The sequence below is a fragment of the Manis pentadactyla genome, chromosome 1 (assembly GCF_030020395.1).
Source record: "Manis pentadactyla isolate mManPen7 chromosome 1, mManPen7.hap1, whole genome shotgun sequence".
NCBI lineage: Eukaryota > Metazoa > Chordata > Mammalia > Pholidota > Manidae > Manis > Manis pentadactyla.
Window position 1 is genome coordinate 117456548 of NC_080019.1, and position 71690 is coordinate 117528237.

A 71690-nucleotide genomic window follows, 5' to 3' on the forward strand; every position below is an offset into this window, starting at 1 on the left:
AAGACACTTGGTTGGAAGGGAAAGAGAAACACACCCAGCCTCAGCCACATGTCCCGGCCTCTGCGGTGTACTCCCCTCATCTGTAAGAGATCAAGAAGTCCCCTCAGTAGGTTGTTGTGATGCTGCCTGGAACCATGGGCACAAAGCCCAGTGCCTGGCATTGAGAACACCCTCCAAGTCTCAGTTCCCTTCACCTTTGGCAGCAGGCGGAAAGTGCAAAGAAGAGGTGAGGAGGGTGCCCCTTCCAAGAGTTCCCTCCTCCCACAAACAATCCCTGTCATGGGTTGGATTTTTTCCCCCCAGATTTACGTGTTGAAATTCTAAGCCCCAGGACTGCAGAATGTGGCCTGATTGGAAATAGGGTTGTTGAGGATGTAATTAGTTAAGACGAGGTCATTATGGTGGCCCTACTCCAATTTGATTGGTGTCCATGCAGAAGGGGAAGTTTGGACACAGAGACACACACACAGGGCAGTACCACACGAACATGAAGACAAACCAAGGTGATGCCCCTCCAAGCACGGGGATGCCAAGGACTGCAGCAAAGTGCAGAAGCTAGGGGAGGAGACTGGCTTCTTCACAGCCTTCAGAAGAAACCAACCCTGCCCAGCCCTGGATCTCAGACTTCTAATCTACAGAACTGTGGGACAATACATGTCTGTTGTCTGCGCCACTCAGTTTGTGACGCTTTGTCACAGCAGCCTCGCAAGCAGCCTCCTCCAGAGATGGCTCCTATGGTGGCATCAAGGAGGACAGTCCTTTCCAGACAGAAGGAGGCACTGCAGTCCCACAGAAAGGAGGGAGATGCTTAAGAGCCCTGAGAGGTTTCTGCACAGGCCACTAGCTCAGCAGGCTGTCTGCTGGGGACAGCTCTAACAGAGCAGTTTGCCATTCTGAGCATACCCTTGTACAGAGCCACTGAGTCCTCAGGAATGTCACTTATTAGCTATAATGTTGTATCTTCATGTGTCTTTGTGATTTTTCTTCCATACACTGATCTATGTTTTGTTTTCCCAAATGGACAGTCCACTCCTTGAAGCCTGGTATGATGTTACAAACCAAATTGGGGGTCAGGAGACCTCTTTGGTAAAAATTCTTCATGTGGCCCTTAGGCATGTCCCCTTTCCCTTCTGGGTCTGGTTTCTTCACCTGTAGAATATAGGATCATATTCAATAAAGCTCCTCCAGTCATGATTTTGTGATTCTGACTTGAAGCATGTCTTGTTATTTAACCAAGCTGACTGTGTAAGGTGTCAAGGGAGGGAGAGACTCAGGAAACTCATCTTCGATATTCTGAAAAGCCCATCATTTGGGATTAAATGAGTCAGACTTATTAATTGAGAGAGCTAGACCCCAAGGGTTGGGGGGCTATATTGTACCTCATGGGCTCCAGGCCCCCCTGGATCCCCTTCCTAGTGTCCAAGGCCCTCCTGCTGAAGCACCTGCCTGTCTAGAAGGTCATTCCCTTAGTTATCACTGAAGCTTTCTCCTCCAGTGAAGCTGTGTGACCATGGACACTACATTTCGTGTGCTGGACACTGAGCCCATGGCAGAGTGGGCTCCTGCATGCCTCTTGGAAGCCTCCTGTCACTGTTATGGGGCTTGGAGGAGCAGTGTCTTTCCAAGTGGTTATGGTATTGTGAGTAGACCACTTTCTGCATCTTACCTCAGAGAGATGAGGGCATGCCTCCACTAGTGAGAAGCCTGGACCCAATCTAAGAGATCTTCTTAATGGCAGATGTTGCAGAGGCCTGGGCACATGCATAAATTGTGCTCTTTCGTTTCTAGGAAATGGACTCACACAGAGCAGTCCACTAATGGTGGGTGGTGTAGCAACCTTATTATAAAGTGGTTATAAGAGGAATGGAATCTTCTAGAAATCTAAAAAACCTTCAGTCAATGACAAGCTCCATAGAACCTGGTACTCAAGGTCACACTCATCCTAAGCCTCTTCCAGGGACTTCACTCCAACGCTGTGCTGTTGATGCCTCTCAGATACTCTCCCGTGGTCTGCATCTCTCTGCCTCTCTGCCTCTCCTCCCCATTACAGTTCTCTTAGTGTTTTCTAAAGAACGTCTCTGGTATTAACAAGAGACAGTTTCTAAAGGCACATGAGGGAACATTTTTATTTTGAAAGCTAAGTATTTGTTTTAATTTATATTTGGGGAAAAAGCATACCTAAAAAGTAGTGAGTTAAAGAAAAATAGCACATAAATATTCAGGGTATGATGCTATTTCAGGATCATGAAGGCAATTCACAAATGACTAAAGTTTGAGAAACACTGGCTGGTTGTTTCCATATTTCACTCAATTCCCGGGACGCAGAATCCCAGAGGTGTGACTTATTGGTGCTCCCTGTTCAGGCAGCACCATACATCCATGAAGGCTGAGGCCTGCCTGGGTGGCTTGGCCCTGGTTCCCACATCCATCCTCAGACAAATCAGTGGTTGGGAGGACAGGTCATGTGTTATGGACCGTGGCTGCCCCAGCTCTGACTCTTCAGCAGGGGCTGAGGCCAAAGTAGTTTCTTTTGGAAAATTCTGTGGACCGGTGCAGCTTGATGTTATTATGGGCCCCTGGCTCGGATGGAACTCTTGGGGCACTGCTGTGATCCTGGAGTTTCTGCAGTGGGTGTGTGGTTTCCGCCCCCGTACCCTGAACTCTGGGTGGTCATGAGAACTGAATGTGATCATGGATACAAAGGTGCTTTAAAATCATAAGCAATCACAAATGCAAGATATTCTTATCACTGTTAAATAAAATTATTACTGAGGGACACAGAGACAATGGAACTTAGTTTCCAAAAGGAGGAGCTCATTTTTCCCAAGGCAGGAAATTGATTGACATTCTACCGACTACCAGTTGTGTGAATTCACACTAGTTGGCCACTTTGTGGCTGTGTGACCTTGGACCTGTGAGTCCCTGCCTCAGAGTCCTCATTTCTAAAAGGGGAACATTTGTGCCTGTTCTGCCTTCCCTCGGGGCTGCCAGCTGCCGTAAGGAGCAGAAGCCTGCTCTCTGATCCTAGCCCTGGGGTGCTGAGTGACAGGAGGCAAGTTTCTTTACCTCACCTATCTCTGTCCTTGGGGTCAATGACAGGTTTGAACTAGGTGATCTTTACTGTCCCATCCCTTCTAGTTCGTAGCTCGGCTCGACGGCAAACACCCAGTCTCTCCAGTCTAACCCCCACCAACCAACCTGGTCCCCAAAAGTCTTTCCCCTAAAATTCTCACAATACAGAGAACATCATGGGCCCCTGTTTCATAAGTTACGTATTTGTGCATTCACATCAAGCTCTCTTTTGTATTAAAAATTCCATATTCCCTTTGCCCTAGCTTCTCTGTTTAGAGATGTTTGCTTTTTACTTATTATTGATCATCAACTGGCTGCAGTTACTCACTCTTTGATCTTCCCTTTTGTTTGAACTTGAACACCACCCACACTGTCCACCCTGGGGCCTCCTAGTCTCTCTATTAAACAGTAATGATACATAAACAAACTCAGAGGCCCTCAGGGAGCAAAAGGAGCCCTGGGGCCAGCCTTCCCCAGGCCTGTGACCTGTCATTCCTGGAGCTGTCTGTTTTGTAAGCTCTTTTGCCAAGTTTCTATGGGAGCAGAGGGATCATTTTCTCCCTTTTCAAAGAGCAGGGTGAATTGAGGCCTCGAGCTGGGAAGTCCTTTAAAGTCACTTTCAAAGGAAACCTGAGCTGAAAGGCCATGCGGCTGGCAGACGGTGTTGGGACTTTCTGAGGTGCTCTCTGGGGCTTCAGGTGGTCAGCTCCCAGAAGCTTCCCAGCACGTGCTCAGAGCCTGCTGCAAAGGTACTGCTGAGGGACACCAGTGTCCACCCTGTGGCCTCAGGGCCCAGGAAGGGCTTGGCTTCACATCCCTGCCGACAGTCACCCACGAACAGGAAGCAGGGAGGTGCAGGCTTCCTATTCTGGGCCAGGGCCAGGACCACACTTGTCCTCACCGTTCTTAGGTCTTGTTAATCAAACTTGATGCTTGGGGTTTTTTGAGGTAAAATAATATTGGGTGCCAAAGCAAGCTAGCATCAACTTATGTCTGAATAATGGAATCATACATGAGTTAGTTAATCCAATCCTCTCATGGACAGGCTGGGAAGGGGACCCAGAGGGGACATAGTTTGTCCAAGTCTCACAGTGGGAGGTGGCTGACTCTCACCATAGGGTCCCTTGCACAAAGAGCACTTCTGCAAGGATAGAGGTTTGCTTGGTTAATAGCCATTCATAAAGTTCCTGATTCTATAGGTGTGTTGTCAACCGCCCAGCAGATACCAACTAGTTCCACACCAGGGTTAAGAAACATGATGGGGCCAGAGCTCCTTCACAGTGACCCCGGTACCCCAGCAGAGAGAGATTATTTAGGAAGTCAGGAGGAAAGATGAGCTTTCTTGATGCAGAGAATGGGTAAATTCTCCAAGGCCTAGAATAGGTAAATTCACACACCTGTTTAAGCAGGGCTAGAACTGAAGTCATTAAAATCTCAGCTTAGAGCTCTGAGGGAAAAAACAATTGGAGGAGGGAATAGCCAGAAATAAAGGTGAGCAGTCCATCCCAAATCCCCCGACCTGAGCTCCTGATGAACAGGGTCTGGAGTCCACAAGCCATCCCGGTGCCCGGAGCCCAAGGTGGCTCACGCTCAGCTAGCAGAGGCCAGCCCCGGCCTCCACCTTTCCGAGCAGCAGCCGCTGCCCTCTGTGAGCCCTCCCCACTAGGTTAAGAGCTGAGGAAACCAGACGCATTCAAGTCCCAATTCCAACATGAGCAAAGACCTCTGGAACAAACAGACTTGACTTTTCAACATTTTATTCTTGTATTTGTACAGCTATATTTTACAACGTGGTAATGCAGTTTAGACACAGCCAAACCCTGTCTCCGGAGTAGTTATACACAAGCACGACGCAGAATGTGATGAGACAAACATTCCCAAAGAGAGCTTAGTTAGTGACGATTCAAATCCCTGTGTCTGCCTACACTTCAAAAAGGGATGGCGCGCTCGTCCATCGCTGAAAACTTCCATGAAAAAAGGCACCGTAGGACACGTTGTACAGGTATATACAAACCAAAAACTAGAACAAAACTACACATTTTTCCTTCGGCAGCTTTTTTTGTTCTTTTTGTTTTTTTTAATACACACTTTGTAAATTGTAAACCTTCACTTGCAAAAAAATACAAATACACTGAGGCATTTTAGACAAAATATTTTCTTACTTATACAGATGCAATACTTAAAATAGTCTCTTAAGTGCTCTTTCTCAATAAAGATTCTCAGATCCGTGTCTGCCTGCAGATACAAAATCGAGCCTTTAACTCAGTTTTATATTTTTAATATATCTTTTTTAGGTTTATATATATTTATTTTATATATATATATATTTATATATTTACAACTCTGCCATATATTCCTTCACCTTTGGTTAAAAAAATTAAAGCCCTCTCTTTGATAACATACTGAAGTCTCTTCTTTTAAAAGAATGCACATTTACATACAAAAGAAACATCTGTTCCCACAAAACATATACATTCCTCATTTTGCAGACTAAGTCAAGTCAGAACTTTTGCATACTCCCCCGCTTGGATACAGAAAATGATTTTGCCTTTTGCTGACATGGTTTGCCTTACACATAGGAGAAGAAGCAATATTATTTCGTAATGTTTTATGGCAGTGGGGGAAGGGGAGCTGCTCTGGCTCCCCGTCCCCACGCCCCTCCCCCGCCCCCGCCCCCGCTATGTTTTGCACTAGTGGATGAAAGAGGCACTACGTCGTGGGATGAACGTTGTAAAGTGTTACAGTATCCTTTGGGTAGATTCTGAGAAGGGACTCGAATGGAAAGCATCAACACTCCATGCTTCAGCAGGCTTTGGGGAGCTCCGGGGGCAGGTCGGTGGCGGACACACGGTATTGCACCTTGGTGTTGGTGATGGCGCCGTGCTTCTGGCGCAAGTGAAGACGCAGCTGACTTTTGTGGCGAAAATGCAGGTTACACTTCTCGCACTGAAGGCAAATCAGAGGCAGACTGTTAGTGGCCATCAACCCAAGGAACGTGTCATTGCTCAAAGACCCAGAAAAGGAGATTCCGCCCTGTGAAGGATCAGGGAAGCTCTTCCCTCTTGAAGGCCAGGTTAAGAACCCATGTTCTGAGGCTTCTGCTAAGGGACAAGTAAGCTTTGTGTAAACGTCTCTCCCTCTTTCCAAAGTGTTGCTCATGCTCTTGCCCACCCAAGGATGTCATTTCTCTCTTGGGGTCTTGGCTTTCCCTTCTAGAAAGGAGTGAGTCAACAGACTCTCAAGATCACTCTTATCTCTGACATTCTGTGCATCTAAATTTCTAGCAAATAATTATAAGAGCAAATACTTCCTGTAATCTTACTATGAGCCAAGCGCTATTTTGACACTAGGGTGAATTTGTTAGCTGAATGCAACAACTCCATGAGGTGGGTACTGTTATCAGGCTCATTGCACAGATAAGGAAAGTAAGGTACTGAAAGGGTAACTAATTTGTCCAAGAACAAAAAGCAAGTAAAAAGATATTCACTCAAGGATTGCTAACCAGGTGAATAAAAGTAACTTCACTGGGCAGGTTGACATTTGTGATATAGGTTAAGCGTTCACTGATGCCTTCTTGTGCCCATCAGAACCTAGAGCGATGCCATAATCTCATCAAAGTTGGCATCGTCTCTAACAGTGGTTTCCATGCTTAAAGCTACTGGACTCTTAAATTAAATGGAAAATTGAAAAGTAAAAGAGGCTGTAGCCACAGTCAAGTCTGGCCCTGAGGGGCTGCGGAACCTCAACGACTGAAAGAGCAGTTTGAGAACCGCTGATCTATAGCAGCCCCATCATTTTATAGAGAAAGAAAACGGTGGTCTCGTGAGAGGGTCAGGGCTTGCCCAAGATCCTAGGAAGGGTTACTATAAAAGTCAGAGTAAGAACCCAGGCAACCCCCTGCCCAGTCAGTATCTTTCCTCTCTGCAGCAGAGATCAGCAGACTATTTCTATAAAGAGCCACTTAGTAAATGTTTTACAATTATAATTTTGCAGTTGTCATGTGAAAGCACCCATAGACAGTATGTAAACAAATATGTGTGTTGTGTCCTAATAAATCTATTTATGGACATTGGAAAGTAAATTTTATATAATTTGCACATGTCATAAAAAGTATTTTTTAAAAATTTTTTAGCCATTTAAAAACGTAAAACCATTCTTATCTCAGAGAATGTCAAAAAAATTAGTCCACAAGCCATAGTCTGCTAAGACCTGGTCTAGAACAATACAATTTAAATGACCCTATTCCCGGTATTGTGCTATGCAGCTAGCCACCTGCTCCTTCTTGAAATTATTTATCTGTTTGTTTTTTAAATATATCATATTCTTGTGGTTCTCCTTCTACTCCTATGGCTTAGCTCAAACACCTTAGATCCTCTTAAGACACCTAGCCCAGTGAAGGGGCATGTTGTAAGGCCTCAGTATTTGTGGAAAACATGATTGACTCCAAAATCTATGTATCCATAGTCCAGACCCCTTTCCTAAGGCCCAAATCAGCTAGTCCAGTACCACTTCTTTAAAGATGAGCAAACTGAGACCCAGCCCAAGGTCAAGTATAGTGCCTTTGATAGTCAGGCCCCAGTCCACATCTTACCACCATTAGTTCTCACAGCACCTTGGAGCAGACAGTTGTGTGCCCCACCCCTCTGCCTCCCTGCCCCTCCCAGGCCAGCCAGTGGCCACAAGAGGCTCCCATACATGGTACGGCTTCTCTCCCGTGTGGATTCGCAGGTGGCTCTTCAGAGTCTGAAGGTGCCGGAAACGGGTGCCGCAGATTTCACAGGGATAGGGCTTCTCACCAGTGTGGATGAGCACGTGGGCACGGAGGTGGGCCACCTGGATGGGAGGGCAAAGGGTGAGAGGCTCTGTCAGGTGGGCCACAGACCCCCACAGCCCCTTCTCAGCATGCAGATGGTGGGGGACCCTTTCCCTACACCTCCTGCTCACTTGCACAAATCTTGCTCCGCAGGTTTCGCATTTGTAGGGCTTCTCTCCAGAGTGAATTCGAGTGTGGGTTTTCAGGTTGGCTGGCCGGTTGAACTGTGCCCCACAGATGTTACAGCGGTAAGGTTTCTCACCTATTTCCGAGAGAAAGGGGAAGGGAAGACCATATTCCGTGGAGGTCTCCACAGTCCCTGGTCCCTGGATCTCAAAGCAAAGTAACCTTCCCAGGGCCACCTCAGCTTCCTTTCCCATCAACTACATCAGAGAGGCTCCAGGGGCCTGCTGGGGTTATACCAGCTCCTCACACACCAGTACACCTTGCTGGGCACCAGGGCCAAGAGGCAGGTGGTGGCAGGGAGGAGTGAAAATGATGGGAGCGGGGCAGCAGGGGAGGAGGTTCTTGGAGCTGGCTCTGTTATGAGGCTTACATGTGGTGCCTGGACATGTCACTGTCCTTCTCTGGGCCTCAGTTTCCCTTCCAGATTCTGAAGGGCAATTTAGGATGACCTGGGAAGACTCTTCTAGCTCTTCGCATGGATCAGACTGATCCAGTAATCAACCCATTCTCCAGAGGGGAGCCAATCAGGCTGCTCTAGTTTCTGTCTTTGAGAACAAACACATTTTTCCCCTCATGGCAACTATAGCTGGATTCATTTGCAAGAGGGGTGGGGCCTGAGTTGGAGTAGATGCTTAGGCAGGGGAAACCAGTAGAAGGGTGGAGAGCCTTCCTTCATGGAAAATTTCTGGGATAATGGATCCATTTAAAATACCAAGAGAGAGTCAACTTTGCACAAGAATCAGGTTATTAGAAGCTACCCAGTAAAGGAATGTGAGTTGATAAGGAATAAGCCCTTAGAGGAAATCAAGAGGCTTTTAGCTGTTTCCTGGCTTTACAAAGACTGAATTGACTTCACTTCTCAGTTTCTAGAACCTTAGTTTCTTCCCTTGTACCTCGGGATTAATACTTCTGACCCCAGCAGAGGGAGAGAAGCAGGACAGCATGCCTCACAAGGAAGACAAAGAAGACAGTGAGCAGACAAGTTGTAAGCAAAGACAGGACAGGGGTAGGCCCGGCCTGCTCCCGGCCTCACTACACAGAGTGCCAAGGCCCCTAACTGCTTTCTCTAGGATCCCTTTCCCATCCTGTCCCGGGGGACCCTGGCAAGCTCGGGTGGGGTGGGGCAGGGCCATACCCGTATGGACGGTCTTGTGGCTGGCGAGGTTGCCCTTGTAGCGGAAGGAGGCCTGGCAGCGGTCACACTTGTAGGGTTTGTCACTGTGGGTCTGCAGCGTGTGCCTCTTGAGTGAGGCCTCCTCAGAGAAGCGGCAGTCACACTCATTGCAGAAGAAGGCCCCATTCTCTGTTGGAGGATGGGAGGGCGACACCAAAGTCAGCACAAGGAAGGGAGGTCGGGCTCCAAGGCCTCTCTCCTCTGTAGCCACCCCCAGTGCCAGGTTGAACCCCCAGCTCCGGCCCATCCAACATTCATGGGAGCCCAGAGCAAATGGCCTTGGGGATTTTATTTTTCTTAGCATTTAGAGTCTCAGTTACAGAGGAGAAAGGATATATTATTTAAATATTAAGGTCCAGAAGGAAAACCCAGACCAACAGGGGAACCACGTGGCCTGCAGCAGCTTGAGGAAGAGCTCAGCAGGCTCTTCTCTCCAGAGCTCTGAGAACTGACTTCTCTTATCAGCTCATAGCTTTATTTACATTCATACACAGAAGCCCTCGGGCAAGACCCTTCACCACTCCAAGTCTATGTCTGTGTGTCTATCTTCAAAATCAGGATAAGTCCCTGTCCTGCCTACCTCACAGGAGCATACTGTATAACACAAAGCATTATAGGAATATAAGATACAAATCAACTTAAATGATACTGAGGTCAGTGAAGGAGGAATTAATGATGAACATAGTCACCCTTGCACTTATCTGGATTTCATGGTTCCCAAACACTTCTGTGAGACTGGAAGACCAGAGATGACGGAAGCAGAAACAGAGGCCCAGAGAAAAGGAACTGGAATGCAGACTGAAGGCAAATGCCAGGGGACAGGAGGGGACAGTCCCTGCTCTCCCAACTATAGGTCCATGACCCTGTGCCAAACCTCTCAGTGTAAAGAACTGTTTTCTTCCTTTTGTTACAACAAATCAAAAAATGACATGTCATGGTGGCTAACTCCTGATTAGGCATAATGGGGACTATCCTACTACAGCCAGAGCTGGGGCAAGTTAGACTTCGGAAAAAATCAGGGATGCCAATCACGGACTATCCAAAATCTTCAATTTAATAAATAAGCTCATCTAATCTAATTCAGCTAACATTAACTGAGCACCTACTCCATGCCAGAGACTCTCCAGGACCTATGGGAGGCAGAGGAGTGCATAAGGTTAGATGCTTCTCCTTATAGAATGTCCAGCCTAGCGGGCTGGACTAACATGACACAGATCAGTACCAACAGTTTGGGTTCAGAGGACTGAGAAGGCTCTGAGGGTTTTAGCCAGCCCCACAGGCTGCCTTTGCTGGAATGAAGCTGGGAAGGCTGTTTGGTCATTCTCTGTTACTCTAGATTAACTCTAACGCTGTACACCTGCTTTGGTCAGCCTGGTTCCCTATTTGGTCAAGAGTGGGGCAATCAGCCAGTGACCGTAAGTGCCAACGGGCTTGTAATAGGAGTTTCTCCCAATCAGTGGCAACAGCCTGAACAAAATGGAAACACAGACCCCGTAGAGCCAAGGCAGAGCCCTTCCTTCTCCCTGGCAAAGGGAGGGAGGGAAAGGGACTCACCACAGCTGGAATCCGAGTACTCAGACTGGGTCTCGCCCATCTCCTCGGGGAACGCGGGACCCGTGGTGTGCAGACACATCTCTGCATGCTGGGGGGACTGAGAGCCACAGGACGTGCACTTGGGGGGGTGTAGGTAGAGTGGCGAGTGGCTCTCACTGCTGCTTCGTGGGGAGCCTGTCAGGGACCTGCGGGCAGGAGGAGAGAGGGCCTCAGCAGCTGGAGCAGGGTGAAGCACTCCACGTGGCCCCAGGGCAGCCCCTGCACCCTGTGCTCAGCTGTCTGCTCTGGATCTGGGACTGCAGGAATCCTCAAGTCTACCTTTAAACAGCACATTCATAGAGATCACTGATGGGGGCCACAGTGAGCCAAAACCCTGCTCCTGGGCCTAGTTTCTTCCACTCAGTACTGCAGGCTACAGCCTGGCTCAGTCCAGGTCAAGTATGAAGATTGCCCAGCCATACCGAGACCATAGGAGCTGCCTTTGGGGTTCAAGGAGAGCTCTACTACCACAGATGGGAATTATCTCCCATGCTATGAAAAAATATACTGAAGCTTAATATACTTCCTTACTTTGGCTAAATCAAATGGGCACTTATTCCACACCTCTAATATGGTGAGCATTTCAGGCAAGAAAAGAATAGAGCCCCTGCATCCATCCCAAGAGGTGACCCTGCACCCTGCCCAGGAAACCAACCCCAGACCTGGCCTGCCTCTCACAGCACCTGTTGACAATGTTATTGAGCCGGCTGGCCTGTGGGATGGTGGAGTCCTCCCCGCTGACACTGAGTTTGGTTGGGGACTGGAGGTCAAGGTTCTCAGGCTCCATGGGAGGCTGGCAGGCTGGTGGGGCAGTGTAAGCTCGAGGGGAGAGGCGGCCCAGCTCAGCCTGCTCAGGCCCCTCTGGTTTGGCATTCTGATTGAGGCTGTTGAGCACGATGAACTTGTATTTCTTCCAGTTGCAGGCTTTGGGGTCAGTGGGACTCTTGGCTGCAGGTGAGCCAGAGGTCTGCAGGATGCATGCATTCTTGCTGCTACAGGATTCTGTGGGCGAGTTGGGCTGGCAGTCGGACTTCTGGGGGCTCTGTGGACTAACCAGACCCTTCCGGTTCAGGGGTGCATTGGGGGGCTCGAAATGCAGGGCAATCTCATCCTCTGAGGAGGGCCTCTCTTCCTCCTTGCCGGCCTTGTCACAGGGGAAGTATGGGGCATTCCGGGCTGAGGGGGCTGCAGGCTTGGGGCCGTCAGCCACACTGTAGTGCATGTCACTCCGTGTCTCTTCTGGGGCTGCCTCCTTGGGTGAGTAGATGTTGCTGTGGCAGACGCTGGGGGAGATCTCTATGGCTGGCCGGCTGTACTCACCAGGGACTGGCCTGGCACTGTCGCAGGGAAGGGCCCGCTCCTTGGGGAAGGGGTTGGCCACAGGCATCCGGGCATCCCGCAGCTCCTCATCAGAGAAGAAGAAGCTGCTGACGGGGAGGTGGCTATACACAGGGTAAGAGGCTGGCGGCGTAGAAAGGCCACTGTACAGGCTGGGAGCAAAGGCTCTGCTCTCACACCCAGTGACGTTCCTTAGTGGCAGGTTGCTCTCCACCACCTCCCGACCCCGGTACGCCATGATGTCTTGGGGCATCAGCATCCGGCTGTTCAGGAACTCTTCCCGGGGTGGCTTGATGGCAGGAACCATCTCTGCTTCACTGTGGGGAAAAAAAGACATCGGCCTCCAGATCAGAACTCTTAGATGACTTTCCAAGTGACACTGGTGTATATAACCACATTTGTGCTTGGTTCAGGAAGATGTAAGGGATGTGGCTCTGGAGCAGGGAAATACTTGCAGTTACAGGGCTTTTACGTTGAAGCCTAGCAATCTAGCCCACAGATGGGGAAACTAGGCTCAGAGAAGGGAAGTAAGTTATCCACACAAGCTGTGTGTGCTTAGATATGATTTTGTGTGTTTCTGTCACATATGTATGTATGTGTGTGAACCTGTAATTCTTCACAGGTTATAGAATATAAAAGTTTCAGAGCCCTTTTCTCATTTCATCCATGTAAAATCCTGCAAGGAAGAAAGGTGTCTTTGTCTCCATTTTGCACATGGAAACTTGAGGTTCATGGGGGGAAGAATTTATATGATGCTGGTGCCACACATCCACAGGGTCATAGACAATCTGATACCCTGTCGCCCAATATGCTGCCTGGGTTTGCAGGGAAGTTCACCTGGGAGAACAGGCAGCATATGCCAGAGCAGGAAGCTCTGATGATGAAGTAGCCAGACTTGGGTTCCAGTCCCAGCTGTGCCACTTAGCAGCTGTGTGACTGGAGCAAGTGATCTGCTCCAAGCACAAGGCCTAATCCAGACAAAGTACTTGCCAGTGACAGTGATGATGATCTTGCCACCATTATCACTCACAGGAGAAAAAGAGCTCTAGTTGCATATACTTGAAGGGACATTATGTGGGTGAAAAAGAGGCCAGCTCAACATGATCATAGTTAACAGAGCTAGAACCAGTGAGGGAAGGAGGGAGCCAGATTTCAACTCGCCATAAAGAGGAGCTTTCTAACTGTGCAAGGCAGGCTGTGTGGCTCTGGGAACACTGAGTTCCTCACTCCTGGAGGTGTTGAGAGAGAGGCTGGAAACCCTTCTGGGTGAGTGAGAAGGGATGCAATCACCCTCGAGCAGCTGAATCAAATGGCTCTAAAGAATTCACATTCTGAGTCTGTTCCACTTAGCAAAGCTCTTCTCTTCTTTGGTTCTCAGGTTCCTTATCTCTAAATGATGGTCAGGTCTTATCAGCCCTCAGGTAGGGGATTGGACCCAGTGAATTGGTTTTATTTAATAAATGTTGTCCCGAGGAAGAGCAGCGCAACATAAAAGATGAGTAAATCAGCCCACAGTCTGGTGGGGGAAGTGGGGCATAATCAATGTAAATTGGCATAATCGAAGTTGAAAGGAGAAATCAAACATATACACAAAACAGTTAAAATGGAAGGTCTAAAGGGCAGGCCAGAGGCTCAGGACACAGAGGAAGCACTGAGGGAGGAAGAGTGGCGATCGTAATCTCTATGGAGGGCGATGCTGGCATCCAAGCTTGGCCTTGCAGGATGGGTGGGAGGAAAGGGCACATCAAGCGATAGTGGGCAGGAATGCATAGGGTATATCTGGACGGCAATAAGTCTTCCTGAAGCACAAGAGTTAGGCAGAAAGGTGCAAAAATAGTGGAAATGTAGGCTGTGACATATCATAGAGGATAATTTTTTTCCGTATGCATGCTTTATCAAGGGTTTCGGATTCCTTCCATCTCCAAGGCTCTAGTCTAGGTGGCAGCTCACCTAGCCTTGATAAACTTCCGGCAAGTGTCCACAACATGCTCCATCTGCAGGTACATAGCCGTGGCCATCACCGCCATGATGTTGCCCTCCCTCAGATTAAGCCGAGATGTGTACATGAAGTCCAAGAGGATGCAGAATCCCTCAGGGTTGATCTCAGGATCCAGATTAATCACACTAAGATTGCATTTCAACTGGTCTGTGAAGATGCTGTAGAACAGGCCACTATAAAACAAACAAATGACTCACTATAACAGACATACAGAATCTGTGATCAATTACAGTCAGTGTTGATGCTCAGCCCCTCTCCCCTGGGCCTAGCTCCAGAACTTCCGTGGCAAATAATGAGAGCTGCCATTTATGGAGAGCTTTCTAAAAGCCCAAGAGTCATTAAGCACTTTACATACATTATCCTGTGTTCCTCTCAACCTTGCAAAGCAGATACTATCATTCTCCCCTTTATAACTGGAGGTACCTAAGATCAGAGATGCTAAATGATTTTTCTCAACGTCACAAAACCTGTTGTCCCTTTAGTCTTAACTGCTTGGATTGTCAGAGTTAAATTTAGCACTCATTTGCAGTAACTATTTTTAGTCTGTATCTTTGGGAGAAACTTTTCCTTTGTTGTTTCATCATGTTATCCTTATTTTAAAAATCCTATTTTTTTTTTTTTTTAGAAGCAGGTTGGGTATTGGTAACAAATAAATAAAATAATGCCTACATCTACAGCCTACTACTTTTCTAAAGGTCCATAGACTGTCCTAAGGTCAACACTCCTAGAAGATGCAAGTCAAACCTCAGGCCATGCCTGCAGGTACCATGTTGTCAGGTGGAGGAAGGAGTACTCAACTGTAAGTCGGAATTCTGGGCTGTCATCCTGATCCTTCTCTTTCTCAGTAGGTTGCCAGAAGTGAGCCAGACTTCAATAGGTAAGTAGCTATGCAACCTTGGGTAAGATAATTAACTTCTCTGTGCCTTGGTTTCCTTATCTGCGAAGTAGGAACAATACCGTCTACCTTGTAAGGTTGTGGCAAGATTGAAAATGTAAAAGGTACTGAATAATGCCTGGCACACAGTAGCATTCAGTTAGCATTATTTACTCTTTGTGTATGTCTATAACCTCTGTTCTTGCCACTGTTAAACCACAGGTGCTTATTGTTAAGTGCTGAGTAAGTTCTCTACTAGCAATAGAGCTCCCTAACTCTACATCAGTTCATTTATCTGTCTTCATTTTATCATCTATAAAATGGAGGTAAGGGTACCATCCATAACACAGGCTACTGTGAAGACCTGGGGAAATGATGTAATATAAAATTGCTCTGAAAACTTGTAATACTTGACAAATAGGAAGAATTAGCTAGCTCTCTCTAACTTACATACACCCAAAGAAATAGAGTCACAGTATCTATAATACAATATTTATATTATATTTATAATAAATACAGTTAGAGAATAAAGGAGCAAAGCCTTCCAAATTAACTTGCTTAAATGGTTTTAAAACTTTCTTTCACTTGCCCTTTTTTCACTGGTTAATTGAAGTTATTCTGTATGTTTACTCCAAACATATCCTTTCTTGAGACAGTACTATGATTTCTTCTCCCTCTTCCCACCAAACAGAAATTCTTTCTTTTCTAGAAGCGTATTCACTCCTTTGCTTCCTGGGAACCTACTCAGCCAGACCATGTACCGGTGATCTGCATTCAGCTGAGACGTGATACCAAACACAGCCAAAGGCCCACACGTTCCGCCTCGCTGGCTGCCGGCACCCTCTCTCCTCTCGTTCACCAGCCTTTCCCCTCCACACCCCTCACCTGCAGGCCATGAGGACCGTCTTATGGGCTCGAAACTGCTCACGGCTCACTACTATGACAACATCAGTCAAGATGTCACGGCTCCGGAGGCGATTAAGGTTGAGAAGAACGTCACTGGCATGGCGGGTGAACTGGATACAGCTGTCAGCTGGTGAGGCCATTTTGTCTTCACCTGGAAAAAAAAAAGGGGATCAGTTCTCCAGAACCTCTTTCCTCTTAACAGGTGGGTGACAGCAGGGGACTCAGCCTGCTAATGTTTGGAGTACAAACTGAGGCCTCTTGGTTTGGTCTTGGAACAATTCATGGCCCATCTCTGGGCGTTACTCTTCACTTCTGTAAAATGGGGAGGATAATCTTTACCTAATAAGTCAGAATGGGAAGCTCTTTAGGGGAAAGTAGAAGGGAAAAAAATCAATATTTGTAGAACGTTTTTCACACATACCAAATACTCTGCCATGCATTGAGTGGCAGTGAATGTACAGGGGATGGAAACCATGTTTTGGAGATCAGCATGCTAGCTTTCCCTTTTGCTAGCTGTGTGACTTGCAGGAGGCAGTTTACTGTTTTGGGGCTTTGGTTTCTACATGGCTGTAAAATTAGAGATCTGTGCCTGGTCCACAGAAGTTCCTCAAAAATTGCAACTATTCTCAGCAGTATCCCATTTCATTATCCCAGCCACATCTGCTTCTCTTCTGTTAAACTTTAGAATTGTCTGAATCTAAACCAAGGACCCAGCACAGTGCTAGACCATAGTAGGTGGCTAAATTAATTTGATTAAGAAATGAGTGAGAGAATGAATACTCATACAACAGGTCAGACAGTCTAACACAGGGGTAAAGGACAGAGGGCTGGGAGTGATGCAGAGGGCATCAGCCTTTATCTCATCTAATGAAAAGGGCAAAGTTCACAGAAACACATGCAGTGGCAAAGTCAAAAGACAGTTTGTCCACAACATTTTAAGGCATACGATTCATTTTACTTACCCAATGCCTTGATTCACAGTTCAAAATTTTGCTCAAAACCTGCATGGAACAGGAAAAAAGCAAAGAGAAATTGATTTAATGAATGTAAGCTTGGCCACTATAGTCTTATTTTAGGACACACGTATTTAGTTTAACTCTGATAGCTATAGCTTGCCAGCTGGTGTGGTTTTACCACAAGTTAGCATTTTTCCAGCTCTGCTCTTACAGAAACAAAAGTACCCAAAGCTATGTGATAATAATGTTTTTACCCTCAGTACTGGGAATACAATTGCATACATTAATTGCATCTACATCTACATCTACACATATAGTTCAAAGTAAAAAATGTATACTACTCAAAGACCACTTGAGTTTATGGGAGAGAAAAGTATAAAAGAAGTGGTTCTTTCAATATTAATGAGAATGATCCTTCAGGAGCCTAAAAATTCTGGAAGAATTTCAAAAGCTACTAAAATAGTATTGTTCAAGTAAGTCTTAGAATGATTCCACAAGGCTGTCAGTGTATCTTTATCCCTATTTCACTGGTGACGAAACTGAAACTCAGGGGTTCAAGTGGTTTTTTCAGGCAGGTGGGAGTTCCTGACTCTGAAACACTTAAGACTGAATGCAGATTCTCAAAGAATCTGTTGCAGAATACAACCCGACATGGTGTCTCTATGCTTTCCTTGGGAATCTTTGCCTTCCTTTGCAGTTTTCTCTCCCTTCCTTCCTGGGTCTTAAGACCAGAGCTCTACAAACTTCCAAGCTTGTGCTTCCCTCTGCTGGTGAAACATTTTAATTGTGTGTTTAATTGGCCAGGGAGCCCTCGCGAAATAAGTATGTGCCCTCTCCAAATTGGTTTCTCTAAAAGAAAATAATTAAAAGCATAGGTGTAAGAACCTCATGACTGCACGAGGGCTGCAAAACAAAACAATATTTGAACCTTCTGTCCTTTCCGCTTTTTTAAAAAAGCATAGCCTTTAAGAGCTATTTTCCCAGTAAAGGGGCCCGAGGCCAGGGAGGTCATGTTGGGCCACGTAGATGGTTACTGACCCGGCCCTAGGTCTTTTGGCTCAAATTCCTGTCCCCTTTCCAAATCAGCCTACGTGCTGTAGAACATGCAAGACAGCACCCTAATGTGGGTGAATCTCATCTTTAAGTTCCTTCCCCCACACAAACACTTTGCCCCCATTCCAGGCTGCTGAGTCTTACCAAATGAGCACTCTAAAATGAGAGGTTTCCTTCTGTCTGTAACCAAACACTCTGACATTTCTCTGTGGTCCCAAGTGCCAGTCACTCATTCTCATCAGCTTCAAGGTTAGTGTGTGCATGTGAGTGAGTGGGGATGAGTGGTGGGGGGTGGGGAGAAGAAATGGGGGAAGGGAGAGGACAGAAAAAGATGAAAGGCCCTATTTCTTCCTTTCCCCATCCTAATTCAAGATGGGCAAAGAGAGATACACTAAATTGGTTCTAACCAAAGCTCAATGGCTGTCTCCTTGAAAAAGAATGCTGAAACCACATGAGAGGTTTATTTATAAACCTTCTCTTCCCCTATGAAAGAGATCTCTAAACACTTCTGGAATACCTAAGGCTCTCCTTTAACAAGCTTCAACCACCAGCTCGGTTGTGGATTTCTAGTCAGAGATTTTTAGTACCACAAGAAGCTCAGATCTGCCATGTCACCTTGAAAAATGGGCAATGACTCACTCTACATGCAGATTGAAACAAAACAGTTCTCCTGGGTCCACTGTCACCAGGCCCTGCACTGGGTACTTTTCACCCTAAACCTCTGCCTGGCTTGGCCAAAATAAATGCATATACATAAGGCACCCTTCCTGTTAAGTCCACTCCTTCCTATGGAAGCTCTACCTTAGAATGCCCCACAATTAGTGACCCACAATTAGTGAGTGCATGAAGTATGAGGGTGGGGGTATGTGGGACACAATGCCTCCCTTTGGATGCTGCAGAGTAAATTGACCACTAGCATTTGGTTTGTTTTTACAAACCACTCAGCTCTTTCCCATCTATTATTTTATCCGATCCTTGTTACAGCCCTGATTTACTGGGGAGGGCACTGAGGCTCCAGGGTATAGGCCTTGCCCGAGATCTCAAAACTAATCCCCAGCAAAATCCCGGATAAATTCGGTCTGTCATCTTCAAGCACCCCACCAATGCCACATACACAAATCATTCCACAAAAACCACCACCAAGAGAGCAGAGCTGTCCAGGAGAAGCTGACAGGTGCAAGGGTCCCGACTTGGACTCCCTGACCCCCAACACTGCCCCAGCCAAAGTGACCACCAAGTGAGAGTCAGTCATTGTTTTTCCACCCCACACTCTGTCTCTCCTTCCGGGCGTCCCCTGTGGATTTTCAATTAGGCACCTCGAGAAGACAAATCTTTTAAAGGAGTTGGAGAAGAAAAAAAAAGAGGGACTCGGTCAAAAAAAGGCAAAGAGGACAACAGAAAGGAGGGGAAGGGGGATGAGGGAGGAGCTGAGAGAAGAGCTAGAGGCGAGGTTAACAGCAAGAGAGCAAGCCAATAGGAAAGCCCCCATTCTTTTCCTGCCTTTTTCACTCGGGAGGACACTAGGCACCCCCTTCTCCGCAGCCCGCGTGCGCGCACACACACGCACACGCACAAACCTGAGCCCTGCGCGTCGCCGCGAGCCCGCGCAGATTCGCCCACCCCCACGTTACCGTACCTGTCTGCCAGGGACCGCGCAGCCCAGGCGCTCTGTGGGCACCGCTGCCCATCCGCCTCCAAGCCCCCGCAGGTACGTTGGAGGCCCGACGCTACTACGACCGTGGCAGGCCTTAATTTGGTTACACTCAAATAAAACGTTTTGTGCACCTCGGTAGCCAACATTGTATGCGTCTTTTTTTTCCTGTTACGCCGTCAAGGCAGGGGCAGTGAGGGGAATGGCACAGCCCTCTCATTCCCGGAACATAGTCGATCTAAGCTCAGCGGATTTCACAGAACAGTGCCTATCGCCGGCTCCAAGGAGAAGTAACTTTCCAGGAAGCTGCCGGCCCCCGACAGCGGCCAGGATCGCAGCCTACGTCGCGCGAGCCGCCGGGGATTCACCGGGGAGGGGGGCCGCCGGGGAAGGTTTGCCGGGGTGGGGTGGGGTGGGGAATAAGCAACACTTTCCCCTAAATCCCTCGTCCGCGCCCGGCCCAGGACTCTGAGTTCACCTAGCCCAACCCTTCCTCCGTAACACTTTTATCAATGGGGAAAGTCAGACCAGCAGAGCCGGTCTACAGCCCAGGAATTCGGGTCTAATCCGAAGCTCATTTTATGACTGCACATCGCCCAGTTCCCGCGTTTGTTTCCCTAGTGCGTCGTGTCCCTCGTTCTTTCTTTTTCACTTTTTCTGCTTGCCTCCTCCCCTTTTTAAGGGAGTTAGGTGAGGCGTCAGAAAACATGGAGACTCTCTATGGCTGAGGGTCTCCCTCCAGAGTGCTCCAGCCAATTTGGAGGAAAACCAAACCAAAAGTCCCTTCCGCCTACGTTGGCAAGAAAGGGAACCCAGCTCGTCTCTGTTTCCGCCCAAAGTCTTTCGAATAGGTGCTGCCAGGCCAAACCTGGCCAGGTTTAGGGATTTCCGAATCGGATTTCTCCGAAACCGTAGAGACACAGGATTCAGCAGAGGCACGAACGCCGACCCCAGCGAGCGCCGCGGCACGCTCCAAGTTTGCCTAGATTTCTGGAGGCCTTCCTGGGAATTACCACCCTGGGCGCCATCTCCTAATTAGTCTCATTAGCTGGCCCCGAGAGGCGTTTTCAGGGGCCGGGGGGTGGAGTGCGAAAGTCGCAGCCTCTAAGGCTGCTGTCTTGCCCTAAAACAGGTGGGCGGTGTCACGCTGCGCCGTGCATCCTGTCAGCGGCGGAGGTAGGGTCAGGATCCGTCGGTAAAGACTGGGCCTCTTCGGCCTCATAAAAATCCTTCTTTGATGCTTTCCATTCCCTTCGCCTGGGGGAGTAAATGTGAAAGCAAAGGCTGAAATTTAATATGGGATGGGGTGAGAATCTAGGAAGGGAAGTTACAAATTAAGTAAATGCGTTTATTGGAAATTAGGAGTCCGCTGGTTCCGGGAGCTCAAACCTAATGGTGTTTTACCGCAGCCTAACACTAGAGAGCGCTCTCCATCAAGGCTTGAAACCAACATGGTCGCTCCGCCCCTCCTTCCCATTGACCTACTTTAGACTCCGTCTACAGATTGGGAGAATGACTTCCTCCCTTCCCCCCACCGCATCTCTATCCCGGCCGGCCTTTGGGTCATTGGTAATCTAATAACTCTAATAAGTCGCTGAGAAACTCAAAGGGGAATTTGGAAGTGCAAAGCACTGTTTAAGGGCAGGGAAGAGGAATTTTAATGAGGCTGGAGCTGCTGTAGTGAAACCCACATCAGGGCTCCTGCACGAGAGCTCACTTTCTGCGCTGCGTCTCAGCTAACAAGCCGCGCCGGTCCGCTCAGCTAACTATCCACAGTGGTCCGCGCTAGAGAGTGGGGTCAAACAGCGGAGTTGTTGATTTTCTAGGCGGGGGAGGGGGAACACTCTTCGCGCTCTTAGTTGTGTTGGGGGAGGAGGAAAGTGGGGAGACAACGTAGATGAAAGCAAATTTGATAATGCGGTAGCCTAGGCAGTCGCTTCGGGTGACCGGAATGTTCGGGGACGTAGTGTCCTGACTTTCATTTCTATCACCTTTCCTGCCAACAGTGAGCTTGCAAGTCTGCAAGCTTCTAGGAAATGCAATAAAATAGAGGGATGTGTTGTATCATCAAAATCTGAAGACAAGCTGCAGAAAGGACGCTCCCGGTGCGCCCGGCTCGCGCCAGCCTTCCAGAAAGGGCCAGCAGACAACGCCAGCAAACCAAGTCCGGGAGCAAAGTTATCTCCTACATCCTGGCTGGACCGGGCTCGACCCTTGCAAAAGTCTGGTAGAGGAGGGCAGCGGCATGATGTCCCCAAGCAAACAATGCCTTTAAAAATCCGATCGGAACGGAAGTCAGCCAAGGTCTTTATTCACGTTATTGAAGATAGAAGGCACTAACTGTCCTTGGAAAGCGATGACTCAAACATGACCGCTCTTCAAACACATCTGCATATTCGTTTCCAACCTGAACAGAGGCGCGTTTCTCCGACGCGGCCTCGACCAGCAGTGGGGGTGACTGAACTCGATTCCCGCGGACCAAGGCGGTGGAGACAACGGCGTCTCCCTCGGGGACGCACGCCGGCGGTCGCTAGAGGCCGCCAGCACGCGGACGCGCGTTTGCCATCTTAAGTTTTGAGCTCCGAGAAATAAAACTTTGATTAAGAAGCTGTTGTGGCACAAATTCTACCAGGATTACATTCTGCCTGTCCGTAGGAATCCCCACGCCCCGCCCCTCGCTCTCCATCCCCAAGTGTTTTTTCGCCAAGCCACTAAGCAAGGTTTGGGAGAAAGGGGGAGAAGAGTACTTTTAGAATCCAAATGTGAACGTCGGGCCAAGTGAGGTGCACTTCTGCAGCTCTAGGGACTTGGCCTTAATGACCCCCTAATACATGCACACACACCCAAGATCTGAAACCCCTCAACACTACAGTAGGCTTTTCGTGTCTGTTAACTAACATCATAGGCCATATTTTCTAAATAAATTCCTCCAAGACAACTAGGGAATCGTTCCAACTACGGTGAACTAAGAGGTTAAAAATCATAGCTCTCTCTGACCGCTGCTCCTTTTTCTTCGATGCCTCAAAGGAGCGGAGATAAATTCACCTTTACCTTTAAGTCACTGACCTGGAATTCAGAAGCTTAAAATCTGGTCCCGGTTAGGTAACTTTTCACTATTAACAGGCCTCTTCTTCAGGCCAGTTTCACCTGTAAAGAGTTGTGATGTCCCAGAGTCCCCACGGCATCTGTCCACACCGACATCCCCCGGAGAGAGGCCAGAGCGACAGGGAATAGTGTGTTCAAAACGGTGTATTTTGTCTTAGTGGAGGCAGATGCCCATGGCTGAGCGACCCTGGATGGGGCAAGGATCCAGGAAGTTTTCTAATTTTCATCATCTTACCAAAACTTCGGAGGTCGGATATCATCCAAATTGAAGGGTGCTCCCACCCCCTCTGTCAGTACTAGCACCTGGTAGGGATAATTGGGAACGGACCCTAGGGTGACGCGGTCCTTCTACCTTCCAAGTCGGGGAACTCAGTCACGACCTACCACTAGGTGGCAGACCCAGTCCGTTCGAAAAATCACTGCGTGGCCACAGCCCTCCACGCCCGAGTGCCCTCCACTTTTTTTTTTTTTTTTTTTTTTTAGCGTGGTGGGATCTGTTTAGAGGGATTGCCTCCGTAGGCAATGCGAGGAAACATTTACTTTTTTGGATCTAAGTCTGTTCTTCCTGTTGCTCACACCTCTAGCAACCACAACGCGGTACCTGGAGCTGCGTTCATATATTATACGTTGATTTTTCCAGCCCAAAGGCTGAATGTCTTGGGAAGGGAAAGAAAAGGTGCACTTATCTCCAAAAAGCAGAATGGCACTCGACGGTATTAGCAGAGCTTCCTGCCAAACACTGGTCAATCAGCATAGAAAATCGTGAATTAACTCCTGATCCCCACGGAGAAAAGGGGCCCTGAGGGCCGTAGGGTTCCACCCAGGCTCACAGCGCTTGACAAAGCCGGGGGTGGAGGCGGGAAGACGAGCATGGTCTTTTGGTGGGGCTGCTAGTCTCGGACTGGAAGGTGGGGAGGGTTTAGTGGAGCCTTTCCTGGTTTGCAGTGGGACGAAGAGGAACCGGTCAGCTTTACAGCAACACAGCAGCCTCGCTAGGATAACTGCGGCGGCAACTGCGGCGGCGTTCCCACTTGTTGCGCAGGGCAGGAAACCTGCACGCGCCACACTATTTTGACTCCCAGAGGGCTCCAAATCCGGTTCAGACCATCCTACCACTGCCCCACGCCATCCACAAATCTTCCTCCTTATCTTCCTACCCCTCCACCCCCCCAACCCCCGCAAACATCACCATCACCGCCAACAAAACTACAGGACTTCCACTCACTGGTTTTTTTTTTACACCCAAATACGCCTCTTTATCTCAATGTCAGACAAGTAGCAGAATTCAAATGCCCTGAGAAGTCAAGTCCATGCGGACAGAGGGGCTACCCCCACCTGTAGAACGCCTACTTGAAGGCAACTAGGCAACCCTCCCCGCATAGCACACACAGACACCCTACTTTGCTTATATTATCATGACACCATCTTAGCTGGAAAGCGATTTTTTTCCCTCTCCATTTGAAAAATTGACTGCAAAGTCCTTTCGTTAAAGCTGCTTTTATCTCGCCTTCCTAAAGGGGGAAAAAATCCTCATAAAGTCATTTCACAGTATTTTTCAAATATTTGACTTCTGCAAATAGAGTTTCACCCACCGAGGGGTGGCACTACTGCACCACGTCCTTTGAATCTTGTAAGTTTTTCATAATAAAGTGGGTAGTGAGTGTGGCTACCCGGTAGGGTAGAGAGGGAAGGAAGGATTTTGACATCTAGTCATGGCTACCATTTACTCAACCAATAACTGGAACTCTTCAAGGCTCGGCAAACAACAGCCTAAGAGTTTAGAGTCCCATCGTCGTCTACCAACCAGAATAAATTGGAGAGTCTTTTCTAGAAAGAATGGGGTAAAACACTTAAAACTGAGCACAGAGGAAAATGTCAATTGGAGCATTCCTTCTTCCAGCTGCCTTCTTGTTCAAGTTGCCAGTTTTTACAACCAGCTTCTAGCCTTACTGTCACTCTCAACAGACCCTTAAAATCAGCCTGTGCTTGGGCCAGTACTGAAAAGTCTTCCAAATAGGATATTGGAAACTTCTTCTTGTAAATGGGGGGAGGGAAGAATATTTCCCATCTACAGGTTTCTATTTGGCCCGAAGACTCAACTACAGTCATTTTAGCAAGGGAATGCCCATCTCCTGGGGCTCTTTCCATTTCCTCCTCCCCCAGAGATAAACATCTTTTCTCCTTAAAAAAAAAGTATATATTTTAAAGCAAGAATGTGATTTCACCTTGTTCTTTTGAGCTCATGTTTGCTACCTCCAGGAATAGCGTGTGGACTAGGGCCAGATGAACTTCAACTTGGGCTGCAGATTTACGAGGTTCTGTTCCAGTGCCAAAGGCTCGGTAGTAAATAGTGAGCAAAATAGATACCTGTCTCCTGACAGATCTTGCCGGCCTACCTCTTATTTTTTAAGTTATTTATTAAAACCACACACACCTTGCAAACAAAAAGGGAAACTGGCAGTCTCTGTAGAGGAAGCCGGCGGCATCGCGGAGCCACAAACTGTATTTCTAAACAGCTCTTTCCCTGGTTCTCTCTCTCCTGCCCCACTTTTTTTTTTTCCCAAACAGTAAAAAAGGCATCTATTGATACTTTGCTTTAAAGAAAAAAAAAAGGTTGGGCGGGCGGGGTGGTGGGATAAAGCGTTACAAGATCGTCCTTCTGAAATACATGAACTGATTTTTTAAAAATCCGTAAAACATTAAGTCAGCTTTCTGGGGTGGGGGAGGGATGACCACCTCACTGAGTCGGTCAGGGACCCCGTAACAGTTCTGGACTTTCAGCACCCTGTTTGGGGTCATTCCCTCTGCTAAGTTGTCAGGCCCCCCAGCACCAAACCCTAACCATTTGGATAAGGGGCACAACACAAAAGGGGGCTTTTCATTCTTTTTTTAATCTGTTGGGTTGTGTTCTTGTTTTCCATGGGGGAGCTTAAAACTCACTGCAATACTAGTTCCATTTTTCGCTGGAGTTCCAATAACACTGCATTATAAAGACAACGCAATCCACAAATCTCAAGACATTTACCACGGTCACTACATCCCGCAACGGGGTGGCCCTTCGCTCCCGCTGACCCCGAGCGCAGCCCATTTCCGAGGCTCCAGCTCCACACCCGCTCCCGCCCGGGCCGCCGCCGCCGCCTCCTTCCCTCATTCCTACTCCCTCGAGGAGAGCCACAGGTTGCAAATCCAACCAACCTCGAAAGCCGTTTTTGCAAAATCACTCACAAAGACCTCCCTTTCGTGCCCGCGCCCCCTCCTCCCGAGTCGGGTTCCCCAGCCAGGGCCACAAAGTGCCTTTCTCTCCTCCCGGGTCTTGCACGTAGGAACGTGGGCCGGGGCTGTTTGTTTTTCCCCTCGCCCAGCGCAAGGACCTCGGGAATCTGAAGCCTGACGTCGGCTACTCTCTGGCCTGCAGTTGTCTTTTTTACAAAGCTTGCACCATGGGAAAAATAAAATAAAATTTAGGAAGGGGGGTTAGGGGGGGTTGGGGGGACAGCCATTGGGAGCTAACACCGAGTCACGCAGCGCCCAAAATACAAACACCGCGACCGCCAGAAATCCCGCCACCTTCCCACTCGGCTGGGCAGTTCTGTGAAGGTTCCCGGAGTCCCCGCACGCTGAACAGCACCGCAGGTGTAGACACGCACCCCTTCCCCCCCACCCCCCAAATCCTGGTCCCACCATCATCAGCCTCTCTCCTGAGGATGGGGAGAGGAAGCGCGCGGGGGTTTCCGACTCCTTAGACTGCAACCAAGAAAGAATAATTTTCAAAGTATTCAACATCCCCGCCCCCAGGCAAGCTAAACCTCCCCCAAAACACGGGGGAAAGGGACACCAAAACATTTGGATTTCATTAGAAAGATCACAGCTCCGAAAGGAAAGAGTAGAAACGATACTTCATCTGGGTTTATGCGAAGGAAAACAAAAAAAAAAGCCCTGGGAGTTGCTTGCATTTTCCTCCCAAATCTCGGCTTGGAGGTAGGCAATCCAGAGGACTGAGGCCGGTGGAAGGGAGCCAAGCGGGGCGAGCGAGCGAGCAGCCTCCCTTCTCACTTCCCGGAGCCACCGAGAAGGACCGGAGAAGGGAAGGAAGGAGAGCCGCGGGAAAGGAGGAGGAGGGAGGCAGGAGCGAGGGAGCAAGGAAAGCAGTCAGCAAGCGGGAAGAGGGAAAAACAGCCGCACGAATCCAGCGAGATCACAAGCCGTACGCGAGCAGCAGCAGAAAGAGCGAGAGCGCGAGCGCGCGTCCTCCCCGCCGACTGGGGCCAGACAGTCCCCAGACTTGCCCGAATCGGCCCCAAACACTGTCTGGCTCTCTGCTCCAGCCGCCCCCTAATTCCCCTCCTTCCTGTCCTCCACCGCTTTTTCAAAAACCAAAACAACACAAGAGAGGGCGGCAAAAGCCTCCCAAACCGGCCGATTCACTCAGACAACAAGACTAAATAATAAATATTTTAAAATCTATATCCTAGAGTGGGAGAGACGTGGGACTAATCTTCGGCATTTATTTTAACACCTGACAGCTAGAACAAATAAAATATACATTTATATCAATAGATACACATAGGAAACTTGGAGCCAAAGCATTTGGCAAGAGCGGAAAAAAAAAGAATTAAAAGGTAAAATAATGATCATGAGCAGCGGCGGCGGCAGCGGCACCAGCGGCAGCGGCAGCGGCGGCGGCAACAGCAATAATCACCTGGTGTCCGGCCTTTCCTAGAAACTTCTTGCATCACCACTTCTAAGAACCCCAGTTCTAAGAATCAACAGAGCTCAATTCTCGGAATTTGAGCTGCGGACTTTACCACTGCTGCGGAGCAGGGGAGGACTCGGTGTCAACTCTCCGGGACTTTTGTCTCCTCTGGCCCATAAAAAGCCCTCTAAGCCACAGTATTTTCCCTCCTCCCGACATATTTCAAGGTCTTCACAGGCCGGACGTCTCGGATTTAGAGGTTCCGATTCCGGCCTCGAGGGGCCCGACTGTGTCCCTCCCTCCCCAAGTCCAAGGCGATGGTACGTCCTGCTCCGCCAGCGTCACGTGGGCGCCCCCTCTGTGACGTCGGCGTCTTCGCTGTAGCAAAGCTCGGCCTCTGGAATTCTGAGAACTAATTTGCTATTCGGTGACATAAGAGGGGGAGTGCGCTTTGCTTTCTCGGGGTCTGGGTCTAATTCCTCTACTCTTATCCATAAACTCAGCTTCTCGAGCTAAATATACAAAAGGGAGCGAGAAGTTCGAACCGTTGGAAAAACTCTGTTATATATAGCAGGTTTAGAGGCGAGTGAGAGAAAAACAATAAACAGCTCTTTCCAGCTAGAATATTAGGCACCACGAGAAAAATATTTGCAAAGCAGTTTTCGGTGGGTTCGTCTGCTTTATTTTTATTTAAGACAGGTTTTTGTTTTTGTTTTTTCCTTGTTGATGTGGTGGCTTGGTTTTTTGGTGATTGTATTTTGATGATTTTCGGATTTTTCTGATGATTTTTGCTGTTTGCAAGTTTGTGATGTTACGTAAATCGTAGGATCCCGCATCGGTTGGATTTTGTGTGTGTGTGTGTGTGTGTTTTCCCTTTCTAAATCTCTCAAGCATTTTAAAGAAGATGTGGTGTTTTGGCACTGATATTACTGAAAGAAGCTTACATTTTTAATCGTATGTAACAATCCTCTCACCCCCCACACCCCCTTTTTTTTTTTTTGGTGCAATTTTCCTCTTCCCCCTTGGACTTTTACCGGGAGGAGGGTCTCCTGCACTAGAGGAACCTGTTCAAAGGATTTGTTTTGGTTTGGTTTGTTTCTTTCCAGGACAGCAAGTGGTGGGTTTACTCTTTCTGTTATTGTTAACTCTTAGGAGATCTCTTACTGCAAGAAACGTGTATGTATTTGGGTATGTGTACGCATGTGTTCTCAGAAGTCTGTGAGCCAAATACATGTTTGTGTTTTGCTTTTCCTTAAGGTCTTGATTCTCCACCTCCCACCCCCACCCCGTTCCCCCACTTCCCACCCCCCTCGGCTCTTTTCAAGGTCGTTGTAAAAAATCTCTTCTGTCTGTGTTTAAGAGATCAGCCAGAGGGAATTCTGAAGGCCTGCCGTGCCAGTATCACAGATACTGCATGTATTTAGAACAGACTGTGCTACAACTATAACGCGCTGCACGCAGCACAGTCCTCTTAGCTTTCGAGCTGAGTTGGGAGGAGGAGGAGAAGGGGAAATCTTTCTTTCTTCCTTTCTTTTTAAAGGCAAATACAGTGCAGAATCATTTCACTGTGGGCCTCTGTTTGTTTATTCAGAACTGCCAGTTTCCCTATTTAAATGTTGGTTGGGGTTTTTTCCCCTCCTACTCATCCCTGAATGAGGGAAACTCTTGTTTCTTTTATGTCTCTCTTAAAAGAAGGGTGTGAGGGGAAAATAATATTTCAGATTCCTCAAGAATTAACCCAAAATGTTTGGACCAGAAACGACTTTCAAAGGTCAGGCTGTTCTGAGCCTTGGCTATGAGAGTCCTTCAGGCGACTCATTAAATTACAGATGAGTTCTTAAAGGTTCCACAAAATTTCTGCCCATGTTAATTTCCGATAAAGATTTCTCCTAAAATAATCAACGTCTCCCAACCCCAAATTTGGGTTTGTAATGGAGAAGTGAGCAAAGCTGTGAAAGACTGCTGGCTGGTTACTGGGATATTTGGGATCACTTTCCCAGAAGAAAGTTCAGGTCAGTTGCTGAAAATGCTCTTGTGGATGTAGTCCTCCCCTCTTAAAGAACCAGGAGAGGTCCAAAGGTGTTGATTATTTTCCGCAAGGGCTGGAGCTTAGGAAATACGTGCAAGTGTCTGTCCCTGTAAAATCTGAATATTTTAATACTTATGGACAGATGGATTACTTCAGCCTCTGCAGAAAAGCCTGTCTTGTAAAGGATTTTTTGAAAAGTATACATTGGTCTAATCCTGTCACTGTTGTTGAAGTGAGCATTTTAACCCCAAAGACACATGATACTGTCAAGTGCAGGTCCATTCTGCTAGAAGGCAAATTGCTTTTCTTATTGTCTCCTTATCCCTCATTTTCAAAGAGTTTTAAATGAATCCCACTAGATTCAAAATGATGCCCCGATTTTGCTGAAGTGATTTTCTTTGTTTATTTATATGTGTGACTGTTTTTTCCCTATCTTTTATGAGCAATAAGAACTTTAGGGTTTCTCAGATGTACCTGTATGGTTTGGAATGTGAAATGTATGGCTCTGCCCTATTCTTGGTCCTACAGTTAGATTACCTATATGATTTTTGTTCACTTTTCTTGTCAAAGTTGCCATCCTGCCTCACTGGTCCCCTACCCGCAACTGACCTAGACACACAGTTCATCCCTTCTGCGTTCTCTTTGCCAGTCCAACCTTAGCCCCATGGGGGCGCTGCAGAGCAAAGGGAAATCGGCTCCCTCTGGCTGTAGAACCAACCAGAATGGGGGCTGGGAAGTAATTCACCCCTCTTGTAAGTCAGCCCTTTTTAATTCTCTTCAGGGAGCCCTTGGAGGGAAAACCCACCAGACCTGGTTTATAGATAATTAACCCCACCACTAGAGACCTCAAACCTCCTTAGCACATTATTTCTGGTACCAAGTGCCAGAGTCCCACATTTCTACTACAGTTTTTTAGTGGATTTTTAAATTTGTTTTTGCCAAGTCAGTGTTTACACTGAAAGAAACTGATCAAAGCAGAAGACAGTTAAAAGACAAAAACGTTACTGAAAATGTTCTGAAGATAGAGACTTTTGAGTAGGTGCCTGTCTCTGCTGAATGAATGGTGAGGAAAATTGTGCATCCATCTCTTAATCTCATTTCAGTTCCTAGGAAAGTAAACTTATTAAATGTTATACCAATAGAATTTCTTTCAGAATGTCCTTCTTTCTCTTTCTTGATCTCGGTCCGTCAGTAGCCAGTAAGCATCACTACGTGGGCAGCCCACCCTCCAGCAGTGCTATGTTATAGGATGAAAGAAAGGATTGACTTGAACATATTCATATACTTTTAAATCATTTTTAAGAAGCTCTAAAGAGAGCTTTCATTCTTAAGACGTTATAAAGAGAAATTCCACGTCTGGGGTCTTATGAGTGATTTTTGTAGGCTTGAAGATACTGTGTACCAACCAGGCTTATGATGTCATGGTTCCTGGCTATTAATACTCAGAAGTGAGGACCAGGCTAGCCCTTTTGCATCATAGCCTGGGCATAGTAATGGATTCTTAATCACGGCAGCTGGGTAAAGATAAGCTATGTTACAAAATAAAACAGGTAATAGGTAGTCCTAATATTAAATCTATTTAAGAAAGATTTAATAAGGAAAGAAACAGATTTCACACCCAGTTCCTCTTACAAAACCTCCCCATGGTTATAGATGTAAAGGAACCAGAACCTATCCATGGAATAAACATTGCCTTGACTTCTTTCTAAGGGGTCTCCAAAAAGGAAACTGGTTTCACCTGCCAGGAACTTCTGGACCTTGGTAGATCTCTAAGCTATCACATCACAAAATTACAGATTTTAGAACTGGAAGGAACCTTGCAGATTAATCACTCAAATCCTTAAGGCTTTTTTCTTTCTATAGGACAGGCTGGCCCTCACTAGAGATGTGCATGACCTCTGGACATATCTGAAAATGAGTTTGTGTGGTTTGATGATCCTGTGTCATATTAGAAAAGCAGGGTGATCCTATTACCTGGGTTTGGAGGAAGGTATCTTAGTTTCTGGCAGAACTGCAGAAAGCAAAGCTACTTTGCACTGTGTAAACTGTAAACTGTTTCTTGGAACAAACTCCAAGTCATGATGAATTTGGCATTTTGATAGTCACTTGGGCTTGGTTATGCTTGTCACCTGTGCTGTGGTACTAACACCACTCTTGATGGGTATGGGAGATATTATCTATCTGAGGTGTAAAATTTTACCTATTTGTTCTTATTTTAGATCCTTCATTTAAAGCTATTGCAAAAAACAAGCTCTCTATATTATCCTTAAAAAAGAAAGGAGTTCTCTTGGTATGTTTTAGAGAAATTGAGCAGAAATTTTGAGACATTAAAAAAGTAAAAGATGATTTCCAGCCATTACCTTCTGAAAACATGTCAAAATTTTATTTTGATCCATATGCTGCTTGCTTTCAGCCTGTATTATTCTGAGACTTTTCTTTTTCTTTTAAAACCTTTTCAGGCTAGCTCAGAGTTTTCCCCCCACGACATTGATTTTCCACTTTTCTCACTTATTTAAAATGGAAATAAATATCGGGAGCTTAAAATAGAGAAGTGATGGGGGGGGCGCCTAATCATTTGTTTATTGTATTTGATCACTGTTTTGAATAGCAGGTTTTTCACTTCCTATGAAACCTTAACATGAGGGAAAGCAGCAGCTGGACGAGGAGAGGGATGAAGGGAGGAAAGCTCCTGTTTGTAAACTCAGGGTAGCTGGCCCACCCTCTTGCCCTGCTGCTGTACCAGCTCTCTTTACTACCTAAGGCTAGAAGTGGAAAAACTTGATTTGCGTGTTGTGCCTGCATTTTTTTTTTCCTCCTTCTTCTCACCGCCCTCTGTACACCTGACCCTGCAGAAGCCTATCTGAAGCCGGCTTGATGGCAGGGAGAGCTGGAGAGCGGAAGAATGTGCGGAGGGAGGGAGTGCACTGGTACTTTTCCATTCACATCTCCACAGTGGCTTTTCTTGTTTATTTCAGCCTCCACCCGCAGAAACCTTTCAGCTGCCTGAAATTCGAGTCATTAAACTGTTCCCTGAGGTCAGACTACAGATGCTTGGTGCATGTTTCCTACATGTCAGAGTCTATGCAACATATGTACATACAGACACAGACACACACACACACACATAATTCCACGGGGGCACAGTGTGAAGTAGGAAAAAAAAACAACAACTGGATTTGTTGCCAGAAAAACCTTGGTTTCTAATTACAGTTCTGCCTAGAACGCCTAATAGAGCCTGGAGCAAAACACTTGTCAGGACTCAGTTTCCTCAACTGTATGAAATAATAACCCAGGTGATCTGCATGATGTCCCTCTGTTCTAAATTCTATACCTTTTTATCTAAATATATATTTACATAACCTAAAGTCGGGGGGTGGAAAGGAGCTGTCTGTATATGTGTACTTGGAATAGGGGAAGGGGTTAAAATTTAAACTTCTAAGTAAAGAAGGCAGTCCCAGAATCATCACCTCTATCAATTTTTAACCAATTGTAGACCAAAGTCTGAGATTATGCTGAGTGGGTTCAAAAGCCAAATGAAGATTTTAAATGTTGAGTTAGAGGAGGTAGGTTCTGAGACCTTGTACCTTTGATCTCCAGCATTCATAATCAAAAGTGACAGTTTCCAAGTGTCTTTTCAGCACTATAGTTTTTTTTTTCCCCTTCTGTTTGTTTTTGGAAACTGTCCCAGTCAATGATGGGAGATGTCACTTGTAAACTGGGCAGTCTTTAAGCCCTGGGCCCCATGTGCATGTGAAAAATATGTCATAACATTCACACACACACACACACACACACACACACACACACACACACAAGAAGGAAAGAAAAAAACCTAGAGAGAGATTCCTGGTAAGAAACTTAGAGTGGCTCAGCCATCAATGCATTAAAGGTAAGTTATTTGAAGTCAGAGGAAATAGCAGATGAGGAGTTTGCCCTTACAAAAAAATAGAAAAAAGAAAAAAAGCCTTGATCTACCAAACTTGGAGGCAGTAAAAGAGATACTTTCCATCAATATTTCCTATACTTTTTTTGATCTCCATATTTAACAAAATAGTTCATAGTTCTTCAGGACCGATTGTCCAGACAAAATAAGGCCTTTAACAGACCTTGCCATTCTCAGGAAATAATAAACAGCTCCTGTTTATTATCAGTGACCTCCCCACCACCACCATCCCTCCACTGGCTTAGATCTTCTGTAGTATTGATGCCCATTTATATGCAGACGTGAAGCCAATTACATTCTATCAGTTCAAAACTTTTAAGAGTTACAATATGCTAGAGCTGGTAGGGTCCTTAGAAATTATCCAAATACTGCTGATTTTATATAATTGGAAATTGAGACCCAGAAAGAATGACACACATTGAGTCATTGACAGAGTCAGATCTAGAATTTTGATGCCCTGGTTCTAAATCCACTGTTTTTTCCATGGCTTTTCATGGAATGAGGAAATGGGGTGGGTAGCCTTGCGAAAGAACCATTTGCTGTGGCCTTACATTCAGAGAAGGCCTCAAAGTTTGTCTTTCACATGCTCTCCACTGAAGTTCAACATCAGTCTTACGGGTACATTGACAGGATGGAAATGAGAAGATCATCATGCACAAGTTTTGTGTGTGGGTCCCATTGTAAGACCAGTGCAGGAACCCTCACAAGCTCCTCCAGTACTGAGACTTAATGTTGTTAATAAATCTATAATTATCTTATGAATAGTGAAGTTGTATTATAATTGTCTGTATGTTGGTGTTGAAAATGTAAATTTTTATATATATTTTGCCTCAAAGCAATGATGCCACAGTAGCAATGAGTGTACCTAGTGCCCAGCTCTCGATTGCCAATACCATTCCCCAGTAATGGAAGCAAGGCTCCTTGGAGAAATGGTTGATTCTAGGACTGGAGCAGGAAATATGCTAAATTAGAGGGGAATGACTTGAAGCCCTGTAAAGTAAGGATTTGCTAACACACACACACACACACACACACACACACACACACACACACACACACACCTACATTGATGGGGTAGGGGTCTATTTCAGAGATGTTGGAGCTACCTGGACAGCTCCCAGTGACCAAAGCTGGAAATTTTAAGCAACAAAATAAATAGATAATATTTGATTATAATACAAAGTATAAAATAAATATCCATGAGTTCACATAGACATAAAAAAATTATTGAAAAAAATAATAAATGGAGAGAAGAGATAAACATCCCTTGCAGAGGAATTCCAAATAATGTATGTGGATACACTGCCTTCGTGGAAGGGGAGTACAACTTCCATCTCCTTAAGTGTGAGCTGTGTGTTGTGACTTCCTTCCAAAGGGTGCAGTATGGGAACGGGGAGAGGGATGGTCATTTTAGGTGGAGAACTGACAAACACTACATCAGCCAGGATACCAGAGTCAACGTCAGCAGTGATAAACGATGTTGATTGTATGTACCCTTAATATGAGGTGGTGAAAAAGTCTTTATACCTCCAGTACCCGAGTCTGTGAGAGAAGTATCAGCTCAATCCCAACAGAGGGCTCTCCCATGAAGTGTTGGACCAGTACTCCTCAAAATCATCGAGCTCCTCAAAAACACAAAAAGTCTGAGAAATTGCCACAGCCAAGAGCAGCCAGAGGAGACATGACAACTTAACACAGTATAGAACAGAAAAAGACATAAGGTAAAGCTAAAATATGACTAATTAGTGGACTTTAGTCAGTATTATGTTTCAGTATTGTATCATTAATTGTTATAAATATGCCCTACTAATGTAAAATATTAATAATAACAGTATCTTTTTGTTTGTTTGTTTCAATATCAGAAGCCTCCAAAAACTGACCCAGGCCTCTCTTGAAATCTGAGAGGTTATGCTTCCCACTCAACAATGCCCCCAGAGTGGAGACCAGGTAATGAGGGAAGCTACATTTATTCATTAGTTGAATAAATTGGTATCATCTTGCTAATTTCTGTGTGCCACCATCCAGATAGGGAACTGTCAGGAGAACACTAGGGAGGCGCCAAATGCCAGATATCCTCATGGTGGTAGATGGCTCAAGCCGCCTCATCAGTCCATTTGTTCAACATTCTCTGCAGAAACCCTCCATGGAAATATGGCCCTGAAAGATCTTGCCATCAATCCATATGGGACATAATAGAATTTGGGGATTCATAACTTCCTAGAATGTCTGCTATTTCATGGCACAACTCTGATAGAACCATAGATCTCAGCAGGGTAGTAACTCTAGGTGTCTAGAAAAGAACAGTTGACTGGACCCCATAATTCTATGTGTGTGTCTTCATTATCTGGATATGACCCCCATAGTCTAAACTGTCCTTAATGTTCAACCTTCAAGTTCTACAATTGAAAAAGGTCCAGAGGGGAAAATGATTTACAAAAATGATCCCTCAAATTAGTGACAGAGTTGATTCCCATCAACCAGTCCACCCTGAATCATCTCTTTTGCCATAGTATCCATTTTGGTAAACTGAAGACTGCTATTAATTGATGTATATTGTTTCAGAAATGCCTCATTAATTTCTAACTGTCAATTATCCATATTGTCTAGTTCTGAAGCTGCACTCAAGTTTTAAGTGTCTCTTCCTTCTTCACTTCACCTTTCCCCACCCCTACCAATATTAAGGGCGGGGGGTTAAGGGAAGACAGTGTAGCACAGAGAAGACAAGTATTGACTCTTTGGCATCTTACTACACTGATGGACAGTGACTTCAGTGGGGCATGTGGGGGGGGACTCGATAATATGGATGAATGTAGTAACCACAATGTTTTTCATGTGAAACCTTCATAAGAGTATATATCAATGATACATTAATAAAAATATTTTTAAAAAGAACTTTAAGCCAATACTTATAGTTACTATGGAAACTGATATGTGAATAATTCTTGATGAAATGAAGTGACGGAATACTATCATAATATGTACTGGTTATCATGACTCTTTCAGTGACCTATTTGCTCACATATCTCCAGAAACATAAATGCAGCCATGCCCTTTGACTCAGTAATTCTACTTCTAGGAATCTATTTTCAAGGCACAATTCAACAATCAAGGGGAAAAAAAAAATCTTTGAATGAATATATGTGCCCAAGCATTATATCTAACAACAAAAACAACCTACATGCCCCATCATGACTATGTTGGAGAAAAGGATATTGGATGGAGGGTGGTTAAGTAAATTATAATACAAGTAATTTTTTAAAAATTAGAATTGGAAAATACTTATGGTAACAGGTAAAGAAGTATATGTATGCATATGTAATGTATGTATATAGTATATTCACACCTATGTTTATAATACTTATAGAAAATAGGCTAGATATAAGAATGCACAGTTAACCAAAAAATATTTACAGTGATTGCTTTAGAGTAGTAGAATTATGAATGCTTTTTCCCTCCTTTATCCTTTTCTTGCAAATTGTGTAATGCTTATATATTAGTTTGATATCTATCTATGTAACAAGCACATATTCAAGACACAGAAAAGCTCTAGGTGAAGTCTTTTAAATGCAAACAGTCCCCTAAATCACGGTTTTGAATGTTTGACCTAAAGTTGATGCTGCCCACATCTTTAGGGTCTATAGCAAAAGTGAAAACTGGCCACTCACTCTTAGAGAAGACCTTTCACTCTGTGAGACACTTTACCAACAAAACATTACCCTTTCTGAGCACAACCACCATAATGAGATTAGGTAGGTCCTGTAAATCTTTGAACTGTCTCCACCCACTTGCTCTTAGTGTGGTTATCTTGTTTGTTGCTGTTTCGTAGCATTTGCAAATGTCAAAGGGTTTCCTTGTTACTTTGCTGTCTGTGAGACCACCCAGGAGCCTTCCTGGTAGATAGACTTCCTTGGGATCCTTCTGGGGCTACTGATTTATTTTTGATTCTTACAACATGTATAGCTAGTAAATGCTAAGAAAAAAGATTTTAATAAACTGTATCAGTCTTTCTGTCTTTACAACATCATAATGCTGTGATCAGCTTTTGGGGACATACCATTATTTGAATCACTGGTTCTTGAAAAAGTACATGGGGTTGGACATCAGAATCTAGGGGATAGGTAAGGACCATCATGCTGATTAAGCCCTTCTTCCCTTAAACCACTAGTGTAATTCCTTATTCTCAGTTCACTCTATTCATTCACTCATTAGCTTGTTCAAACAACACACAGTTTTTTGACAGTTTTTGTGGGGTCAACACTGTGTTAAGTATCTAACATCTAAGATCCCCAGCATCGGGGAAACAAATATGAATACAGCATGGGACCCTGACCCCAAGGGGCACATAGTCTACTGAGGAAACAAAGGCCATGAAAGGTGCTAAAACTTGCTTTAGGTCATGGAAAAATAGTCCTAGAGCCAAGACTGGGCCCCAAAGGTCCTGATTCTGAGCCAAATGAAAACCTCTGGTTTCTTCTCAGAGGATGTGTTCTACTTCCAACATCAACATTGGGCATTGACTTATTCTTGGGCAGGTTCAGCCTCTGAGTTTTTCATCCAGTATTGATTAGAGCAGGATATAACCCAGCCACCACAGTGTACCATCCAGTTATACCCAAAACCCAATGAGGGAAGATTCACAAGAGCCTGGAGCACACACAGAGCCTCAGCTATTTCCATCATCACCATCATTAGCTTGACTCAGCCTGCAGGTCAGAGCTTTGCTTTATATCTTCTAGCACCTGACAGTTTCTACTGTGAACAGATAGATCACCCAGCATCATGCTGTTCCAAAGCACAACCTCAAGTAACATTCATGGCCTGAACCCCAGAACCAACACAATCCCTAACAGGAATGGACACCTAATAGATCCGGATGCTTACTAGACTAAGTCCAGGTTCACCCCAAACTTCTGGGAATCCCAGACCTTTGGGGAATAAACTGACAGGTGACATGTCCAGGTGCCAACCCTGCATCCAGACCAGTTTCCATACCACCTAGTCAAGGAGGCCCAGCAGGATGGTGCCTATCTACCAGAAACTGTAACCAATTCCTTTGTGTGGCCAGGCAAGGATGAATTGGGTATAATGGCACATGCATAATACTACCAGACAAGATCTCAACAACCCTACAATCAGTTGGAGGTCCAACAGCTTTCAGTGTATAAACACCAAGTTAAGAAAAACTTTACTCTTTGAAAGCACTGGCACTAAAATGCCAGCAAAATACTCAGAAGAAAGTGGGACAGAAAAAGATTAATAAGGATGTTAATAAAGACCATAATTTGGGATATATATATTGAAAAAGCTAGATGATGGTGGTAGTGATTCAATAAATCAAGTACTTTAGGCCCTCAAGCTTCTCTGTAATCTCATTTCCTACAAGAGTTTTCTACACCTGACTCCCAGGATTCCCTTACCTCCCCTCCATACCCATGCCTAGATCCTTTCCTTTCTTTGATAGGCTAGGAGTTCCTCAACCTCATTTTTGTTTTCTTTGATTTGCGCCCAACACATTGCACACTCAGAAAATGTTGATTAAGTTAAAGTAGGTAGAACTGAAAGAGAATGCAATGTGAAATCTGATGATCTGGGTTCCAGTTAAAGTTCCACAACTGACTAACTTCTGTGGGTCTCAGTTTCTTGTTCTCTAAAATGGTAATTTCTGTTAAGGTACTATATCATCACAGGATTCTCATGAGAATCAAGTAAAAGGAGGGGAAATACTCTGAAAATTATAATGCTCAGTTCAAAGAGGTTGTTGAACATTGAATGAATGGACAAATTAATGAGTGGGCTATCACAGTCAAGTAAAGCCGGAAGGCTGTTCTGTAACGGATTCTGTGGCTCACACTATATCTGAGGAACAGTGTATTTGAAGTGTCCTGTCTTGACTTAGTAACCATCCTTAAATATGGTTATTTCACTTCCCAAAATATTTTAACCATTTAAGTACGGGAAGACATAAATTACTGCTAAGGATTCATACTGATCCAAAGAGCATAAAAAAGATATTCAGAAAGTCTTTTTGTTCTTGAAATGCAGAATTGGAAATGAACCATTTCCCAGTAGTGGGAACTGAAATCCAGTGTTAGATCCTCCTTTTTGGTAGCTTCTTCCTCTTTCTTCCTCCTCTTTCTACCTTAGCCCTTTCCTACCCCTCCCCTGCACCCAAATGGAAAAAAAATTATTTGTTTCAAGCTGACTTCAGTCTTAGTAAAAGGTATAAACAAATTCCAGAATTTATCAGGTCTATTTTCAATAATCAACAAAGTGGAGTTCTATAATTTTTTTTACACAGTTGAGTTAATGGGTGAGTTTCTAAAACAAGGAGGTAGGACAACTTTCTACCAAAGGTCTGACTTGAATAACAGTTAGTCCTGGGCCAACCCTGCCCTGCTAAGAGAATCCCTGAGTTTGTCTCTGCAAAAAATGCAGAGTGGATTGAACAAATGTCAAGGTGAATGTCAAAAGGGATTAGGAGGAAGTTGGTCCTGATAGGAAGGAAGAAAGAGAATATGAGCATGGGTGCTGGAGAGGAAGGGGTAAGGGCTTCACTTTAGTAACAGAATAAGGCAATAATTAAGCAGATGAAGCAACAGACCTTTACTTGAGTTAAAAAAAACTACTCGAAAGCCCATATCCTCCTCCCTGCAATCTGTAACAATGGGTACCTAAATGGAACAACATTCCCAGTGGAGTTAGCAGGAATAGGTGCACCATAAACTCCAAAGAGGCAATGGCAGTGGGTGGTAGTGACAAGAGACGACTCCTAAAGTTAGGAGGCTGTCTGCCCATACTTGCCAGTTTTGCCAGCACAAAGCCGTGACCAACAGCTCATTTATTTTTGGATTCCTAGAGATGAGAAGAAGAGTATAATGGATGTATATGGCATTAAAAGAACAAAACAAAACACTCCAATGTGGGTGAGCTGAGATGAAGTCCAAGCTGCACAAGGACAACCACCTCCTCCACATGGTTCCCCTCCTCTTTTTCCCCCTTTCCACCCCTTCTGTTCCCAACACCTCTCTCTCTGCTCTCAGCCATACCTGTGGAAGCCACATTCCTGCACAAAGTCAAATGCATCTGGGGGAGCAAAGCAAAGGAACATATTACCAAGATATTTCCCTTCTCAACTTGGAAAACTGGGAAAGGTTCAGTAAGCAAATGAATTGTGCTAGAGATTCTAGGGATTAGAATCTGAAAAGATTGAAGAAACAAGACTTATTCAATTATGTTTCCTTGTTTTCTCACCCATTTGGTTGGACTTTATCAGCATGGAATAAATTTGTGTTGATATTTTCAGGTCTTAACAATGTGCAGCAGAAGATATGAATTAAACACCTACTGTGTTCTAAGTAATGGGGTAGACTTTGTATACATGAAGAACAATTACAGAACTGTTTCTGGAGGAGCTTATAGTCTAGTTAAGGAGACAAGGACTGCAAAAGTAAATCCACCGGTGAGTATTTGTTATAAATTATGATAACTAAGATACAGGAAATAAGTAAGGTGTCGTGAGATGGGGAGGGACAAAATTTACCTAGTGTACAGACTTCTCTACTAATAAAGTAACCTTTAAGCTGAGATCTGAAAAAGGAAGATGGGCTAGCCAGGTCCAAGAATGAGGGGAAAGGAAAGTGTGCCAGGCAGAGGAAAAAGAGTCAAACAACCCTAAAGAGGGTAAGACCTGACATGTTCAGAGACCAGCACAGCACAAGCACAGAGAACCATGAATTTGGAGGAAAAATCAGGAGATGGATCATGTAGGCCTTTGTAGACTATGGTCAAGAACTTAGAGCTTATTCTAAGTGTATTGAGAAGTCATTTAAGGTGTGTAGGCAGGGTAAGGACATATGTGATTTATATTTTAGGAGAAGCACCCAGCTATCATGTGGAATTTGAATTAGAAAAGGGCAAGAGCAGATTCTTTAAGAGGCTATTGTAGGAGTTCTGAGGAGGATGAAGGTAGCTTGGACTAGGGAGGTGCAGGGTAGGTAGTGAGGTGTGAAAAGACATAATTTGAATTGACAAGATTGAAAGAAAGATTGGGTCGAGCAGGAGTTTGGGTAGTGAAGGAGAGAGAGGTATCAGGAATGAATCCCTCCAGTTTTGACAGTTGGCTGGATGTATTTCCACGTACTGAGTTAGAAACCCTGAGAAGGAAAAGCTTGCAACGGGAGAATCACTGGCAGTCAAGAATTCAGTTATGAACATGGTATCTCGGAGATGTCTCTGAGGTAGATGTTAAAGTAGGTAGTTGGATATTCAAACCTAAAGAGATGTCTTGTTTCGAAAGATAAATTTGGGATTCACCAAAAGAAAGACAGTATTTGAAACTAGTCATTTCTCAATTGGTAGCAAAACTGGGAGCTAACGATATGAAACCATTGGTGGAAGTGGCATTGGTGGGAAACCAGGTCTCCATTCTGGACCAGCACTTTATTTCACAATGTTTTGTCAACACTTGACATCAAAATGGTTGAGACTGAGAAGTCCCCTATATAATTCCACAGATGTGGCTCATGATGTCACCTTCTGTATTTTATAGTCTCACTGTATTTTATAAATCACCATCTAATTTTCTCATAACTAATTTTCTCCCTTCTTCCTTGAATCTTCTCCCCTGTTTCCCTGCTTGTTGAAAAGAAGGTGTAGCCATTCTAAGTGAACACACCTGGGCCATTTGATGCAGAGGCGGTCCAGGCCTTAGAGCAGTGGCTGAGTTGCAGAAGGCACAGTCCTATGCAGCTCCATCTTGCTTAGCTCAGCACCTATGGCCCCTGTCATTATTTAGCAGCTGGACTGTCTCTTTTCTTGAATGTCAGTGCCTGAGGGTCAGAGGCTACTTTTCTTCTCCTTGATATCTTATCTTAATCCAGCCCCGATACCCAAAATAAGTAACTTAGCCATCTAATACATGTTTCCGATGAGAAGGACCCAATACACTGAAACTTTTCATTGACCCTTATGCACTTTTCGTTATCTTTCCATCCTTCCAAATAAATACAGTTACTGAGCACATACTCTGTGTGAGGTATGGTGTTAATGTTGAGACTGTGTTCAGTCTTTTAAATGCAGTCATCATGGAGATTGTTATTAGCTATTGTCCAGTATATTTCAGTTTATTCATGTGTACATTTGCATAACTTCCATCCAATTCAACAAATATTTAATGTGCATCTACCACGTGTACAGAGCAAAAGAGGAAGCCTCTGCCACTCTGAGCTCTAAGGCCAGTGCAGGACCAAGAAACCAGCAAACACACAGCGATGACGAGGGCTATTGCTGAGCTACAACCAATATGCTTTGGTTGACTATGGGAAAGTGACTGCTTCAAACCAAAAGATCTAGGAAAGTTTCTTCGAGTGGTGGAGTTTGAATATAATAATAAAAGAATGTAAAAGAATGAACATATCTTTGAAGTAAACATCAAAATAATAAGCATGGCCTTAAAATAATAAGAGCTAACATATATATGGTACTCAGCAGGGACTTTTCTAAGTACTTTACACTTGTGAACTTAATCCTTAAAGCAAACTTACAGAATGGTTGGTGCTTTTAACCTCACTTTGCAGATGGGAAGCCGAAGCACGGAAAGGTCAAGTGACTTATTTAAGGTCAAACAGCTAACAAACAGTGGAGTTGGGATGGATTTGAACCCTAGAGATTTAAGTCTTCTCAATGAGCGGTGAGCAGAAAGAACTTGAGTGTAGCTTGAGGAGGGGGCTGTGGGGAGGGAGGGCATTTCATATGAAGAGAGGAGCTGCAGCAAAGACACACACCGAGCAGGGCTGTTTTTTGTTTGCAAAGCTGTCCTGTTTGCAAGCAGCTTTCACAACCATTCTTAATGTACTTTTCTCAGCATGACCCTGTGACCATATCCCATGATTATTATTCCAATTAGGAAGATGAGAAAACTGGGACCCTGAATGCAGCAGTGAGGTTCAAAACCTGGTCTTTTAACTTCAGTCAAGTGCCTTTTACCAGGCTGTAGTATTAACTAAACATATTAATTGCTCCATATGAGCAAAGCCTTCTGCTGGCCATTTCATAGATGTTCTAATTTCATCCCCATGGTAGCCCTGAGAGGTAGGTGGTGTTATATTTCAAAAGAGGAAATAGTTCAATTCTGCTTCTATTTGACTTTTTTTTTTTTTTTGACAACCCTCCTGATTCCCTGTGAAGCATGTTGGTTTTCAGTTTCATGCTTTGCTTACTCTTTGGTCCCTGGGAACCCCTGAGGATGGAGTATTACCTGTGTATTAGCACATGTGGCTTCTTTGAGAATGGAAAAATCCCAATTAATCTCTTTGCCAAAATCTTCCAGTCACTCCTGCATTTGGCCAACCTTGCCTGTGTGGTGAAAGTCAACATTTAAATATGAAACCTGGCTTCAGTTTCCAAAGATCTAATTGTGTTATTAGGTATTAGTTGGAACTGGGCTTTGTCGGTCTGTAAGGAAAGGCTGGGAATAAGACTGACCAAACACTTGAGGCTGGCCAGCCTTCGGTGCAATTGCTGAAATTTGTGATGCAATCTGGGACCGCACTGGTTGGTGGCGCCCTCCCCAGGTCAGTGAGCACCCACTGTGTAGGGCAGAGTTCTAGGCTCTCTGGTGGGAATATAAATCAGGGGCTAGAGAATAGATTTCTGGCTGAAACAGGGATCCAGTGACAAGTATTTCAAATGCCAAAGAAAGACAACCAGGCCAGAGGCAGAAAAAATTCACAGCGAGCCCCACAGCCTCAGGCAGCAAAGGCTGGATTCCCAAGCCCCAGCTTTGTGCGTGCTCAGTCTGGGCACCAGGTACTGAAGACTCTCTGTTCAGTCCTGCTGCCTTCTGGATTTGATTAAGGCTCTTAGGAGAGTCAGGATCTGAGCCTGGAATGGCAACATAAAAAGGAGACAACGAATAGAGATAAGATGACTAAAGCGCAAGAGGAGGGAGAATGGCAAGTGAAAATGGGAAGTTTCCACTTGATTTTCAAGGCCATGGATAGAAGGAAGGGCCTGGTTTTTTACTGATGTTGTCAAGCCTTTCAAAAGAGATTTCCTGGCAAGCTGGATGCCAAACCAAAGGTCCAGGAGGATGTCTGTCTGTGCCTTTGCCTTGGTTTGCTCATAGGTAAAGGAGGAGAGCAACTGGTACCTCAAGGAATTCTTTGGTGCAGCAAAACACACTAATGGCTCATTAACATAGGTGTACAGAAAGTAGACTGATGAGCTGTCCAGCTATCCTAGCCATCTGGTAAAATAATAGGACTAGATGGTTAGACTCATTTAATAGAACCTTCGAGATCATGTGGTCCAGCACGTGAACATGGTAGATGAGGAGAAGGGAGGAGGTAGTAAGTGCCTTGCCAAGGGGTGTGAGGAAGTTTGGGGCTGATGGAGTGTTTGTGGGTATGGGGAGGAAGGGAACCATTCTCAGCCAGCTACTCCACTGAACCCCTTACAACATAATGGTATTTCACACTGACAGAGGACATAGGCAGGTGTCTTCATTTCATACGTCAAGAGTCAGAGGTTCTGAATGGAAATCACCTCCCTGAGATCAAAGAACTAATCATCAGAGGAGGGGTTTCCAATCCTGGTTGACTTAAATCCAAAGCTTATGCTCTTGACCTTTCCCCATCTCATTAAGTTTTCTGCTTCCTTGCAAAGACCTATTTCTCAGGGTCTCCACAGCACTACAGAAAACAGTGGGGCTAGGGAGGGGATGTTTTTATGCTTTTAAAAGTCTGTGAATCACTGTGAAATCCTCTTTTATGCAGCTCAATTTTGCAATCTAAAATAGTTAAGTGCGTCCAATGACCCAGGACTCCTTTGCTCAAAACACTCTGTAATTTGGTGCTTTGCACCATAGGGAAAACAGTCCTCCATGCCTCCGAATCCAAGGAGCTCTTACCTACAAAAATCATTTATTTAAAGTTGTCTATATATATTTCTTATGGTTATCTGAGACCAATACAAAGAGAGATGCCTTTCATTTCCTTCCACCAGCATCCAGTAGGTGTTCAAAAAACTTTCTTGTGCATAAGATTTTAAGGCAAGTATTCTGTCAACATCCCATACACTGTTACAGGCTTTTTTTTTTTCATTTCTCTGACCTCTGGGCTTAGTATTCATCCATTTGTACACCCGTCATCTATCCAAGTGAGTCTATATACATAATTGCCAAAGCCATCCCCCATTACCATACATGTTATACATGCATATAGGCAACGAACACTGAATAAGCATCATTATGAGGCAGGCAACTGGCAAGTTACTGCAGAAGTGTCACCAGTTAAAATCTAGACTGGGCTTTCTAATCATCCAAAAAGTCATGTAATTTCTTATACCACTGCTTTTTAAAAACAATTTCTGATGCTTAGGAGGACCAGTAGGCTTTGCTTCCAGCTCTATTATTCTTACTTCTTCTATTGAAAATTTTACACAAAATCCAGGTTTCTTCTAAATTTTGGTAACCATGTACTGCCATGAGAAAGCATGCATACCACAAGGCAGTGGCCTAGAGATGGTTTGGATTCACAGAAGGCACATAGACCTTCTTTGTAACTTTTAGAATGACCTTTAATAGCTCAGAGTGTGCTATCTGCCTAGGCCCCTGATGTTATACTCATGTGTTATTCACTTGCCCAAATTCAGGTGACAGAGGCAGTGAGGTCAGCTGCTGAATTAGTTCTACCGAGGTCTCTGAAAAGGCAGTCTATGGAGAGAGCATAGATTCTTGAAACAAAGCTGATTTCTTCTGACTCTAACACCAAATACCTGGGTGACCCTGGGTAGGTTACTTTACCTCCCTGAGCCTCATTGTTCTTACCTCTAAAGTGGTGGGCAATGACACCAGCTCACAAATGTATGTGAGGATGAAAGGAGAAGACGTAATCCCCAGGCACTGGTACTTGGGAATCAATAACACCTCATTCGGACACTCTCCATGTCCTCAGGAAGGTACACCTTCCTGTCTCCTCTGCTGTGTCTGTCCTATATTCTAAAGCCCAGATAAAGGATTTCTCAATTAGTCACCAATTTGGAGCCTCCTCTTTCCCCCTTTCCTTGCCATTGAGGTAGATAATCTATATGGGAGTCTGGGTAATTATTTCAGCAACACACTTATGCATTTCACCAATCCCTGCTATAATCTTCCAGCTTTCAGAGTGTGAAGCACTTTCCACTCATTGCCTCATTTGATCTTCACAAGAGTCCCATGAGAACACAAGCCAGGGTCATCATCCATCTTTGACTGATGAGCAAGCACAGGGTCAGAGAGGTGGCTAGTCCAGGGCCACACTTCCAGATTTAGGTCTGTGACTCTGTATTCCACCCATGAGCTTTCTGTCATTCCAAGCAGCCATGAGAGTTGTGCTATATTCTGAAAGATGGAAAATAGGTACTCTCAGAGAAAAAAAACAGGTAGTAAAGGCTGATGGAGAATGACTCAGCGTGGTCCTTCCCCACTGGGTTCCCTTTGACCTGTTCCCAGTGTCTCTCTCTCTCCTGAGCACCCCTTTCTCGGCCTCTGGTCACTCAGATCATCCTCATGGTTCAGAGCAACACTAAAATCTAAGTTCCTCTAGAAAGGCTTTGCCCAACTGCCTCACCCATTTCTTCAACTAATATTTACTAAAAGCCAGCAGGCACTGAGCTCCACCGTCCTTTGGGGTCTCCTTCTAGCAGGGAGACACAGACAATAAACTCGATAGTAAACATGCACAGGAGTTTTTAACATAGTAAATGCTAGAAAGGGAAAAACCACAGCAGAGGGACAGGGCATGTATGAGGGCAAAATGCTGCGGGAGATAGGGTGTTAGAGAAGGCATCACTGGGCAGGTTACAGGAAAGACTGAGAAGAGGCAAGGAGAGAGCCACCTGCATATCAGGGGCAGGAGCACCAGGTGGAGGGGGCTGCAAGCATTTGGGCCCCGGGCCAGAGTGTGCCAGTGTGTTCGAGTGATGGCCAGGAGCCTAGCAGCCCTGTGGTACCACTAGAGAAGAATGAAGGGGGGCAGAGAGGAAGGGGGTGCATGGTATACATCACATTGGGCATTGGGAAGACTTTTTATTTCTCTGCATAAGATGGAAAGCCACTGAGCACTTGAACAGGATCTAGAGTTTATTTTCACAGAATCCTTCTGTCTGTTCTATGGAGTTGGGTGACGTGGGAGCATAGAGATCATTTAGGAAGCTATTACCATAATCCTGGAGAGAGATGGTGGAGGCTTGGACTAGGAATTGGTGAGGAGTGTTTGAATTCTGTGTATATTTCAGAGGCAGAGCCAGAAGCATTACTGGTAGTTTGGATGTGGATTGTGGAGAGACAGGAGTCAAGCATGGCTCCAAGTCCTTTGGTCAGAGCAGCTATTCCAAATGGAATTGTTAATTACCAAAAAAGGAGAGGCTGTAGGTGGAGCAGATTTGAAAGAGTGAGAGGTGCATCAGGAACTGCCATTGGTATGTCTTCAGTAAGAGAAGGCAAAAAGTCAAAGAGCAATGAGTGGCTGGGTTTCTGAGTCTGGAGTTCCAGAGAGAAATCTAAGCTGGAGATAGAAATTTAGGAGTTATCAGTGTTAAGATTTTATTAAAACTATGGAACTGAGTAAGATCCCCAAGGAAGCGAGCACAGAACAAGAAGAGGTCCAGACGACCCTTGGGCCACAATGCTGGTTAGAGGTCTGGGACAGGAGGAGGCCCAGGCAGGGTGAATGAGTGGCCACAGAGACAAGAGAATGCCTGATTATCCTATTGGTGAAATCCTGACAAAACTTGTCTACCTCCTCAACTTCTGGCTAATGTTTCCTTGATGGAGGCAGACCTAGAGACATCTTTAGAGTGAGATTCATATTCCTTCTTCCCTCTCCACAGTGCTTAGTATCTAGAAGCTCTTCACTTAAAACTTGACTGGTTGTCTTACAGCTGAATCACAAAATTACCAAGTCTAAGCAACTCAAGAAATTATCTGTCTTTGTGATTTCCCAACTGTATTTTTTGGAGCAAGTTGAGTTACTTTCTTTCATCATTGGGAAACCTATGAAGCAGTGACCCCTCCTTTCCTAGAAGAGCTAATAAATACAATAGCATCCTGGCAGTCAAAGCCCACACCCATTCCTTCTAAGAAATATTTGTGATTTTCCTCAGAACTCAGACAGTTCAGAAACCTCTAAGTTCTTGGCTCTAGTCTGGAATATCCACAGAGCAGAGGGTCCAAGGAGAAACATGCTTTACTCTGAGAACTTGGCTTCATTTCAGACTGATTTGAGTAGGGGAGACATCATCTGCCACATTCCTTCTTCTTAAGACCAACTGAAAGCCCAGAATCCTAGGAAGGATGTAGAGAACATCCAGTCCAGTCACCTCTGAGAAAGGCTCGAGTGTCTTGTTCAAAATCACAGACCAATTGTGTTCAGTCCAAGACTAAAAATCAGGTCTCGACTTGAAACATTCTGCTCAGATTCAGGTTCAACTATAGTCAGCCAGCATTTACTATATGTCTGGGAACATGCCAGGGGCTTTTATGGTTACCGTTCTTAATCCTTACCATGACCTCTAATACTGATACCATTATCCCCTTTTAAAGATGAGAACATGGAAGCTCAGAAGGAAGGTGACGTTTCCAGGGTCACATAGCTGGAGTGCTGGAAGAGCAGGACTGTCTGTCTGGCTCTGAGCCCAGTCTCACTCCAGTACCCCTGTGTCAGGATTTGTCTCATGAGATGAGTACACGTGATTGCCCCAAGACCCTGCCCTCTACCAATAGGTGAGGCCTCTCTAGCTTGATGTGTGAGTGACCTTGAGTTCCTGGTGTCGACTCTGGAACCAAAAGGTCTGGATTTAACTCATGACTCTGCCACGTATTAACTATGCAACTGGGCCAGGGAACTTTCCTAAGCCCCAGTTCCCTCACTTATAAAGTGGGAACAATGATATACTTATCCCCAGGGAATTAGGTTAAGTAATATAATAGGTGTAAATTACTTAGCACAATGTCTGACATGTACAGAAGATGTTCAATAAATGTTGAATATAATAGTCAATAACTGACTTTTTAAAAACCCTGGAGCTGTTTTGGACATTCTGTCCAATGCTTCAAAATTCAATTCTGGAATATGTCCAGGTGGGGAAGCCAGTACCAAAAAGCAGATCTGACTCTGTATCAACCAGGGTTCAACTAAGAAAGAGAACTACTACAAGTGATGTGGAATTATAGGACTTAGATCTTACACACCTGATATAAGACCAAAGGTGTATAGTGACAAGTCCTCAAAACCCCTTTGAAAAACCAGTGAAAAAGTATTACTAGTAAATATGCATATAGAAAAGACACTGGAATGAAACTCAACAAAATGTTCACAATGGCTGTTTCTGAGTGACGGGTTAATGAGAGATTTAATTTTTTTTTACTTTTATTTACTTGCTTTCTAATTTTGTGCACTAAATGGTACTCAAATCAGAGATTATTTAATTGCTAATATTTATTGTTCATTTGTTTTTATGGCTTTACCTAACTTTTTTTGTTTTCTCTAAAAGCCTGTAAGAGAATGTATGGAGGGTACTTATAATTATGAAGCTAATTATAGGAAAGAAATGAGGTGGAAAAGGAGTTAGAATGGATGTAGAATAGGAATGCAGGGTGGATAGTTCCTTCATGTAGTTGAGTAAATTTAATCCTCCAGATTCAGAGAGTCATGAGCAGAAGATATTATCTTCTCTAAGTGACAGCTTGAAAAAAGAAGTATTCAGCATGGTGGTGGTGTGGAACAGCAACCCAGCTGGGGTGTCAGCCAGGCCTGCCAAGGTTGCTGACTGGCTCTCACACTCCATGTCTTCCTTTTCTCCTCTCTGTGGTGAGAGCCCTCCACAGAAGAGATTTCCTGTTGTGTGTGTGTGTGTTTCATTTGCCAGAAGCTAAGGTCACTGGCAGAGGGAAGTACTGTGGTGGGTCGGCAGGGAGCAGAGGGAGGGGATGCTGAGCATCACAGTGTGACCTCCACCACGGCAGAAGGAGGCACTGCTCCTCCTGCCCACCATCCCCCAGGCAACAAAGAGAGAGGCAACCAAAGACAAGAAACCCGGCATCTTTTGACGTTCTTGGTTAAGCGTGTTCAGACCACAATTGGGTATTTTAGGTAGAATCAAAGAACATCAGTTCTGGAAGTGTCAAAGGCCATGTAGTCCAACACCCCATTTGATAAACGGGGACACTGAAACCCACAAAGTCAATCATTTGTCTACAACCACAGAAAGCCTTGAGAGAAGCAGCGTCTTCACACTCCTAGCTAAGTGTGCTCCCCACCGTACCTGATCTCTCCAAAGTCCCATCCAGAGTTGATGCTATGATGCTGATTATGCTGGAGAGAAGAGGAGAGGGGAGAAGAAGGGTCCTGTAATCTTACCCTGATTTGGTAGGAACTAGGAAATTTCTCCCATGGGTAGGCACACTAAATTGGTTAGTTTTCCCCAAGATCCTGGACTGCCCACTGCAGCAGACCCAGCTTCATATCAACAATCATCACTTCTGTCCCCAGAATTTCAGAGGTGATCCAGGTGGTGACAAGAGTCTAGACTCCTCTAGACAAAGCTCTTGGACGCGCCAACTCATGTACGCTCTACATCTTGTCCCTGTCACTGATAACAGAAATGTACCTGCCTAAAGTTGCTCCTGGATCTCAACAGAAACCTTGTAACTGGCCGTTGCTCCCAGAAAACCTTTCTACCAGTAAATTCACACATAGCTGGCCACTCAGCTAAGACAAGTAATGAGCCAAGGAAAACCAAAAAGATACTGGTTTTGATATACAGGATTTTATTACTGGCATTAGTCAAGTAATCATGGGCCGTGGATTTTCAAAGCATTCTTAACAATAATCCTTTCCTTTGATACTCAGAGACTGTACAGAGAAAGAAGAATGAGAATATAACCTTTACAAACCTCCATTTTTCTTTGTCCTTCTAGTAACTCCATGGGCCCAATTCTGGAGTTTAAAGATTTCATCTTAAAAGGTTATTGTGTGGGAAGAGGCAGCAAGGTGTAGAGAAAAAACACAGTGAGCCTGAAGTCAGAAAAATGGCAATGTTTTGATGCTTCTAGCCATCAGGCATATGACCCTGGGCAAGGCATTTCACTTTCTGTCCTGGTTTCCTCCATGAAAAATGGGGATACTATTCATATTTGTCCTTTTAAACCCTGCTGTGTTGTTCAGAGGCTCAACACAGTGAGTATAAAAACATTTGTATGTAATTATTTTCACTAATTACAGTTTTAGTGTTAGTTTCCATAGCATTAGGCCTTTCCACATGTGAAACTGGTCTCCAGGTGTTAAATGCTTACATTTCAAATGGATGAGGAAAAAAGATCATTTCATTCCTGGAAAGCTCTGTTGTTTAATTCTCTTCTTGGAGTCAAAAATGCTAGCCACACTGTGTGGAACAGAACATGGGCTTCTCTTTGATGTCACCATTCACCCAATGGCCAATCTCACTTCCCTTTTTTCTCCAACAGATTCAAAACCTTTATATTTGGGCTTCTCTGGTGACCATGTTAAACATTTAAATCCCCCACTTGAACATACCCATAACCTAAACAATCCAAAGGAAAACAGAGGCAAAGGAAGAAGAGAGCGGAAAAAGAGAGAGACAATTGCATTCTTTGGAAGAAGAATGGTTAATGAGACTTACAATTTAGTTTAGAGCCAAATCATTTTCTTCAATCAGAGAAGGTCACAGCAACCCCAGACAGGAGCAGGCAGGAACAGAAACATGAGCTCGGCTCTCCAGCTAGTGGTATTTCCATGCATTTGTGTTCCTGAGAGAGGACACTGCAGGCAGCCAGGCCTTAACACCCTGCCCTGCATTAACAAGCATGGACCTGGCCTTTCAGGTACAATCCTTCCAGGGATGGGCCTCTTTCCCATCTTGTGTTCCACCTGAAGCCAGGGTGAGTCCTGTAAAGACAGCGAACCCTTCTTGATCTGCAGAGACCAAGCTGCCATGCCTACCAGCACTGGACCACACTACTCCTTAATCCAGCCAGCAAATCAACACATACCCAAGGTGAGTTCTGGGAATCAGAGAAATGAAGTGGCAGAGGCAGGGGATAGGGCCTTCTGAAAAGACCAAGAAGAGGGTCAGGGCAGGAAGCCTCTTCAGTAGCTCCTTTCCTATGCCATTCTTTAACTCCTGAGTCACTCTCCACACCCCACAGTTCAAACTGAGGCTCAGCTGTCTTACCAAATCTGGACAGATGCTCCTCGTTCTGCCTCTTGTACAACTATGGCAATTTGACACGGTGCTCTCCCTGTTGCATTTCAGGTCTTCGATGCAGGCCTTTCAAGTAGTCAATTCTCAGCTGGATCAAGGAAAGAGCAGCCTGGTGTAAGACAAAGCCAGCGGTCATTAGACAGTGTTGAGCCCTGAGCAGTGCATGTATAATTATACTAATCAGTTGATTGATGCAGGTTCAGTTGGGCAATACTACATTTTAAGGAAGTGCAACCCTTTAACTTTTGAGTTGGAGTAGGCAGCGTGCCAAGAGGAGGAGGACTGGATTAAATCATAGAACAATCCTCTGTGCCACGGGCACTGACCTGGGCACAAACCAACCTGTGTCCAAGGATTTTCAGGGGATCCAGGGAAAAGGGGGCAGACAGGTAATTGTCAGGTAACACAGAAAATACCAGAAGGTGATCTTTCCTTTCCTGTTTGTCAAGTCCAGGTTTAGGCATATCAGTTACCTTTACTGAACTTTTTTTCACAATGCTGCCATCCATATGTAATCAAAATTTATTACCCAGAACCCCATGGCTCAGAATCCTGGAATATTGGTTTCTTTAGTATTAAAAAACTCAGTTATCCCATGTGCAGAGTTGGCTTCTCTTTTTTCCTTAACAGTGTTGAACAACTCATTTCTTTTTCTTTTTTAATATAAAGATGAAGCTCAATGCCCACATTCCCAGAATTAGCCTCATAAAAATGGATAGAACCAGAAAATCATATAATTGTTGGATTCAGGACTTTAGAGATCATTCCATATCTGAATCTTTAACATAACCCACCTAACAAAGTATCCTTCAAGCTCCTTCTTAAATATCACCAAGCTGGGAACACTCTGCCTCCTAATGTGACCCATTCCATGGCTTGCCAGGTTTAAAAGTTTAAACTTGGACTTATTTATTGGTTTAATTATAGGAAGATTCACCACAGCAAGATAGCATTTATCAAAGATATTTAGGGCTGTGTGTGGTTGGTGACTTCAACGGGTGCAAACAGGATCCAGGAGCACAGACTATACCCCAAACCCCAGATCACATGCAAGTCTTTGGTTAGCAGAGTGAATAGACAAGATTGTATGCTGCACATGGTGCATGGCTATTGTTAGGACTAGAGAAAAACTTATAAAGGACAGTCCTAGGTACTGAGAATAAGCCTTGTATGGAAATCCTTTCCTAGCCACAGGGAAAAGAACTTGGTCTGATCTGCTTTGATTTTAGTTTTTAGGAGAACATGTGAAAATCAGGTCAATATATACCTTTTTGGACAGGTGAACGGTTCATCTCTACTCCCACCTTGGTCAATGCTGTAGGTGTCCTTCCTCTGGAACCTGTGCTAAGGTCAGAGAATCAGAGATTTGGGTCCTAATTCAGTTTTATAACTGAAAATTTCCTAGAAGAAATCTGATCTGGTTTCCTCATCTTAAAACTAGGAAACTGAGACCCAGAGAAAGGAGGCAACCAACTCAAGGTCACACAGCCCTTTTGAGATGGAGTCAGGACTAAATCACAGGTCTCCCTACACCTAGTAGGGGGCTCTACTCTTCATCATCAGTGATAGAATTTGAGTATGTGCAGAGAGGTAGGGTCTCTCCAACAGGCTTTGGAACAGGTGCTATAGAAAGTTTTATGGAACAGAGGGATGAGCAGCGTCTTCTGGTTTCCCAGGTGGCCAGTCATGGAATAAGGATTCTCTCATGCCTTTTAAAATATCAATACACAACAAGCAAATACACTGCAAACACTATCTAATTGTATCTGCATGGAAATATATCAAAATTATCCCCATCATAAGAACTGCTAGTTCTTGATCCATCATGATCTGCTTGGAGTTCTGCGGCAGAGGACCATTATATGCAATTTAGAGAAACCAGCCCCTGGGCTGATGAGAGAACTGTCATCTTAGGAACAGAGTTGTTTATAAGATGCAAGAAGTATGTTTTATACTCCTATTTAATAACCAAGTGAAATATATGGATCCTATTTTTCTTCTAAAATTCACTGGAAATTTTTCAGTTCAAATATACAAACAATTAGAGTCAATGAGAGAAGCACAATGAAAATGGCTAACATTTAGTGAGTCCTTCCTATAAGCCAGGCATGGTTCTGTGCACTTTAGAGATTAATTCTTTGGTTTTTACAACACTTCAGTAAAAGAAAAAATGTTATTAGCTCCACTTTTTTATATGCCCAAGTTTGTAGAGCTGCTACATGAAGGAGCCTTTGTTCAGAGCGAAGCAGTAACGCTGAGAGACCGATCTCCACACAGGGTCTCCTGCCGCAGTGCTGCACTGGCTCCGTCAAGCCATGGCCAGGAGACAGGTCCTCCCTGCCACAGACAGGAGCCAAGTAGCAAGGTGGAGGTCTGCTGTGGTGAATGTTCGAGCAGGATATTTGTGGTTTCTGCCATCTTGATGCCACCATCTTCCTTACCGGACAGAGCTTCCTATTCTGGCAGTGAGTCATCCAGTTTTCTTCATGATCTTCAGCTAAGTTTCCCCTTTAAGCAGAGGCTTCTTCATGTTCAGTGTTAGGCTCACCTTACTGGTCACCTCTGAATGTTATGTTGGTCATTCCCTGAGCTTGAATTATCTTTACCAGTGTCTGCTCCATCTTAGACTTGAAAAAAAAGACAGTCAGTTCTCATCTTACCAAACTCTAAGCACCTGAAGACCAGGATTAGTGTCTGATTTATTCTTTCTTATTATACCATCTGCCCAGTACATAGAAGCCTTTTAATAGATGTTGAAGGAATGAATGAGTGGAAAGTAAATGTTGAAAGAACGAGTCAGTAACCCCTCTTAAAGAGCTCCCTAAACTCAGCAGTGCCCCCCAGACATCTGTTCTAGTGTTTCCTTCAGAAAACATTCATTGAGTGGCCACTACCTGAAACAGAATCTGTGCATAGGATGGGAACATTCAGGTTTAAAGACTAACAGTTTCGTCATTCATTCATTTGCTCATTCACTCAATTAATAAGCATTTACTGAGTACTTCCTATGCTAAGAGCATACAGTAAGTGAAGACATGGATATTAAAACCATGTATGTAGACTGGAAATCCTTGCTTTCCAACTTGACTTCACCACTTAATAGCTGTGTAGTTGGGCAACTTCCTTAACCTCTCTGGGCCCGATTCCTCATTTGCAGAATGAGGAAAATACCAGTATCAACACCCTCGGTTAGCTGTGAGAATTAAAGGAGATCACACATGTTCAGTGCTCAGTAAATCTTAGTCATTAGCTATTATTTCCTTGGTAGGTAAAACAAAGAAGAATTAGACATGCCTTCTTCTCAAGAATTGAAAAACTCGTAAGAATATAAATTATTAGAATATGACCTACAAATAAAAATGCTAGGGGTGCTCAGATTAAGTAGAGACGATTTACAACAGGGAAAATCAGAGATGGCTTCATTCCTGGAGGAGGCTGCATTTAAGTAGGTTTTGACGTGTAGAAATGCAGGGGAAAGGCATTCCAGGAGGTCGCTATAGCCCCTGAGATAAATGGAGGCATTAAAGAACTAGCCCATATTCTGAGCTCCTTAGTCACTGGGTGATTAAACTGACAGGACTACAAAAGACATAAAGGGGATATAGAGAGACAATCCTAGGGAAAAGGGTTGGACATATCTTGGGAAGGACTTTGAAAACCAGTCGAGATGTTTGGGCTCCCTTCTGTGTAGAGCTGGTCTGCATATGTGGGTTTCTGTGCATCATTCTCTAGTTTTAGTTTTGTTTTCAACTGTGGATTGGCATGGACATCTGTATTCAGACCTTTTAGATATTAAGTTATTTATTCCTTCATGTTTGGGAAATTTGATCACCTGCCAATGTGCTTTAACACACATCCCAATGTGTGCCACCTGAGTAACTCAGTAGCTCTAAGAAGCAGGCCGCATGTGGAGACATGGAGACTCACATGGACAAGTAAGGTAACCTGCCTGTGGCAAGAGCTGACACTTTGTTGGACCAGGGTGTGAATGCCATGGCTTCTAATTCCAAGACTTTCTGTTTTCTTAGGGGCAGCGGTTGGGGGGGGGGGATACAAAGATTCTGAAAGCAGCCAGCCCTGGCTATGTTGCCTAAGTGTTTGAGCAGACAGATTTTGATGACCAGGCCCTCCAGCCAGGGTTACTTCTGCCTCCACTGGCTGCCTTCCCTTGCTATGATTTGCAGTAGTAAGTGCTACACAAAATGAAATCAGCTATAGATCTTTCCCAGCTCTCCTGGCTTGGTCTCGTGGGTGCCTCTCCCTGGCCTCATCCCAGGTTCCTTAAAGGGCTTCAAAACAAATTGTTATTGACAGAACTCTGGGGTTATTTATAACAGAGATCCGTCTTTCATTCCTCCTGAAGTTGGGCTCTTAATCTGAACCTTGGGGAATCAGAGGCCCAGTTTGCTTTATTTATCTTTCAGGACATTGGATATTTTTGCAAAGAGTTCAAAGTTCCACTGAAGATGAAAGTATCCTGTGTCTCAATGTCTTGACCAATTTAAGTCACACATCATCTTCTCTGAATCCTGTTTTCATATTTCCTGAAGTCAGACATTCTCCCTTATTCTTTTCCTTAGACAGTTGTATAAGACAGTTTGGATAAGAACCAACTTTTGAGCACACCCTACAGGTAATTTAGTTGTGTGGTACACACACACACACACACATAATTTAAGTGCATTCATCTAATAATTTATCTGGGAGTTTGTGAGACCCAAAGAGGAGGTTCTGTGACTATGTGCTCTGTAATTTTTAGACTTGAACACTTGTCCTTGTACCTAGTAAGTGCTCAGTCAGTTGTTGGTTAATGAATCAATTAGTAATCATGCAGTGGCACTCTATGTGAAGAAGTGCAGAGGTAAAATTTATGGCCAATTATAGTGGTTTTCTTTAGCTTACATTTTCCTATGCTTTTCTGCTGGTTTCCCATTGTGATACACACACACACACACACACACACAAACACACACACACTTACTAGTTAATGTAACGTTTTGCCTATGTTCTATTGTGCTGGATATCTTGACTGAAAACCAGTTAAGACTTTTAAAAAGCTTTATTTTGACTGAAGTGGTATAAAGTAATATCAAACACACCACATATACTTCTAAAATCTTGTCTTTTTCACTTAACAGCTATGTGACCTTAGTCAAGTTATGTAGATGCTTCGGGCTTCAGTTTCCTCATCTAGAAAATGAGATAACAGTGGCACCTACCTCTGGATAATTAAGTGAGATGATGAAGAAGAGAGTAACTAGCACAGTCTCTGGCACATGACATGTGCTCAATATTTGTTAAGATGACTACAGTGACTTTTTTGTCTAGGATAAAGGATCAACCCAATGATATATATGCCTTTATAAGCTAGCAGCCAACTTCCTCTTTTTTGGTAAGAGGTTAGATTTAAAAAATACAGTAAAATATTTTAATTATTCATGCACTTATTATTTATAGGCTACCCATTTAATCAAATATTTGAGAAAGTTTACAATAAAATAGTGTAAACAACAACATATAACATTTGGATTAAGAAAAGCATGACTCTTTTGTTGAAACCAGATAGTTATATGGTCCTTCACAGACTACTTGGTGCTTTCTTAAAACAATATATATTCTAATCCTTACATTTCACAACTCTTATTAGGGAGGCACTGTTACTTATCTTACTGAGGGGGAGGAAAGTGATTTGCTCTAGTTCTTATTGCTTAGTATGTGGTTAAGGATTCAGAAATGTTCAGGAGTCCAGGGTCACAGTAGAAGAGCTAAGAGTCAATTGCCCTTTGGTATTCACCTAAACCACTGGGTTTTCTTTTCCCAAGGGCATGGCTGTGCTGAAGGGGCAGTAAGGCAGTAATCATCGCTGGCTTAAAACTCATATAAGTCCTGGCCCTACTACTTTCTAGCTTTATGACCTGGGGCAGGTAGACAGTTCTCTGAGCTTCACTTGGCTAGTCTGTAAGACCTGAATAATGACCAACCTCACTGATTCTCATGAAGGTTAAGTGACACAGTGTCTACTGAGGGGACAGAGTGTGGGGCACAGAGCACATGATACCTGGCAGTACACAAGTCCAGCTTCGGCTTTTAGGCCCTGAAGACTTGAGAATCTTAACTGCCAGAAAGTGTGACTCAGAAAGAAGGTGTATATGGGGTAGTGGCAGGGGCGGGGGGGAGGGGATGTCCAAATAGAGGTAAAGAGAGAGGGGAAGAATTTATAGAAGATTAAGAGCCTGTGGCTACCCAACCCATGGGACCTAGAGGCTAGCCCAAGGGGTAGGGGGAAAAATGGAATGAGAATCAGGAGATCTGATTTCTAGATTGTTCATTCTAATTCAGTTGTATGGCCTTGGTCAGATCCCTCTCCTTTCTGTGCCTCAGTTTACCACTGGGGTAAAAAATGAATGTCGGATAATCTGATCTCTAAGGTTCCTTTCATCCTTGATATCCTATCATAAATTCCAGGGAATCACAGCTTTGCTGGACAAAGAGAACATGAAAGGGTTGGACGCAGAATTTGTGGTTGTGTCTGGTTCCTAAATGTTAATTGAAGTGAAATATTGAGTACTTTACATTTTGTATTTAAACAACTCCCCCACCCCTCAGTTATATTCAAACCCTTAGGAAATAAAGATCATTATTCACCTTGATTCCATTCTACAAAACGATGTCATCAAGGGTTAGATCCACTAACAACTCTTAGCCGTTATGTGATACAATAAGGAAACATATTGGATCAAAAGAGTTCCAACTGAGCTGTTACTTTAATGAACAAACTAGAGCCAGCTAATTGTGAGACGGTCTCAGTGATGGACAGCGGGCTCCTATTAAAGCAAACAGAGAAGAGGGAAAAGGAAGCAACAGCAGGTAGAGGGAAGGAAAAGAAAAAGGAGGAGGGAGAGAAGAGAGAGGGAAGAAGGATTTGACTCTTGGATGGCAATTTACAGATTACAAAGCACCTAAATAAAACAATACCTTGCTTGATCCTCATAATTACCGTGTGATTATTATACTTTTGCAAAAGAGGGAACTAAAGCCCAGAGAACTGAATGACTGCAAAGGCCATGTGAATTGATCTCCTTCCAGGGATCTTTCTTTTGACAGATCCCTTTCTATGTCATATTAGAGGTTTTTCACTATGTGTGTGAAAACTTCCCCATATTCTGTATGAACATCTTAAGGACAAGGCCTGGATTACATTCAAGCCTATTCTTCCAACAGAATCTGAGGTTCAACACCTTGCACATAGTAGGTGCTCCGTGTATGCGTTGTTGGGTGAATGAACAAATCCCTAAGTATACCATCTAAAATCAGATGTCATAAAACCACTTCTCCCTTCCCTAATTTCATTTTCTTGGTGATGGGAAGGACCAGGTGAGACTGTTTACCTAGACATACCACTCATCTTTTTAGGAATCAGCTTAAGGACCCAAATAATGGCATTTAGTCATTTGTTGAATATTTAGCATGGAGTCCGACATACTTCAAGAATTCTCATGTTAGTTATTTCATGCCATGAGATGGCAAACCAGGAATTGTTTGTGAGCCATACTTTGCAGAAGAGAAGTCTGTGGTCTGGGGAAGTTAAGTGGTTTGCTTGGGCTCACCCAGTGTAGAGTGGCTGAGCCCAGATTTGAAATCTTCCACCAAAGTTCCGTGCCCTCGTCTCAGTGCTCTTTCTCCATCATGCGTATCCGACATCTCCAGACATGTCAACCAGCTGAACAGGAATAGGGCCACCTGAGCCAAGCTACCTGACACTGCTAACATTTATAGAATCGAGATCATATGATGGCCTGATAATCTGAGGAATGATCTGCACATCAGAATAATCACTGTCATGGATGACATAGTTACATAGCACCTCTGTTTATAAAATTTTTTCAGGTTTCTCAGGATGAAAGGAAAATATTGGTTATTTGTACATGCTCAACAACTTCATAAAAATGACATTGGATGGGTGACAGGATAGGACTTCTGGGTATTCAGTCTCCTGAACTTTATCCAGTTGACCACTTACTTAGCCCTTCCACAGTGTCCTGAAACTTATCCTGCTTGCTAATGATCTCAGAGGGATTTTTGATATTTTTTGTGGTCATTGTTTTTATATCGGAGGAGAAGAAATAATTTTTTTCTTAACTTGAATTATTCTGTCAGAGAGAGTACACATTGCCCAATGAAATAAAATAAAATAATCAATGTATGAAAAAAGTAGCTCATTCTGAATATTCACTTAGAAAATATCTATTGAATGCCTACTACATGCCACGTACACTTTAAAGCACTAGAGATACAAGAATGAATGACTTCAACAGACAAAATCTCTGAGCCCATAGAGTTTATATTCTAATGGGAAGAAACAGATAAAAAAGACACAGATGGGAAATAGAACAGGTGCTGTTAAGTGCTATACAGAGAAGTACAGTAGGGCAAGGGAGATAAAAAGCAATGGCGCAGAAGATTAGCTACTATTTAGTTAGTATAGGTGAGATATGAGCAGAGGTTTGAGGAAAGGAGTGACACCCTGTTGCCATCTGGGGGAAGAATATTCCAGATGGAGGAAACATCACCTGAGAAGTCTTGTAGTGGGAGTATTCTCTGAGTGTCGGGGGAACTGTAAAGAGCCAGGTATAGCTGGAGCAGAGTTTACTGGGGAGAAATGGGTGGGAGATGAGGTCTGAGAGACAGCAGGGGAGACTGTTGGGCCTGGTAGGGCCTGAGTAAGATTATGGCTCTAAATGTGAGTGAGACAGGAAGTCACTGGAGCATTTTGAGCAGAGAAGATCTGACTTAGGTTTCAAAAGGATCACCCTAGCTGCTATGCAGGAAAATAGACTTGGTAAGGTGGGCAGAGAAGGGCAGTGGGTATGGTGAGGAGAAGGGAGATGGATAAATAGGCTATTCCCAGAATTTAAGCCTAAAATGACTGTGGCTTGGATCATAACAGTCTATACTGTTGGCCCTGAATTCAGAGAAATCTCTAGGCCAAATTTAGGGATAACTTTAAAGGCCTGAATGATGGGAGAGAGTTCAGGGAAATTTAAACTCAATTTAAAGTTATGGACTGTGGCTACCTCTCTAGAGTAAAGCAAATAAATATTATCTTCACTAAGTATATGGGCAAATTTTCCTTCCAACTGCAGAAACTAAAGTGACATGTATCACTTCTTTTGGTTCTTATATAATGTTTGGTTAAATGGGTTCTGAACTGAATAATTTAGCCAAGTGTTAAGGGATAAAAGAAACAGGTAAATAACTCTCAGGACACTGTAGAAGTTAATGATAAAGCAGAGTGTATTGCAATCAGAAAAGCTGAAATTCTCTCAGAAATGTAAACGTTGTCTTAAACATTTGAAAGAGGCACAGGTTGCTAGCAGCGAATGGAGGAGAATCCACTTTGTGGATGAAGAAATTGAGACTCAGAAGGGAGAAGCACTGTCCAAGCTACACAAAAGTTAGCGAGTTTGGACCAGAACCTGATTCTTAGTATAAAATGTTGCCTCCTCCACAAAAAATTTTCCTTATGTTAGAGGGATTCAAGTGTATCATTAATGGCTGCTCCCATCAAGAACCCAATCTTCTGTGTTTCTTCCGGGACCCGACAGGACCTGGCTCCCGGCCCGCAGGCCTGACTGCACTGCACCACCTTGGTTCAGGGATCTCTCTCTGTCTCACACTCTAGCCTCCAAAGCTACGTGGGAATTAGAATTCTTCTGTTCTGTCTGCTTTTCTTTAGGGGATCTACCTGCCTGGCTTGTGTGCTCTCACTCTACAGAGAGGGAGAAGCTAAGCTGATAACACCTGGATGTTCTGATGGGCCAGAAAAAAATCCAAACTTTAAATTTTTAGTTCCTTCAATGTAAAAAAGGATTTACATTTTCAAGGCTTGGAATTTCAGTGTGTGACTTTGTTCCCACTACTTTATGTCAACCTGTGCTTAATTTTCTGAGGAAAGAACACAGTATGAATTTGAATGTCAAAAAATGCATAGGATTCTTTTTATTACATTTATGGTAACACAGTACTGAAAAAAATAAATAAAAACAAGGATCAGCTTACTTGGAAAGGTACCAGAAAGCTAGACCCAACTCTAGGACTCCAGTAGCTTTGTCTTGTTCATGAAGACCACTTTCCTTCAGGGCATCTATTTCAAATTTGAGTAAAAAAGGGGAGAGGAGATTGTCCCCAGTCTCCTTGCTGCCAGCATCTTCAGAGGACCTCAAAGAATCCTTCCTCAGACCCCTGTGCATATGCCATCCTTTAGGTTCACAGCTCTAGGCCGTTTCTGTAGCCCCCTCCTCACCTACAATCCCAACATCTTCCTTCCCAGCCTCACATTCTGTGATATTTCCGGAGGGCTTGTCTTGTGCTCACTGCGGGACTGGGCGCTGTGAAGCAATATAGCAGAAGCGGAGAACATCATTTCTTCCCTTGAGGAAAACTGAGCGGAAAGGCTCCGTCTGTTTCTATTAGTGAAAAGTCTGCATGATAGTTTTTTTGTTGTTGTTAAGGAGTGAAGTTTTAGTGTCTTTATGAGCCTTTCATAATTCAAAGCAAGTCCAGAAAGCACAACTTAGGAAAGCACTTAGAGGAAAGCTTTAATTAATCCACCAAAATGCTCTGAAACAAACCAATCAAGGGCTTCTTTGTGAATGGGGGGATCAGAGACTCAGAAAACAATTGATTCTCTTTACTATTTTCAACATTTTTGTCATAGTTTTACAATATTAATTTGTTCTATTACAGAGGGAAAAGTAACAGTCTACAGATTTTCTGAAGGATCACATTTTCAGAATGACTGGAATCTCAAATCTGAATGAAAGTACAATCCCCCGCCTGAAATGTTTTGTTGCTCATTTCTACTTGTCAAAATTCTAACCATCTTTGAAGGTTGGGGTAAAATATTGCCTCATTCATAATAATAAAAATTAATAATAATAACTCCCTCCTTTAGATCTGTGTGGTTGACCACCTGCACTGCCTTCGAGCACTCATGACTTGTGTCTTGCCTCATGGCAATTTATACATGCCATCTCTTGTCCTAGGTAGGGCTCCCTCAGAGCAGGGAACATGTCTAATTCACCTGCTCACACTGTGCCTTGTAAGTAGCAGGCTGTTGTGTGATATTAAAGCAGTGGTCTGGTTGCCATTTTGTGATGGATGACTCTGTCAGAGAAGATACAGGTTCAGCGGTTCTAAAAGACACCCTAAATTATCATGGCTCGAACAAGTTAGAAATGTCTTATTTACATAAAAGTCACCTGCAAGGAAATTCGGGTTAGTCAGGTGGCATTAATATATTTGTCAGCCAGGTTCCTTCTATCTGGTTTCTCTGCCATCCCTAGAATGTTGCCCTTATCTACATTGCATGAAATAGATTCTCCACCACTTTAGTATTCCAGACTATTGGACAGAGAAAAAGAGGAAGTGGAGGTCCTCTACTTCCATTTAAGGCTCAGCTGGGCAGTTGTGCACGTGGCTTCCACCACATCCCATTGAGAACTTGACCTTGTGGCCCTACCTGCCATGTGGTGTGCTGGGCCCCTCCTAGGGTGTGTGAGAGCCAATTGTATGTTTCATCCCAACTCCTTGTTCAGTGAGTCATTTGCATAGCTTAAAATCAGCCATGGGAGAGTTAACACTGCAGATGTTAGCAAAAGTTACAAATTAGGGCATTTTTTTCTTCCATGAGAACTGACTGTTAAACATTTACTTGTAATCTTCTGTACCTAGTTGCAGGAGAAGCTGGAAAATGTGATTTTTTTTTTCTAAATAGCCAGTTTTCCAGCTTATAATTCTGTATATGGGAACAAGGAGTTTTATTTCTATAGAGGAAGCTACAAATGGATATTTGGAAACAGAAGTCTCTATAAACATGACATCACTTGAAAACAGAAAAAAGAAAATTGGAAAACCTGTTTTTAACTGAGAGAATGGCTCTAAGTATATGTATGTGGGGGCTTATTGCTGTCATCTTCCAATTGCGAAGGGCCTTGCTAGAGAGAGACTTAACTTATTGGTGTGGGCTCAGGGTATAGACCTCTGGACAGAGGTTACATGGGCCAAGTTCTGCTCCATTTTGATTATTAGCACTATCCTAAAAGGCAACACTGGTTCCCATCCCTGTAGGCATGCAGGCAGGAGCTGAAGGATCACTTATGAAATTGCCAAAGAGGAGTTGTCATTCTGGGTGGAGGCTATCCCAGCCATCTCCGAGTCTCTGTTTATCCTGCAGTCTCAAGGACACTTCTCCTGAACCTTCAGATTCTATAGAGCTTCCAGAACTTTCCTTTACTCTGCTTGCCACAGTTGTAATGTGAGTATAATAATTCAGTCAATGTTGCCCTCTTCAACTGGGTTAAAAGCAGCAGCTCTGTTGTTGTCCTCCCCATTTTGTCTGCTGCATGGAGCAAAGTGCATGGCCACTGCGGGCACTCACGGCATTTGAGCTGAGTGGAGGACGGACTCTGTGAGATGTTGTGTACACCAAATGCCCTGGAATCTGCTCATGATCATTATTCTTTAAAAATAAGATATCTAGATATAAAACAGAACAGAAAGCAAGTGAAGGAAGTGGCAGTAAATACTACTAGACATTTAGGGGGAACTGAATTTGACTCTAAGCTTCCTGGAAACTACAAAAAGAGAACACAGTGGGTTACTGCATTTTCTTTTTCTAGTGGGACACAATTTGTGAGGTCATCTTCAGAAGCCAAGTTTTCCTAGTGATTTATTAAAATGAGATTATTATTTCCTCCCAGTTAATGTTGAAGGATGAGTAAATCTCGGCACTTAGAAAAAGAAAGAAAAGATGAAACGGCTGCCTCGGCCACCCTCAGCAGCTGTCCTACTGGCAAATCCCTTCACACATGGTCTGCAGTGTGTCGTCTACTTCCTCGCCTCCGTTCATGGCTCAGCCTGCTTGGCCTCGCTGCTGTCTCACCATTCTGCTGAAGCTGCTGTCGTGAAGGGCAATAGTCAGTTTGTCCTGGTTCTATCTCTACCTCAATCTGTATCGCCATAGACATTTCCAGTTGTTGGAAACTCTTGCCCTTGCTAAATCATGTCCCTGGCTTACATGACACCGAATGGTACTGATTTGCTTCCTATCTTCCTGTTTGCACTTTCTCTGTCTCTTTTAAGGCACTTGAGCTCTGTTCTTGTATTAAATGTTGGCATTGTTCAGGTTTTATAAATTTTTTTCTTTGACCCTTTTCTTTTCTGACTCGACATACTCTCCCTAGGAAACTTCATCTACTCTGATGGCTTTAATCACTCTCTCTATTCTAATGCCTCCTAATTTTAGACCTTTATGCTGGGTGACTTTCAAACCCATGTATTAACTTCCTGGTGGATGTCTCTAGGCATCTCAAGTATGGCATATACCCCAAATTGAGCCAATATTTTTCCTTTCTCTTATCCTTTTATTCCTCATGTGCTCCCCATTTCAATGAATGGCCACGCCTTCCCCTAGTTTTTTGAGATAGAAATCTTGTTACCATCTTTAACTTCTTCCTCTCCGACTCCTCATCCCCCAATACTCAACCACCAAGTGCTATCAACTCTACTTCCTAAATATCTCTCAAATCAGTCCTATCATCAGTGTCAATATTTTAGTGCTCCTGGATTTCTGCCACAGCTCTTAAACAGCTGCAGCCTGGGCTTGCTGTCCTTTTGATTGATTTTCCACAAAGTAGCCAAAGTGTTCTTTCTGGAGCAACACTCTAAACTTGTGTTTGCCCTGCTTAGAACTTATCAATGGATCTCCATGATCTTCAGGATAAAGTACTAACTCCACCATAAGGCTTAAGCAGCCCTTCCTGGTCTGACTCTTTCTGACCTTGCAGCCTTCTCTTCTGCTTGCTCCAAACCCCACTTGTGAACTGCATGGTGCACCCCCTCCCACTGAACCACATCTGCTCTCCAAGGCACGTAGTTGTCTCTTGCCTCAGGGTCTCTGCATGTTCTGTACTCCTTCTCTACCTGTCCCTCACACTTCTCCTCATTACTCCAATCATCCTCTCACTCTTACTTCAGAAATAACCTCATTCTGTCACTCATTTGAGAAATATTTACTGGGCAACTACTATGTACCAGGCCTTCTCTAGTCACTTGTAATAGAACAGTAAGCAAGGCATAGTCTCTTTCCCCATGGTCGTAGTTCCAGAGGCCTTCCTTGACTTTCCAAGACTATGTTAGGCCACCCATGAAATCCCATCCTTACCCCACATGACACTGATTCCAGTGTATTTTAATGACTTTTAAACCAGGGTATAAACTAGGTCAATAAACTTTTTCTGTAAAGGGACAGATGACAGAAATAAATATATTTGGCTTTACAGGACATAGCTTCCCTGTCATAACTACTCAACTCTGCTGCTGTAAAAAGGGAAGGCAGCCATAGACAATACATAAATGAATGGGTGTTCCAATAAGACTCTATTCACAAAAACAGATGGTGAGCCAGATTTGGCTCGCTAGGCATAGTTTATTGACCCCTGGTCTAAACATCTAAACTAGGATGTTCCTATTCACCTTTGTATTTACAATGCGAGCATAGTGCTTAATAGAGATTTCTCCATAAAATGTTGTTGCATAAATAATTGAATGGTAAATGAATCAATTAAAATAGACCTGCTTACTCTTTTTTCCTCTGTTTCCATCTCCTTGGTCACAATGTGGTCCACATTTATTCTATATAGGCAGTAACTCCCAGTGGGATGATTTTCATCTTTTGTGCTCATGTAAAAATTGCTGTTGAGCAAACACCATATCAGAAGTTTGGGTTTCTTTCATGGTAGTGATCAAGTTCTAAATCCTTTGTTTCTACCCCTACCCCCTAACCATCACCCATAGCACAGTGTTTTATTTTTATTTTTTTAGGTATAGTAGTTAAATATGAATATAGTATATCCAGATACACTTAATATAATTCATTATAGACTTCAGTGATTTTATTTGCATGTGTATAGATGCATTCATTCCTTTGTTCCATAAATATTTAAACCTACTACCTTAGAACCTTCCTGGGGAAGGTAGGATATTTGATAAAAAGCCAAACAAAACCCTCCTATCAATGTGCAAAGCGCTTATGATACCTAGGGCACTAGAAGAAGTTTCAGCATGCAGTGGGGGAAGATAACTCAGATACGGTACTGTCACTAAAAGGCTTACAGTGCAGAAAGGAAATAAGAAGGTGAATAAATAATAACAATACAATGTAGAAAATGCTAAGGCTTTTGAGGAAGGGATCAGCAAAGTGTTTTGGGACTTTGATAGGAAGTAAAAATTTATCTTTAGCCAAAGAGATCGAAGAAGGCTGTGTGGGACAAATACTCAACCTGGACACAGAAAGGTAGGTATTTGGGATATTGATATGGCACTAAAGGGCCTTTGAGACAGAGGAATGTATAGGCATACCCGCAAGTTACTAGAAAGCAAGTTTTAATGAAGCTTTGTCCAAGGACTGGCTGATAAAAGTGCAGCCAAATTCCTTCAAGAAGGTGCCAAGTCCATTCTGGTCTGGAATGCATTGATAATTGGGACATTATGCTCAGAGACTGCAAATTGACATTCTGTCGTCATCCCTCTTGGAATAGAAACCCTGATCCTTTAAAGTAATTAGCACCAATTTAGAGCATGTGTGCAAAAATAAATCACAAGTGTCCAAAAACAGATCCATTAAGTTCAATGGTTAGGAAGCAAATGGTTCTTATTAGCTCCTCCTACGTAAACAAAATCAGAAGCAATTAGAATTTAAAAATAGAAGAGACAAAGCGAGTTCACAGTTCCCATTGGAAAATTATTATTTATATGAATGTCCACAATGATGACTTCCACTTGACCTTTCTGATCTCAGTCAAGATATTTCAATGGCAAAAGAATCTTCTCTCTCCGGATGGTTAGTGGGGAGAAGTGTGATGCTGTGCGCATTGTCCTAGTACATGTTCTCCAGCAAATCAGTAGGTCTCCATCTCCTGTGCCCTGCCTCTTCACTGTGCCTCACACCGTCTTCAGCATGGATGAGAAGAGGGCTTCCTGTGCCTCAAGACTGGCCGCAGATCTGCCCCCAGAAGCCCACTTGTATGAAGCAGTGTTAGTTTTTGCCGATGAGACATCTGTCTGTTGGAGAAATCCTCAGGGTGCATCCTGAAGAAGGGTGGTAGCTCCCTGAGTTTATCAGTGCACATTTTGGGGTGGCCCTTGATGTGCTCTGTAGAACATGATATGTCTGAGTCAAGGATGGAGCCTTCCTATTGGCACTGATGTCAGAATGGGGAGGCAAACTGGCCATGCAGCGCTTGGGCAACTGAGGTGGAGCTGTGGGAATGTTTGGTGTATAAAAAGCCCTGACAGCTGGCCCAACAGGACTCGGAGTCCTAGCTGTGTCACTAATTTGCTATATAAACATGGCCAAGCCACTTGCTCTTTCTGGGACTCACTTTCCACATCCTTAAAATTAGGGGCTGAACAGGGTTATCTTCTTGCTTTATTCCATGTAGTGTTTATTTTTTCTTTTGTATTTATTTGATTTACCTTTTAAAGACATAAGGCTTTTTTATCTGCCTCTTTCCATCCACTTTCTTGGAAAGCCACGGTAAGTGGCAGATGAGGGGATAGGGTGTAGGACTTAAATGTTTTTCTCTTCCTCATTTATAAAATGTGTGATAATATACTTCACACTTCCTTCCCTGAAAGACTGTGGTTTTAGGAACACAGGACTGACATGGAGGACACAGAAGGTCCACTTGGCAGGGGTATGGCAGAACCCACCAGGTGGCTGTCAGTCTGAGAAACAAATATCACGTTTAAAGTTGATGGGACCTTAGAATAAATGGCTAAAAAAGAAGGGATTCACTCAAAGTGGCATGGTCAGGACAACTATGATTCAGCCTCTTGGTTCTAAATCCTCTTTCCTCCATGTCTTTTCTCCTCTGGCTTTGGGATGTCTAACCTGGAACTGGAGCTTAGGGATGGATGAACAACCATCCACTATAAATAAAATTACCAGTAGAGTTTTGTGTTGGGGCAGGGGGAGTGGATTAAATCTTTGACCATTAGTTTTTGTTAAGGCTTCACTCACTTTTTCATACTTACTTTCCCCAATTTTTTTTCTTTGTAATTAATATCAGTCCCCCTGACTGCCTTGCACATGCATAAATGTTCCTCACTGTTTTTTCAAAAATTTAAAGCTCAAATATTTCCTTCTTGTGTATCTTCTCATCTGCCAGTCTATATTCCAACACTTCATCCATACTCTCTTTAGCAATTACCTCAAGCTTTTCTAATTTCCCTATGTGTAGATCTGTCTTCTCTATTAACTTGTGAACTCTTTGAGAGTGAGAATATATTCATAGTCCTAATTCCAAACCCAGAAATGCTGCTCAGTTACTTATTGACTAAATTATTGGAAGAAAGAGGCACTTCATCTACATCCAGACTGCCCTCTAGAAGCCTCTCAACATGATGGTAAGTTCAGCAGTGGCCTCCTCATCCTTTCGGAGGAGTCTAGAAAGGTCAGAGAATGGCAGATCTGCTTGGCTCATCAGGTATCCTGCCTTATGTCTTTACAGCTGTAAACTCATGTTCACCCATGACCACTCGTGGGTGGCTGGAGGACACAGATAGACCCTACCCAGGCTCAGGCAATGGGGGAAAGAGCAAGAAGCTAACTTCCAAACTTTGGGTTGCTAGTCTCAGCACAAGGGCATACCGGAGTCAACCCCCACTGGCTTTGGGTGAAGGCCCAGGTCTGCTTTCTGGCCAGCCTGGCCACTGGGAGAGAATCCTGGTAAGGGTCAGGTGCCAGGGGTACAATTTTGGCTAGAGTGGCAGACTGTATAGCTGCTTTGCTCAGAAGCTTGGAGGAGATGATAATCAAAAAAGCCACCTGACTTCTGTCCAACAGTGCAGGTCAGAGAGCAAAGGGGCGACTTTGCAAATGTTGGTGAAAGACTAGTTGGCATGGGGGTGGGGGTGAGAGGAAGTCCTTGTGAACAAGAGAGAAGGAAGGGTGTAGATGAGGGCGAGGATGGAGAGACAGGGAAAAGACAGACTGAAAACAAATAAGCCTGGGCAGGAAGGGAAGGAGGGATGGCAAGAGAAGAAAGGAAGGAAAGAAAGGTAAAATGAGAAAAAAGAAAGGCACTGATGTCCAGAGAGTATCAAAACTTTGTTGGGAATGAGAGAAAAACTTGGGGAGAGGAAAAAGTGGGGAAGCAATGAAGGAGTGTGGGTATGCGCATGAGACGCGGACAACTTAACACCTGCTGGACCTGCTGGGCTCAGGATACTTCCTTTCGTGAGCCTGGCACAGGGAAGATCTGTACACAGAGGAAAATGTGCTGACTCCTGCCCAGGGCCTGTTGGAGGATAGAACAGATCAATTAACCTGGGTGGGGCTCTCCTGTGCCAAGCCTGGCACTGCCAGTTCTCAGTGCCCGGCCAGGCCAGGCCAAGGACTCTCACACGGTCATTAAGCTATTAAAGGCCATCAGCTGCGGGGCAGAATCAGCCTTTTACCCTAAGAAAACCCTCTTTTTGTGTCAACATCACCTCTGCTGGCTGACCACCACGTCCCTGCCAGGGCCAGCCCTGGCCCCAGTTAGACTGCACCCCTGACCTGGGGAAGCTGGCCATTGGGAATCTGACAAGCTTTGAGGACCCTCCAGGGGCCAGATCAGCTGATACATCCAACTGATAAAATGATCCTGGGGCATGTTTGTGGGTGGAGCAGGAGGCGTCTGGAGCAGAATGTTCCCACAGATCTTGGACTGCTGGACGCTCATTATAGGGAGAAAGAGTTCAGCACCAGGAAGGAGTTTGAAATCAAAGCTAGACAAAAATCTACATTCATTAGTTCACATATTCATTATTTTCCCAATAATTCCTAAGCACCTATAAGGCATGGGGCTCTGTGCTAGAGGTTGAAGAGATAAGTAAATGCATTTTCTGCCCCTGGGGACAGAGCAATAGCCTGCTGCTTCCTCTACCCAGCTTGACTGAAGGTGCGTCCAGAAGAGGGAAGGGAATGTGAGGGACTGGG

The 71690-nt window shown here is 44.3% G+C and overlaps 1 protein-coding gene and 1 long non-coding RNA gene across 6 annotated transcripts; one reads left to right on the forward strand and one right to left on the reverse strand.

Moving 5' to 3' along the window:
* Nucleotides 1-4812: 4812 nt before the first annotated feature.
* BCL6 (BCL6 transcription repressor) lies at nucleotides 4813-52709 on the reverse strand. 5 transcript variants are annotated; one of them, XM_057501023.1, is made up of 10 exons: nucleotides 52616-52709; nucleotides 16918-16956; nucleotides 15935-16106; nucleotides 14127-14348; nucleotides 11522-12493; nucleotides 10800-10984; nucleotides 9207-9374; nucleotides 8017-8147; nucleotides 7768-7905; nucleotides 4813-6018 (listed from the first exon to the last, which is right to left on the reverse strand). In XM_057501023.1, the coding sequence occupies exons 3-10, from the start codon at nucleotides 16093-16095 to the stop codon at nucleotides 5875-5877; spliced, it is 2121 nt and encodes a 706-aa protein (XP_057357006.1). In that variant the 5' UTR covers nucleotides 16096-16106; nucleotides 16918-16956; nucleotides 52616-52709; the 3' UTR covers nucleotides 4813-5874. The 5 variants fall into 5 exon arrangements, with proteins under 5 accessions (XP_057357006.1, XP_036731213.1, XP_036731215.1 ...); XM_036875318.2 differs by lacking the exon at nucleotides 52616-52709 and adding an exon at nucleotides 27420-27556; XM_036875320.2 differs by lacking the exon at nucleotides 52616-52709 and adding an exon at nucleotides 19601-25257.
* LOC118907084 (uncharacterized) lies at nucleotides 27608-38357 on the forward strand. The gene is made up of 4 exons (XR_008997197.1): nucleotides 27608-27733; nucleotides 32418-32477; nucleotides 34919-35106; nucleotides 35248-38357. It is a non-coding gene; the product is annotated as an uncharacterized LOC118907084 (long non-coding RNA).
* Nucleotides 52710-71690: the final 18981 nt, after the last annotated feature.

Bases quoted from the DNA above. Each gene is read 5' to 3' on its own strand.
- BCL6 (XM_057501023.1), bottom strand. From the start codon at position 16,095: ATGGCCTCACCAGCTGACAGCTGTATCCAGTTCACCCGCCATGCCAGT. The intron at 10,985-11,521 runs GTGCTGTGAGAG...TCCTGCCCGCAG, and splicing joins CTCAATAACATTGTCAACAG to GTCCCTGACAGGCTCCCCAC. The intron at 7,906-8,016 runs GTGAGCAGGAGG...CCTCCCATCCAG, and splicing joins GCGGAGCAAGATTTGTGCAA to GTGGCCCACCTCCGTGCCCA.